The 72,089-nt window shown below is 47.1% G+C and overlaps 1 protein-coding gene across 2 annotated transcripts; it reads right to left on the bottom strand.

Moving 5' to 3' along the window:
- Positions 1 to 11,990: 11,990 nt before the first annotated feature.
- Positions 11,991 to 43,712, bottom strand: LOC141084482 (E3 ubiquitin-protein ligase RNF12-like). 2 transcript variants are annotated; one of them, XR_012231008.1, is made up of 3 exons: positions 43,486 to 43,686; positions 23,169 to 23,259; positions 11,991 to 12,755 (listed from the first exon to the last, which is right to left on the bottom strand). XR_012231008.1 is itself a non-coding variant. In XM_073569185.1 (3 exons), exons 1-3 carry the CDS (start codon positions 43,509 to 43,511, stop codon positions 22,028 to 22,030), a joined length of 363 nt encoding a protein of 120 aa, XP_073425286.1. In that variant the 5' UTR covers positions 43,512 to 43,712; the 3' UTR covers positions 21,848 to 22,027. The 2 variants fall into 2 exon arrangements, 1 of the variants encoding a protein (XP_073425286.1); XM_073569185.1 differs by lacking the exon at positions 11,991 to 12,755 and adding an exon at positions 21,848 to 22,273 and having other exon boundaries at positions 43,486 to 43,712.
- Positions 43,713 to 72,089: the final 28,377 nt, after the last annotated feature.

The following is a 72,089-nucleotide window of genomic DNA, read 5'->3' as shown; positions in this document are numbered from 1 at the left end:
ACCTTCCGCTGCTCGAGAAGCTCTCGGGCGATAGTGTGTCATGTAGGGGTTTCGTTGGCCAGTGCTAGAGTTAGAGTTGCTGGCTGCACGATTCCCCTCCGAGCAGGCTAAGGTGGGATTTATCATTTCCCTCTTGTCGGGCAGGGCTTTGAAGTGGGCCACACTGCTGTGGGAGCGTGGTGATCATGTGGTGCAGAGTGCCACTCTGTTCTTGGCCACGCTGAAGCAAGTCTTCATGGGGCCGCAAATCACCCATGACGCCCCGGCTGCTGGCATTATCGCAGGGCTCGTCCTTGGTCAGCCACTTCGCCATCCAGTTCCGGACGCTGGCCTCTGAGTTAGAGTGGCAAGATAAGGTCCTCATACCGGCGTTCTGGAGAGGTTTGGCTGACCATGTGAAGGACGCCCTGGCCACCAGCGGGGTTCCCGCCACAATGGAGAAGCTCATTACCGTCTCCACCCGTATTGACTTTCGCTTTACCGAGCGAAGGTTTGAGCGGTCCCAGTGTAGGCAGAGGTTTAGGCTGGCACCTAGTTTTGCTAAACCTCTGGGATCTCCCGATCGGGCATCTGAGCCTCAGGGGGCTATGGTGTCGGCTCATGCGGGATCCAGGCACCAGTCCGCTCGAGTACCTGTGGTCTGTACTGTTTGCCGGCAGTCTGGTCACCTTGCCAACCGATGTCCACAGCGGTCGGGAAAACGCTCGCCTCTAGTGGTCATAGGAGGGGGCTCACTTGAATCAGCGGCATTTTCCTCCAAGCTGACCTGGTTATGATGGCCAAGCCAGTCACCATCAGGGTGGTGAACAGCGCGACTCTACCCTCTCAAATTACCCACCAGACCGCCCCATTGATACTCTCGGTGTCTCCGTCTCATCAGAAGACGATATCCCTCCTCATCATCCCCGAGGGTATCGATCAGGTCCTCTTAGGGGTTCCCTGGTTACGGTTCCACTCTCCCCATATAGAGTGGTCCTCGGGGAGGATTCTCGGTTAGGGTAAAGCCTGTGAGGGTAGATGTCAGAGGGAGTGCGTTCAGGTTGCTTCTACCGAAGTCCCCACAGATCTTTCCTCTCTCCCCAAACACTATCAACAGTATGCGGACGTGTTCTCCAAAAGAGCGGCGGAGACTCTTCCGCCCCATCGCCCCTACGACTGTCCTATTGACCTCTTGCCTGGTGCTGAGCCTCCTCGGGGTCGAGTCTATCCCCTTTCTCTCCCAGAGACAGAGGCCATGGGACTACAGCTTCACCTGTGGGGAGCTTTTACACCTTTGCTGCACCATACCATCAGTCCCAGAGGATCTGCATGCAGCGTCGGCTTAACACCTCCCTTGCCGAACACCACAGGTGGCATCACGAACTATTCCATTAACCACATTCCACCATTTCAATTTCCCCATTACTTAGGCGCCCAGGGCCACGGACCGGGTCACCGCCGCTGTGACACATCCCGCTGACACCTGCCCGGTACCGAGTACCCCACAGCCCTGGGAGGGCGACCCATTAGCGTCCTCCATTACTGAGCAGCAGTTTGCCTTCTCTGCACGGTGGACTCCGGGTTGCGATCGCACTTTATTATATTTTATATTTAGTGCGATCCGCAACCCTAACACAAGGGTCCTCACACTTGCGAGTCCCTAACACTAATCCTTAATAGACAGCAACTAAAAGAGTCCCATAAAGCCCAGGGGTTAGTAATGGAGGGGTGTCGATCAGACACCCCCATTTCTAACTCAGTATTAAAAAGAAATAAACACACAAAAAAATCTGAAAAAACCTCCCTGACTCTTTATCTGGTTCACCATTTTATTAAATAAAAATAGAAAAAATTCCTGCGCAGGTCCGACATAGTCCATGGATTCCCACGAGATCAAACATTGCCCAAATTGTATGGAGCCTCATTCTTAGGCCGGGGTCAGACTTGCGAGTACTATGCGAGAAACTCGCATGAGTCTGCATGTATTTCTATGCAGCCGCACACTCCGGTCCGAGTGCCGGCGGCAGTACCGGGTATTGATGCGAGAGACCACACAAGTTTCTCGCATTGTACTCGCAACTCTGACCCCGGCCTAAGAAAGGAGCTTCATAGCTTTATCAGCAGCCACTGCTGGGTCTCATGCTGCGCTCCACAAGAGCCGGCAGTTGTGATGAGCGATGACGTAGTTTACCATAGGTTACCGCATCTCACAGCTTCCAGGGCACAAAGAGCGCAGCATGAGTGCTGGGATGATGATCGGTGACCATCACTGCCAGATGCGAGAAAGACCACTTTATATCTATATGTGTTGAGGGAGGGCTAAATTAACCCTTCACGGTTGACCAAGTGATTTCCAAATTAATCCACAGAGTGTTGCTAGCAACTGGAAATGACCAGACGGAGATGAATCTTTGTATGGGAGGATCACGGCAGATCACTAACCCCGTTTAATATGTCCCCTCTTTTATAGTATTTTGCTTAATTATGCAAAGTACCCAGCTACCAATAGCATCGTCGTAACACATTTACTTTATAAGCCAACAGTATTGCAAGAAAATCGGAATATGTCCCTAGTTACGTGACATAGGAAAAAGTTACAGAACTTCATGAGTCAAGGCCTTTACTCAATAACCCCCTTCACAGAACTTCTTCATCCTGTTCATACTGGTACAAACTGATAACAGCTAACAGAATTTATCTCATAAACAACAAGATGGCGTCTTGGAGAACAAGATTTCTCATACATCTGAATACTATACTTCACAATCCCCCCTAGATAAATTTTGTTAACACATAACAAACATAGCAGAGGTGCTAGCCCAAGCTATAAGCTTGAGGGGTACTGGTCTTCACATGGCTGATGCCATGTTATCAGTCATGGCTGTTGTGGCGCACCCATCCCCCCTGTATGCTACAATTTACGAATAACATTTTTTGATGACAGTGGTGGAGATCTTTTGAAGGTAGCCATGCGCTTGGCTTCAACATCTTCATCAAATAACCTTTTGAGATTGGTGTAGAAAAGAGCAGGGGCAGCGACGCCTTTGGTATCATCATTAGCTGTCCTAGTGCAGAATTTCCTAATACATACAGAAATACACCAAAGAACAAGTTTTAGGAACACATATGCAACAAGGATACAGGCAGCAATGTGTAACAAGCTTTATAAGATCCCAGCTATCCAGCCCCCAATTCCCTTAAATCAATTGGCTGGATTGATAAAGGAGAAGGTGTCTGACCACCAACTCTCCTTATTACGATCATTGTCTTTATCATATTGATCTCTGAGTCTTTGAATGTCTTCTAACTTTAACTTTTATTTCTACCAAAAATAATATGGAAAATGCGAAAAACCAAAACATTATGCCTCCTTTATTTACTATTTTCTTGTTGGGTGATGAGGAGGACTCGATAGGGACTGTCATACAAGGGTTCTAGTCCGTGCTTCCTGACATGCCTCTACACGACTACCAAATCACCAGGCTTCAGGTTATGACAGGTGTCGGTTTCTGCTGAATCTGGAAGAGAAGAAACTAGAGCATGGGTGTTAGCAAGATTTTTACTAAGCTGAATAACATATTGAACAGCACGGTCAGTTTCTTCTGATAACTGCTGAGGCTGGAAATTTGCAACTGGGGGCCTAGCACCAAACAATATCTCATATGGGGACAGGCCATGTTTTGTAATAGTGGTAGTACGAATGTGGTATAGTATAGCCATGGAGCCATAGTCTCCTGCATCATTTTGGTTAATTGTCCTTTCAGTGTGCCGTTCAACCTCTCAACTTTCCCACTGGATTGTGGGTGGTACGGAGTATGGAGGGCTACAGTGGATCCAAGCATTGTCAAAACTTCTTGGTACACATGAGAAGAAAAGGCCGGACCTTCATCACTTTCAACAACTTCTGGAACCCCATATCTGCATATGACTTCCATCACCAGTTTCTTCTCTGTGGTTTTTGCAGTCATATTGGTAACAAGGAATGCTTCCGACCAACTGGAGAACATGTGAACAATAACCAAGCAGTATTCATACCTTCTAGACTTAGGTAATGTGATATGGTCCACCTGGAGCCTTTGGAAAGGATAGTCGGGCTTAGCAAGGTGCTTCGGGGGTACATGTTGAAGTTGACCGGGATTGCAGGTCTGACAGATATTACAGGCATGGTTGAGTGCTGTCAAAACTGTGGAAATTCCCGGTGCCCAGTAGAATTTTTGCACCAGTGCAAGGGTCTGATTTTTTCCTCGATGTGTAGGTCCATATGCCCATGTGGCAATAGCAGGGTACATCCTCTTAGGGAGACACACGAGTTGGTCCTTTTTCCAGAGACCATTATCCATTTGTGCCCCATCAGTCTTCCATTGCTTCACCTCTTCCTTTGGAGATATTCTCTGCATTGTCATTAAGCGGTCTCACGGGGTCCGACAGAAAACTTCAGTCTGTTGTAGATCATCAGGTTCTTGTAGGGTCAATGCTTCTTGTAACTGTTTACGCTGAGAGCGTGTGGTCACCATAGAATGGTTGGTTCAACGGGTAAAAGAGCGGCGGCTTTTACTTGCATATCCGCAAATGCGTTGCCAATAGCCTGAGGACTGTTCCTAGGACCGTGCGCCTTAACTTTGATAATGGCCACCTGAGTAGGTAATTTGATCGAATCCATGAAGGTTTTAACAGCTTCAACATCAACATTTTTCACTGGGGTTCCGGCAGTAGTAATAAACCCTCGATTGGCCCATAGAGCCCCAAAATCGTGAGCAATACCAAATGCATACCGTGAGTCCGTGTATATATTAGCCCATCTGTTCTTGGCCAAATTACATGCAGTAGACAAAGCCTGAAGTTCTGCTTCTTGTGCTGACTGTGAGGGCGGGAGCGCAGCTGCGTGCACTACAGTGTCCTCTGTGGTAACAGCATATCCCGTGTGGAATCTACCAAACTCGTCAGCATATCTTGAACCATCCGTGTATAACACCAGATCAGGATTTGGGAGTGGATTCTCACTGACATTTGGTGGAGTAACTGTTTCTTCAGTCAGAAATTGGGAACAATCATGTTGGAGGTAATCCTCATCACTGCCATCTTTCTTGGGGACCGGCAGTAAAGTAGCCGGGTTGATTGTAGTACAGCGATGCAACTTGACATAGTTAGGCAAAAGGAGTGAACACTGCAGCCGTACGTGTCGTTGCACAGTCAAATGTCTTGGTTGCTGAAGTGTCAGTATTGCTGCAATATCATGCGGGGCAAAAATATGCGTTTCATGTCCAAGAATTATGTCTGCAGTTTTGTCGAGCAACGAGTGAGTGGCGTGAACTGCCCTCATGCAACTTGGTGATGCTCGGGCAACGGGGTCGAGGCAGGCCGAATAATAGCCCACTGGTCGTTGCCTATTGCCATGTGATTGTGTAAGTACCCCTGCTGCTTGTCCATCATTCTCAGACACATACAAATGGAACAGTCGAGTATAGTCCGGGATGCCCAAAGCAGGGGCGGAAGCAATGAGCCGCTTTAGTTCAGAGAAGGCACGATAAAGACTTTCCATACAAACCGGTGATCTTTCCTTGTAGCTCATTATGCCGTCTTTCAAGGCGTCGTAAAGAGGTTACATTATGCGGGATGCATCCGGTATCCACTGACAACAATAAGTACATAGTCCAAGAAAACGCTGGAGTTCAGTTTCATCTTTTGGGAAAGAAAAGGAGCTGATAGCTATTTTTTTTTCTTCTGTGAGGTGTCTGACACCCTGAAGGAGACAGTGACCCAAGAATATCACTTGAACAAGGCAGAACTGAAGTTTTGAGGCTGAAACCCGACAGTTCAGATCTGCCAGATACTTGAGAAGACTAACAGTGGCAGCAATGGCTTCCTGCTCCGTCCGTGCACACAACAAAAGATCATCCACATACTGAAGCAGTGTGACCTGGGGTGATTTAACTGCCAGGGCAAAAGACACTCGCTCATGTTTTTTGCAAACTGGTTGGGACTGTTTTGGGCCACTTGTGGCATAACTGTCCATGTTAACTGTCGTCCCTGATAAGTGAATGCAAACAGAAACTGGCAATCCGGGTTTAACGGAATGCTAAAGAAGGCATTGGCAAGGTCAATGACTGTAAACCAAGCAGCATCCTGGGGTATTTGGGACAAGAGTATGTGGATTAGAAACCACTGGAGTTTCCAGAACAGTAGCTGCATTAACTGCCCGTAGATCTTGTACCAGTCGGTACACAGGGGGCTGGCCAGGCGGGGTCTTTTTCGTAACAGGAAACAAAGGCGTATTACATGGAGAAACACAGGGTACCAGAGCACCGTTATCAAATAACGTTTGTATTTGTCCCTGGAGGCCCCGCTCCTGATCATGTTTCAACGGGTATTGATGGACTTTGGGAAAAGGGGCACAAGGTTTGAGAAACACTTTTACTGGTTCTACAGGCATTTTCCCTATATCATTTGGCCCATTTGACCAAAGTTTAGATGGTATCTCTGAGAGATATGGGACAAGTCGTTGATCCTGAGGCAATATTGGGGGTGGATCTGAGCCTATCAGGGCCATCATAACCTTGGGAAGGGCATGCAAAATACAGTTTTTGTCACTGTCTTCATTTGCTTAAGGGTTATATAACGTAAGGACCATCTGACCATCATCTTGGAATTGTATTTTGGAGCGGAACTGTGATAATAAATCTGCTTCTAGTAAATTTACTGGACATGTAGGAGAGATCAAGAACTGAGCAGTAACCTCGGGGAAAGGTCCCACAGGTATGGGTTTTGTACTAGTATGTTTATTGGGACTGCCATCTACTCCGATTAAAACAGCGGGGGTATGACAATCTCTCTGAAAGTGACCGAGTCGGCCACAGCGCCAGCTTTGCAGACGAGAATTGGCTGGGCTGATCTGGGGAGTAAGGTTCCCAGTCATAGGATTAGGAGAGATATTGGAGTAGGGAGCTGAATTTGTGTATGGTTGGAGCGCAGGAGCTGGAGTTTGCTGTGTGCCACTGATAAAGAACGAGCTGTGTTTGCAGCTGTGGTGGGGGCTGATATTGGAGGGGGAAGCGGTGGGGGCTGAGATTGGAGGCGGAACTGGAGCAGCTGCTGGTTTACTTTTTTTTTTTTCTCCTGCTAATGCGGAGCGGGTTAAATTCTTCTGAAAACTTTTTTCCTACTTTTAATGCATCAACCAGAGTCTTTCTGACACATTACTCTCAATCACTTGCTCATTACTCTCACTTTCTTTCACCACAAAACATCCAGTCCTTGTCATAATAATAGACAATTTTCCTTCTTCAACATAGCAGTAACAGAAACAATCAGAATTCACTTCCTTTGTTCTTCCTAACACCTTCATCACACAATTCATGTGCCAAAGCCACTGAATATCCTTACTTCAGTTTTGCACAATACTGGAGCGGCCATACACTGTTCCACCGGGTCAATCCCCCTCTGGGATGCCCAAAATTCCAATGTGGTACTCAGTGAAAGGAGGAGTGTGTCTTTAACTATCCCTCCGGACACCTCTGGTTATATATATTTATATATATTCCTAAGTTACGTATCCTACCCAATCTTCGATCACATCACCACGCCTGATTCTAACAGTGAGCAGGATTTCAGGATATTTTGACTATAAAGAGAGTCACAATCACTGGTCACTCCGGGGTGTTCATCCCTTATGAGGTACGGTTCGAACACTGGGCCCCCAACTGGACTGCATCTCTATATGATTCCACCCAAGAATCACCCCACCATCAAGGACAAACCTCAGATCCTCTTTGCAGCAACAAACACAGGAAAACCACACCAACGGTCAGTCTGAACAGTATAGCTTTCAACTTACCGTGGTTGTTGTGGGGGATGATCAGTCCCAATTTTCCAGTGCCTGTGTCCGGTCCGAGGGTCCTTTGTCTTGTTGTCCTTCGGGGGCAGAGGCGTCCCTGTATGGGGGCCCCACGTTAGGCGCCAGCTGTTGAGGGAGGGATAAATTAACCCTTCACGGTTGACCAAGGAACTGGAAATGACCAGACGGAGATGAATCTCTGTATGGGAGGATCAGGGCAGATCACTAACCCCGTTTATTATGTCACCTCTTTTATAGTATTTTGCTTAATTATGCAAAGTACCCAGCTACCAATAGCATCGTCGTAACACATTTACTTTATAAGCCAATAGTATTGCAAGAAAATCGGAATATGTCCCTAGTTACGTGACATAGGAAAAAGTTACAGAACTTCATGAGTCAAGGTCTTTACACAATAACCCCCTTCACAGAACTTCTTCATCCTGTTCATACTGGTACAAACTGATAAAGGCTAACAGAATTTATCTCATAAACAACAAGATGGCGTCTTGGAGAACAAGATTTCTCATACATCTGAATACTATACTTCACATATGCCCCTTGCATTATGTACTGCCAAATGAAGTCATCCTCTAGCGTTGACACCAGCGTTGAGACACACTCAGTTCTGCAAGGCCCCTCTTTGTTTATCTGTTCTCGAGCCTTCTGGTACTTATCTTGTGGGTTCAGCCTCTGACCCATTCTCTGGATCAGCCTGGAGCGGTAGTGTTGCTTTCCTTGCCTCTACAGATACCACCCACCATTCATTCCAAGCCTCCTTGATACAGAGTTCCTCAGCTCCTTCGGGGTTCAGCCACGCTTCTCCCCTTCAGACACACAGGGATGAAGCATGTTGCGGTGTTAGGTGTAGCACTCTTCCTGGCGCCCCTTCTTTTCCTTGTGGTTGAACCTCATACACCACATTTTTGGAATGTGCTGTTCTCTTAATATGGTGGGGAGTCGTCTCCCATCTGTAATCCAACTTGCCCCTACGGCGCTTAGCATGTATTAGCAATTGCTCTCCAGGTTATAGTGGTGTCTCCTGCGCCATGGTCACGCCTGGATGGCTCATCTCTTGGAATTTCTGGTTAACAAGACATCTTAGCATCTGCAGCCATTGCTGATGTTCCCACACCGAGGTGGACTTGCTCATTCTGGTGCAAGCTCTAGCTCAGCTATTTCATGGCCAGTGTGCTTCACTCTTCAGTTCCTACAATTGTCATTCTCTCCTCTTTCTCTATTCTTATCATCTTTGGTCAGCAGATTGCAATGTTTGCTTGCAGACACTCGTCTTAAACACAATTGTGTTCGTCCCTTCACCCCCTTACATACTCACCCTGCCAAGGTCATCAATGTTCAGGTCTCAGTGTTTTGGCTCCATTCTAGTTTTTTCTGTAGTGAGACAGCTAGATTTTGAGTTGTTATATGGACGATGTTTGGTTTCTGGGTAGATAGTCACACATTCCAAGCTCGGTTCTTCAAGACTGGCACTTACACACCAGTTTCAGAGGTGTGCTTCTCTCAATGAACCTTGTGCCTCTTTCAGCTGCCAGGTGCCACCACAAGAAATGTTCTCATGGACTGGAGTTTAGGCCTGTCAAAACAATTCAATTTTTCTGTTAAAAATTCTGATAAATTTGTTAGTTGCGCTCGTCCATGTCCTCCCCAGCAGATCACTATCCATCCTGTAATGCCATCAGGAGGCGTCTGATTGGCTCCAAATTTATTCTGCAGCCGAACAACGACCTCAAACATCCAACCAATGTCACTAAGAACAAGGGGTCCTGGAAGTGATGATCCAGCCCCCGCAGAGCCTCGATTTCAGATTATTCAGTCAGTTTGGAATCACCTGAAGAGACAGAAGGATCCGTACAAGTCTCGTACAGAGGAGATCTGGAGTCAGGTCTCCAAGATGTTTGGAACAACCTGCTGACGAGTTCCTTCAAAACCTGTATAACTGTATCTAAAAAACTGATGAAGGAAAAAAGCAGTCACCACATATCGATGATGGGATTTAGATTTACTTTTTGTTATTTCACTTTGAATTTTGGTAATTAATAAAAAAATTAACTATTAACACTTCTGTCTTTGAAATCATTCTTACTTTGCAGAATAGTTTTTTTCCAAACCTGCCTGAATATTTTGCACAATATTGCAGTCTACTTTTTCAAGGCACGGTATACATGTGTATAATATGAATAGTGTCTTTATAAAGTCTTCACCCATTTGAACTTTGACATTTTTTTTTCACGTTACATCCACAAACTCAGATGTAAAGGAAAATTGTGATGTGCATTGTATTCACCTGTTAAATATATGTATTTTTTATATTTATTCATTTATTTATTTATATTTATTTATATTTATTCAGGACTCTTTACCAGATATGATACGCTAAAGATAATGTCACGATATCTCTTATAAAAAATGTAGTGGTCTGTTGGATTGTCCTCCAAAAAGCATCATTCCAGCTCCGACGCGCATGAGGAGAAGCTGGGCGAAACGTGCTCGTCGGGGCTGGAGGCAGGAGCTCTACAGCAGACCATACAGGTATATTAAATCTACTTTACCCCTGTCTTTATGGTTACATTTTGAGCCCTTTTGTTGCATATGCTATCAAGTTATTTCAGCTGGGCAAATATATATATTTTCTGATTATTTTCTCCCATGTTCTTTGAAACAAACCTCAAGGTTGTCTTCAAGCACTTGGGAAAACTTCATCAAAGGAGGTAAAGTGCTATCAAGTGGTCATTCGAATTATTAGCAGCTTCCTTCAAATGTGTTTTCTTGGATAGAGAAATGCACTTTTTAAACCCATATGCATTCACTTGATTAGGATAGTATGTATCTTTTTTCATATAAAAAAAAAAAACTTATTGTATATACAGTACAGATCAAAAGTTTGGACACACCTTCTCATTCAAAGCGTTTTCTCTCTTTTCATGACTATGAAAATTGTAGATTCACTCTGAAGGCTTCAAAACTATGAATTAACACATGTGGAATTATATAATTAACAAAAAAGTGTGAAACAACTGAAAATATGTCTTATATTCTAGGTTCTTCAAAGTAGCCACCTTTTGCTTTGATTACTGCTTTGCACGCTCTTGGCATTCTCTTGATGAGCTTCAAGAGGTAGTCTTGTAAGCTATAAAGTTAATTTATGGTTGTCACCTGGATCTGAAATTATTTAGGGGTCATATTTGAGGTCAGAATTAATATGGAGGTCTGGATTATTCGTAGTGTCTGGTATGTGTACATTTTGGGCTCTGTGCTTGTTCTAAGGTTTGGGTTTTGATTTATTTTTCAGGGTCAAGTCTAAGCTCTGAATGTATTTGTGCTTCTGTGGAGGCTGTAGATGGCTGCAGATGAGAGGGGTCAAAGATGTCTAGTCGGCAAAGTCTACAGACAGGAGAAATTATAGCGGTTTGCGAAAGGCCGGAGAAGAGAAGGTAAGAGAACCTCTACAGCCATCACATGTGAGTGAATGGATTTATAGAGGAGCTGTCACCTTCCCTGATAAGCCTAATAAATAGTTGTGTTTATCACGAGACCCCAAAAGCACGTTATGGCATTTTACAACTAAGACTGTTGACCGTTCGAAACACGTCAACCTCTCCACTGCCTTGTGACACATGAAGATGGAATAAAGTTTCTACTTTTCTATCCACGTTATAACATCTACTGATGAATACTAGCTCCGTATTTGTTCCACCACTTCATTGTAACACCTGCCTGTCCATGGATCTGTTATAACACATGCATTCTCTCTTGTCATACGTCCTCATGGCAATAACCTACAGATGATTTATATTGGCTGGCTGCTCACTCCTGCAGATTAATAGTCAAGTATTGTAACGGGACCTTGGCTACAACACTATTTCGGCAGGCATACATTAATAATTCCCGGTCATTATATTTTGGGAGTCTTATTAGATCACTTTTGTAGGATTGCTCAACAATTATTAATGGTTCACAATGGTGATCTAAAATATATGTCCAAACCGTGATCATGTAGAGCGACTGTAGTCTTTATAATGTCAGTACAGTGTAACTTATGTAATAACGGTGATGTCTGATCTCACATACGGCCCCTCTCCTCCCTCCATATATTATTTATCTCTTCTTTCACTGGTTTACACTTATGTGAAAATCTTCAAATAAAAAAAATAGACTCTCATCAGATCTAATATTTATTTTATTAGTTCCCTGTGTGTCTGGGTCACCAGGACTTTTCAGGGTGCGGATTCCCTTATAGGTCCCTTCCTGATCCATTCACGGGGGGAGAGTTTTATAATGGATCTTCACAGGAAACAGTGGGTATGGCAGAGGGGGCAGTGAGGGCTGGAGTGCAGCCAGGTAGAGATGCAGTTCTGGTGGAATCTGTGGTTGCACCGTAGCTCTGTTACCTGCTCCCTGATCTCGTACTCTGTCATGCAGATTACACATGACTGGGACTCGTCTTGACATGTCGCTTCCCTTGTTGGGAGGTTGTTGATTTGCAGAGTTCTCCTCCTGATATTCTCTGCAGGTGGTGCAGGTGCCTGTACCTGTGGCATGGGCAGCTCCATAAAATTAAATAGACGCTGGAGAAGTTCATGAGGCCTGTTTGGAGAAGCATCCTCCCCATGGCTGTGCCTTGGTGGAATGGGGCTTTGCCAAAGGAACTCAGAGTCACTGGTGCTGGCTGCAAATCCGCTTTCTTGGTGGACTTCATGTCTCCTGCTCTCTCCTGATGTTGTGGAGGGCTCTGTAGGGATGGATCTTAATGGAGAGTGGCTTCTTACTCTGCCCTGTTCTTGTCTTCTTGGGTACCGAGGAGTTCTGGAGTGTCTCCGTCTCCTCACAGTGACAGCATTTGTGTTACCCTGTAGTCCATTCCTGGTTGAAAGTCTTCCATGATCTCTTTCAGAAGACCTTAACCTGTCGAGGATTATGGCCTGACCTATAAAAAGATTAAAATTTATGAAAAATTAGCTTTTGGGGAACAGAACGTGCTAAGATGTTGCTATGTGGAAAGGGGAACGTAGCATAAATCGGCTCCATTATGGTGATATTAAACTGGTCAGCGCTTCCCTTCCCTGTAGACATACATAGTAACATAGTAACATAGTTTTGAAGGCTGAAGGAAGACCTTATGTCCATCTAGTTCAGCCTATTTTTAGTGCAGCTGTTCTGCATTGTTGATCCTGGGGAAGGCAAAAAACCCACAGAGTAGAAGCCACCTTCCCCTAAGCTGGGTCAACCATCTACCTATAATATTCTGTTATTCGTAACCTTCTATACTGTTACTCACAAGAAAAGCATCCATTCCTTTCTTAAATTCATTCAGTGAGTTGGCCATCACCACTTCCTCAGGAAGAGAATTCCAGAGTCTCACTGCTCTTACCGTGAAGAACCCTCTTCTATGCTGGTGCAGAAATAGTCTTTCCTCCAAACGAAGAGAATGCCCCCTTGTTCTTGTCACAGTCCTTGGTACAAACAGTTCATTGAAGAGATCTCTATATTGCCCTCTGATATACTTGTACATATATATTAAGTCTCCCCTAAGTCTTCTCTTTACTAGACTAAATAGACCTAATTTTGATAACCTTTCTGGGTATTGTAGTGAACCAACTCCATTTATCATTTTAGTAGCCCGCCTTTGAACCCTTTCAAGTTCAGTAATGTCTTTCTTGAGCACCGGCGTCACAAGGGATGGGATCAAACTGGGAAAAATAACTCCGCCCCCGAGGAACAGAGGAGTGATGAAGAATGCCGGTCTATCCTGATACATGACTCACCAAACCCCAGGGATGACCCTTCCCGGGGAATCTCCTTTCATTTATTCCTTATCTCCCCACAATAAATCACACAGTATTTCACATACCTAGATTTTCCAGTCGTCTTCGCCATGACTCATTGTCAGCCATGAGCTGACGCAGCTCCCGGGTACCCATGGCTCAGTTACCCGGGGCTGGTTTGATGGTATTTTAAAGACCTGAGTTCTCAGGTGGCACCGATGTTCCTGTGCCTGGATAAATGATGAAAACTAAGTAACTGAAGCGATACTAGATGTGGGATACAAACTAGTGCACTCTTCCGAGACCAAAGTGAAGTTTATGTTAAAGCATTAACTCAGAAAATGATGACACCGCGCTCAGAGATTCTACAACCTCACAGCATTCTATAAGGTCATTATGACATCACTGCAGTCAGGCGGCCATGTTACTTACTGGCAAATGCTGAATATTAGAGTGGGGACGAGAACTGTTCCTGACTGCAGCAACAAAATAAAATATGTATATCTATTCACCATGAGGTTCTGCATCAGCTGAGGAGTATTATGAGGTTCTGCAGCAGCTGAGGTGTAGTATGAGGTTCTGTAGCAGCTGAGGTGTAGTATGAGGTTCTGCAGCAGCTGAGGTGTAGTATGAGGTTCTGCAGCAGCTGAGGTGTAGTATGAGGTTCTGCAGCAGCTGAGGTGTAGTATGAGGTTCTGCAGCAGCTGAGGTGTAGTATGAGGTTCTGCAGCAGCTGAGGTGTAGTATGAGGTTCTGTAGCAGCTGAGGTGTAGTATGAGGTTCTGTAGCAGCTGAGGTGTAGTATGAGGTTCTGCAGCAGCTGAGGTGTAGTATGAGGTTCTGCAGCAGCTGAGGTGTATTATGAGGTTCTGCAGCAGCTGAGGTGTAGTATGAGGTTCTGCAGCAGCTGAGGTGTAGTATGAGGTTCTGCAGCAGCTGAGGTGTATTATTAGGTTCTGCAGCAGCTGAGGTGTAGTATGAGGTTCTGCAGCAGCTGAGGTGTATTATGAGGTTCTGCAGCAGCTGAGGTGTAGTATGAGGTTCTGCAGCAGCTGAGGTGTATTATGAGGTTCTGCAGCAGCTGAGGTGTAGTATGAGGTTCTGCAGCAGCTGAGGTGTATTATGAGGTTCTGCAGCGGCTGAGGTGTAGTATGAGGTTCTGCAGCAGCTGAGGTGTAGTATGAGGTTCTGCAGCAGCTGAGGTGTAGTATGAGGTTCTGCAGCAGCTGAGGTGTATTATGAGGTTCTGCAGCAGCTGAGGTGTAGTATGAGGTTCTGCAGCAGCTGAGGTGTATTATGAGGTTCTGCAGCAGCTGAGGTGTATTATGAGGTCCTGCAACAGCTGAGGTGTAGTATGAGGTTCTGCAGCAGCTGAGGTGTATTATGAGGTTCTGCAGCAGCTGAGGTGTAGTATGAGGTTCTGCAGCAGCTGAGGTGTAGTATGAGGTTCTGCAGCAGCTGAGGTGTATTATGAGGTTCTGCAGCAGCTGAGGTGTAGTATGAGGTTCTGCAGCAGCTGAGGTGTAGTATGAGGTTCTGCAGCAGCTGAGGTGTATTATGAGGTTCTGCAGCAGCTGAGGTGTAGTATGAGGTTCTGCAGCAGTAGTAAACAATGGGCACAATACAGTCGGGGTCTTTGCTTCGTGTATCAGGGAACAAGAGACTGTAGGTGAATAAGCCTGAACTATAGACGAGGGTCTCTATGTACACACGGTCCACCACTAGGGGGCGCTATAACAAGGCCCTCATGTTACATTGTAGCTTGTAGTCTCAGAGGAGCGTTTTCTCCGGGTAATATAACAAGTGTTTTCCTCTCGTGCCCATTGTACCCGCCCTGGAGGAGACCCCGTGGCAAGGTAATGAGCACAATAACAATCTCCTCTGATTATCGCATTGTCGCGGAGTTTTATAGGCCTTTTCCCCTTATTTGATGCGTTTTTGGTGCAGATGTGAAACCGCGTTTAATGTGTTTTTTACACTACAGAAAAGCTTTGATTCAGCACTTAATAAAGAATCTGCAGTTTTTTACTTGTATTTTTTAGGCTCCACAAAGAAGACGAGAGGAAAAAAAGCACCAAAACCGCACAGTGCAGCGGCGTCTTTCCACCACAGGAGGCACAGTTTCCATGAACTCACATCCACTTTGCTTGGACAGTTAAACTGCAGAATTTCTGTGCAAAAAAAAAGCAGCAGCAAAAATGCTGCATTTACCCCTACATGTGAACACGGACTAAATACCCAGGGAAAGTGGATGTGATTTTATGGAAACTGCGCCCTCGGGGCGTCTAAAGACGCTGCTGAACTCTGCGGATTTGGGGCATTTTTTTAAATTTGCTTCTTTGTGGAACCCCCAAAAAACCGCTTGTAAATAAAATGTCATTGCATTTTTAACCCGTTCACGTCGTACCTTCCTTTTTTTGTCTTTTTCGTTTTTTCCTCCCCTTCTTTCAAGAGCCATAACTTTTTTTATTTTTTCCGTCAATGTAGCCAAATACGAGCTTGTATTTTTTTGCGAGACGAGTTGGACTTTCACCATTCATTTTACCATATAGTTTACTGAAATTCACAATAGTGTTTTGGGTGCGTTATTTACCATGTTCACTATATGGTAACACTAACCTGACAATATGACTCTCCGGGTCAGTACGAGTACACAGATACCAAACGCATTACACCTACAATCATGGGGAGTGTATGAACCCCGAATAATGTCAGAAAAACATGAGAAATATGTGTAAAAATATCACAGCCCATGTCAGCACATGCCGGTGTTGGCTCTGCAGGTGGAGATATGTTTTGGGTTGTCATTATGATTTAAAAAGAGAAAACACAGTAGTCTGACAATAAATGGCCTCACCCAACCACTAACCATGAGCGGAGAAAAAGCTTTGGTGTAATATCATTCATATTCTCTGAAAAAGGCCAAGAAAGCAAAAATTCTGCCGCGAGAATACTCAGGACTACAGAACAGGAGAGGGACGGGGGATTCCGGTTACAAGTAAGCTGAGCAGCAGCACTCAGTGTCAGGCAGCAGCCGCAAAAGCACGGAGGGTTTTTAGGGTGTAAAATAGAGATAAAATCCCTCCATCCCAACGTCACATCTTGTTACCCCTTTATAAATCACTGATGAGGCCACATCTACAATATGGGATTCAGTTTTGGGCTTAACATTTTGAAAATGCTATTCAGAAGTTAGTTCACAAGCGGGGAACTGGATTTTTACAAGGGATGGAAGGTCTCTCATATCATGAGAGGTTGGAAAAGTTGGGCTCGTTTAGCTTATGAAAAAAACTACTGAAGGAGATCATGTATAAATACATGTGTGGTCAGTACAAAGGACGGTACATGACTTATTCTTGCCAAAAACCCTACTAAGGGGTTAGAGTTAGAGCAGTCAGACTGTGGAATGCCGACCACAAGAGGGAGTAATAGCAGATACTATAACAGCTTTTATACAAGGGCTGGATGAATTCCTCAATACACGTAACACTGTGGGTTATAGCTAAATTAGTGACAAAATGTACACTTCGTGGAGGATGTTGAACTTGAGGAACTGAGGTCTAACCTATGTAACGAGGTAATTTTTTCTCATTATAACTACAGCTGTTCTGTGAAGGCCTCAGAGGTTTGTGTGAGAATAATAGAGATCAAACAGCATCATGAAAACCTAGGAGCCCACCAGACAGGTCATGGATAAAGTTATGGAGAAAATTAATGCCGGGTTTTCAAGTACGAATTACATACTTACCAATATAAGTGTTCGTAGCATGGGAAATTCCTGCCTTTAAGGCCAACTAGAAACTCCACAAACCTATCATCCCCGCCCCTTTATGACCAAACACAGTCCTGAATTTGTCATTTGCAAATTCAGGATTGTTGCAAGCTATAGAGTTGACTTATGGTTGTCACCGGGATCTGAAATTATTTAGGGGTCATATTTGAGGTTAAAATTAATATGGAGGTCTGGTCTGAAGTCTGGATTATTCTTAGAGTCTGGTCTGGGATCTGTGCTTGTTCTACTTTCTGGGTTTTGATTTATTTTTAAGGATCAAGTCTGAGCTCTGAATGTATTTATGTTGCTGTGGAAGCTGTGGATGAGAGGGGTCAAAAATGTCTGGATGGCAAACTCTGCAGAGAGGAGAAATTATCATAGCGGCTTGGGCAGGATGGAGAAGATAAGGTAAGGAAACCTCTACAGTCATCACATGTGAGTGAATGGATTTATAGAGGAGCTGTCACCTTCCCTGATGAGCCTAATAAATACTTTTGTTTATCATGAGACCCCAAAAGCACGTTATGCCATTTAACGACTCAGACCTTGCACGATGAAAACACATCAACTTCTCCACTGCCTTGTGACATTTTAACATGAAGATGCAAGAAAGTGTTTCTTCTTTTCGAGCCTTGTTATAACACCTACTAATGAATACTAGCTCCATATTTGTTACAATGAAGTGATGGAACACCTGCCTGTATGTCCATGGATTTGTTATAACACATGCATTCTCTCTTGCCATATATCAGTGACGGACGGAGAACCTTTTAGAGACCGAGTGCCCAAACTGCAACCAAAACCCACTCATTTATCGCAAAGTGCTAGCATAATAATTTAACCTGAATACTGAGGATTTAGTTTAGAAAAAAAAAGTCAGAGCAGAGAGCAGGCGGGGGCAGCAGAGAGCAGGCGGGGGCAGCAGAAAACAGGCGGGGGCAGCAGAGAGCAGGCAAAGATAGCAGAGAGCAGGCGGGAACAGCAGAAAGCAGGCGGGGACAGCGAGAGCAGGCAAAGATAGCAGAGAGCAGGCGGGAGCAGCAGAAAACAGGCGGGGACAGCAGAGAGCAGGCGGGGACAGCGAGAGCAGGCAAAGATAGCAGAGAGCAGGCGGGAGCAGCAGAAAACAGGCGGGGACAGCAGAAAGCAGGCGGTGCAGCAAAAAACAGGCGGGGGCAGCAGAGAGCAGGCGGGGACAGCAGAGAGCAGGCAAAGATAGGAGAGAGCAGGCGGGAGCCGCAGAAAGCAGGCGGGGACAGCAGAGAGCAGGCGGGGCAGCAAAAAGCAGGCAGGGACAGCAGAGAGCAGGCGGGGGCAGCAGAAAGCAGGTGAGGGCAGCAGAGAGCAGGTGGGGCAGCAGAGAGAAGGTCGGGCAGTAGAGAGCAGGCAGGGGCAGCAGATAGCAGGCAGAGGCAGCAGAAAGCAGCCACAGAAGCAGGGGTAACAGACTGCAGATATAAAGGAATATGCCTCCAATCCGGATAAATGCACTCCACATCCTGGTATATGTTCCTTGTAGTGCAGTGGGGTTGGTGCAGTGTGACAGATAGGCAGTGACCACAGGAAAGTTCACAGCAAAAGTCTTTTAATGTCCAAAATAACTCATGAAATGAACAGCACACGGTATCCTCCGGATGGCAACTGAGGCGTCACATCAGTCCATATCCAAGACCGGTTACCGAGGGCGACTGCACCACCGTCTCACGCTGTGGCGTGCCAGGCGTTTGCTGCTCTTTGCTCTGTGTTACCTCACACAGGCTGGATGCTGCAGAGCCACTTTCTCTGCCACTTGCAAACAAACACTGACACCCCCAAACCCTTTACTGTAGGGTTTTTAACTGGAATCTTTGGCCATAAGCCACTTGTAAGACCTGGCTTGGAGGGAATGAACTGCCCCATTATCATCCTGTAGTTCACTCCAAAAATAAAAGCCCTTAACTGGTTTTCCTGAACAATGCCTTGGTCAAATATCTTGACCAGGTCCACACTTTTATTTTGCCTTGTGACTCACAGGCGTCCTGCTGTGAATACAAGGCACTCCAACCGCATCCTGGGGATACATATCGATCCTCGTATATGATCCCCCTCAATGCCTCACATCCACCATCCTGATATATCTTCCCCCATCTTGGTATGTGCGCTTCCATCTTGGTATAAGCTCCCCCAATACATGCATATGCCCTCATCTATGTAAATGCTCCCTCAATTCATGTATACTCCCACATCCATGTATGTGCTCCCCCATCCTAGTATATGCTCCCCCATTTCCTGTATATACTCCAACATCCTAGTATATGCTCCCCATCCTACTATATGCTCCCCCATTCCCTGTATATACTCCAACATCCTAGTATATGCTCCCCCATTCAGTGTATATGCTACTCCATCCTTGTATATGTCTCCCATCACGCTATATCACCCCAATTCTGCTGGCGCCACTGTTCAACGCATAGAAAAAAAGAAACACAATAAACCCTGCTGCTCACCTTCCATCCTCTCCCCCCGTATTGTGAAACTGGCAGGTGATTTCAGCATTCAAGTGATGGTGGGTGCATGACATCACTGCCATGGCCAGTGATTGGCCAGCAGCGTGTATTACGGCACATGGACCCAGCAAGGTCGTGCGCTGCAATACACTTCACCTGGATGTGTGTCCGAGGATGCAGATCCGGCTGAAGTAACCGGGCCCGGTCTACTGATGAGGAACGGAGATGGTGCGCATGACCTCAGGGAGGGCTCTGTGTGCCCCCTCTGACACGTGTGCCATAGGTTCACCACCGCTGCCATATATCTTCATGGCAATAATCTATAGATGAGGCTTCTCATTTATATTGGCTGGCTGGTCACCCCTGCAAATTAGTAGCCAAGAATTGTAAACGGACCTTGGCCTTCACCCTATTTCGGCAGGCATACATTAATAATTCCCTGCCAATATATTTTGGGAGTCTTATTAGATCACTTTTGTAGGATTACTCAACAATTATTAATGGTTCACAAAGGTGATCTAATATATATGTCGAAACCGTGATCATATAGAGCGACTGTAGACTTTATAATGTCAGTACGTTGTAACTTACGTAATAACGGTGATATTTTATCTCACATACAGCCTCTCTCCTCCCTCCATATCAGTGGCGTAACTACAAAGTTATGGGTCCCGGTGCAAACTTTCAAATGGCCCCCCCCATGCCAAAATACACGCACGGCTCCGCTCCGTACACCTCGTACACACGCGGCTCCGCTCCCGTACACCTCGTACACACGCGGCTCCGCTCCCGTACACCTCGTACACACGCGGCTCCGCTCCCGTACACCTCGTACACACGCGGCTCCGTTCCCGTACACCTCATACACACGCGGCTCCGCTCCCGTACACCTCGTACACACGCGGCTCCGCTCCCGTACACCTCGTACACACGCGGCTCCGCTCCCGTACACCTCGTACACACGCGGCTCCGCTCCCGTACACCTCGTACACACGCGGCTCCGCTCCCGTACACCTCGTACACACGCGGCTCCGCTCCCGTACACCTCGTACACACGCGGCTCCGCTCCCGTACACCTCGTACACACGCGGCTCCGCTCCCGTACACCTCGTACACACGCGGCTCCGCTCCCGTACACCTCGTACACACGCGGCTCCGCTCCCGTACACCTCGTACACACGCGGCTCCGCTCCCGTACACCTCGTACACACGCGGCTCCGCTCCCGTACACCTCGTACACACGCGGCTCCGCTCCCGTACACCTCGTACACACGCGGCTCCGCTCAGTACACCTCGTACACACGCGGCTCCGCTCAGTACACCTCGTACACACGCGGCTCCGCTCAGTACACCTCGTACACACGCGGCTCCGCTCAGTACACCTCGTACACACACGGCTCCTCTCCGTACACCTCGTACACACGCGGCTCCGCTCCGTACATCTCGTACACACACGGCTCCTCTCCGTACACCTCGTACACACGCGGCTCTGCTACATCCACCCTGTAAACCCCTCCTGACCCCACACAGAAACTTTACCTCATCCAGCACCATGACAACCAGCATAGCAGAGTCTTGCAGACAACAAGGCCCCTGATCTTGTGACCCCTGACTCCTCCCCTCCTGTGACCTCATCACAGGTCCTGTGAGCAGAGAAAAGAACAGCCTGGGACGCCATTGCAGGCTGAGGGGGGCTGCTGTGGGTCTATCTGGGAGGGCGAAGATGGGGTGCATGGGGGGGCTCAGTGCAGTGCAGGAACAATAGACTCCCGGGCGGGACGCAGGGGGGGTGAAAAACGGGACTGTCCCGCAAGAATCCGGACGGTTGGGAGATATCATGGTCTGACCTGCCGGGCCCCTGACTTCCCCCAGGCCCGGTCGCAGTGGTGACTGCTGCGACCGTGGTACTTACGCCCCAGCTCCATATATTATTTATCTCTTTTTTCAATAGTTTACACTTCTGTGAAAATCTTCAAATAAAAAAATTAGGCTCTCATCAGATCTAATATTTATTTTATTAGTTCCCTGTGTGTCTGGGTCACAAGGACTTTTCAGGGTACGATTCTCATAAGTTTGTGGTCATCAGGTTCCAGTAGAGGAATGCAGCAAAGCCCTGGAGCTGAGACAGGAGTGTAACACGTTCCTTCCTGAAGCATTATCATATTATAATGGATCTTCACAGGAAACAGTGGGTACGGCAGAGGGGGCAGTGAGGGCTGGAGTGCAGCCAGGCAGAGATGCAGTTCTGGTGGAATCTGTGGTCGCACCGTAGCTCTGTTACCTGCTCCCCGATCTCGTACTCTGTCAGGCAGATTGCACATGACTGGGACTCGTCTTGAGATGTCGCTTCCCTTGTTGGGAGGTTGTTGATTTGCAGAGTTCTTCTCCTGATATTCTCTGCAGGTGGTGCTGGTGCCTGTACCTGTGTATAGAATAGACGCACGGCTGCCACTAGGAATTTCGGGGCCCCATACTGGCAAAATTTTTGGGGCCCCCTTGAGACTCCGCCCAGGCTCCACCCCTCTAACTCTCCACAGTCCCACTGCCCTCTCTTGGAAAAATTCCACTTCTCACCTATCACACATTAACAGTTCCCATCACCAGATCACATACATAGCCAGCAGTTTTGTTTTGGCCAAAAGATTTTTTAAGCCACCACCATAACACTGTAGACACTTTGGGATGAGTTCTACTCTACGCTAACCTATTAAATATTTGTGAAAACATACAATATAATTTAGGTATATTTTTATTTATTTTTCAATTTTTAAAATGACCAATAATATCACATACAAGGAACAAATACCACTGCACCATGTCCAGACCACATATTACCACCACAGTGACCGAATATTACATACAAGGAACAAATACCACCGCACCATGACCAGACCACATATTACCACCACATAGTGACTGAATAATATCACATACAAGGAACAAATAGCGCCACACCATGACCAGACCACATATTACCACCACATAGTGACTGAATAATATCACATACAAGGAACAAATACCTCCATACCATAACCAGATCAAATATTACCACCACAAAGTGACCAAGTAATAGCACATACAAGAGACAAATACCGCAACACCATGTCCAGACCACATATTACCACCACATAGTGAATGAATACTATAATACTGATCAGTAATAAAAAAAACACAATACTATGACCATAAGTGCCATTATACACAGGAGATCTGTACTTAGTATGCAGTGTGTGTGCACAGGTAATAGTGATCAATGACATTATACACAGGAGCTCTGTGTATAATGTACAGTGTCAGTGTACAGGTAACACACTCACCAGTGACGTCTCTAGGTGAAGTCCTTCATCTTTGCTTTCCATCTTTCTTCCAGAACAGACAACCGTCACGTCTTCCAGCCAGGACTCGTCTCTGCAGGAAATAACACAGTTATCTAGAGCTCCACTTGCAGAACACATTACTTATCTTTTCCCAACTTCTACATTACATCATATGAAGAAAAAAAGGCGACATAGTGGTCCCATTACTGTGCAGAGGGACACCTCCCAATTTAAAACAATATACTCAAAAAATAAATATATCACTGCAGTAATAATATCCCTTAATTAGCCCCGATGGTAATAATATCCCCCATCCTGGCCCCAGTGTGTCTCATTCTTGGCTTAAGCCATATGTTCTCCCATCCCGCCCTCATGAGTATCCATTCTGCCCCATATGATCTTCCCATCCTGCATCACCTGTCTCCATTGTATCTGACTAAAAGGATAGGACAACGGATGAACTGCAGGTGGAGACAGACAACATGCTGGTACTGTGCAGCACAATTTGTGCTGGCTAAAAGGATAGGACTACAGCTGGGCTGCATTTGGAGACAGTCAACATGCTGGTACTGGTCAGCACAGTCTGTGCTAAGTAAAAGGATAGGACTACGGGCTGAGCTGCAGGTGGAGACAGTCAACATACTGGTACTGTGCAGCACAATTTGTGCTGGCTAAAAGGATAGGACTACAGCTGGGCTGCATTTGGAGACAGTCAACATGCTGGTACTGGTCAGCACAGTCTGTGCTAAGTAAAAGGATAGGACTACGGGCTGAGCTGCAGGTGGAGACAGTCAACAATGTGCCTACTAATCATGGATGCTGGAGATTTGTCCCCCTGGGCCCTGGCTCACCCCATCATCAGCCTCTGCCCCTGGCTCACCCCATCATCAGCCTCCTGGCTCACTCCATCGTCAGCCAGGCCCCCTTGCTTCCCCAGACCCCCATCATCAGCCGGGACCATGGCTCCTCCAGACCTCCATCATCAGCCGGGCCCCTGGCTCCCTCAGACCTCCATCAGCCGGGCCCCTGGCTCCCCTAGACCCCCATCATCAGCTGGGCCCCTGTCTCCCCCAGATCTCCATCATCAGCCGGGCCCCTGGCTCCCCCAGATGTCCATCATCAGCCGGGACCCTGGCTCCCCCAGACCTCCATCATCAGCTGGGCCCCTGGCTCCCCCAGACCTCCATCATCAGCCGGGCCCCTGGCTCCCCCAGACCCCCATCATCAGCTGGGCCCCTGGCTCCCCCAGACCTCCATCATCAGCCGGGCCCCTGGCTCCCCCAGATTTCCATGATCAGGCGAGCCCCTAGCTCCCCCAGACCTCCATCATCAGCTGGGCCCCTGGCTCCCCCAGACCTCCATCATCAGCCGGGCCCCTGGCTCCCCAGACCTTCAACATCAGCCGGCCCCTGGCTCCCCCAGACCCCCATCATCAGCCCCTGGCCCACCCCATCTTCAGCCCCCTGGCTCACTCCATCATCAGCCAGGCCACCTGGTTCCCCCAGACCCCCATCATCAGCTGGGCCCCTGGCACCCCTAGACCGCCATCATCAGCCGGGCCCCTGGCTCCCCCAGACCGCCATCATCAGCTGGGCCCCTGGCTCCCCCAGACGTCCATCATCAGCCGGGCCACTGGCTCCCCAGACCCCCATCATCAGCCAGGCCCCCTGGCTCCCCCAGACCCCCATCAGCTGGGCCCCTGGCTCCCCCAGACCGCCATCATCAGCCGGGCCCCTGGCTCCCCCAGACGTCCATCATCAGCTGGGCCACTGGCTCCCCAGACCCCCATCATCAGCCGGGCCCCTGGTTCCCCCAGACCCCCATCATCAGCCGGGCCCCTGGCTCCCCAAGACATCTATCATCAGCCGGGACTCTGGCTCCCCCAGACCTCCATCATCAGCTGGGCCCCTGGCTCCCCCAGGCCTCCATCATCAGCCGGGCCCCTGCCTTCCCCAGACCTCCATCATCAGCTGGGCCCCTGGCTCCCCCAGACCCCCATCATCAGCTGGGCCCCTGGCTCCCCCAGACCCCCATCATCAGCTGGGCCCCTGGCTCCCCCAGACCGCCATCATCAGCCGGGCGCCTGGCTCCCCCAGACGTCCATCATCAGCCGTGCCACTGGCTCCCCAGACCCCCATCATCAGCCGGGCCCCTGGTTCCCCCAGACCCCCATCATCAGCCGGGCCACTGGCTCCCCAAGACATCTATCATCAGCCGGGACTCTGGCTCCCCCAGACCTCCATCATCAGCTGGGCCCCTTGGCTCCCCCAGGCCTCCATCATCAGCCGGGCCCCTGCCTTCCCCAGACCTCCATCATCAGCTGGGCCCCTGGCTCCCCCAGACCCCCATCATCAGCTGAGCCCCTGGCTCACCCAGACCTCCATCATCAGCTGGACCCCTGGCTCCCCCAGACCCCATCATCAGCCGGGCCCCTGGCTTCCCCAGACCTCCATCATCAGCCAGGCCCCTGGCTCCCCCCGACCTCCATCATAAGCCCCCCAGACCCCCATCATCAGACGGGCTCCTGGCTCCCCCAGACCTCCATCATCAGCCGGGCCCCTGGCTCCCCCAGACCATCATCAGCTGGGCCCCTGGCTCCCCCAGATGTCCATCATCAGCTGGGCCCCTAGCTCCCCCAGACCTCCATCATCAGCTGGGCCCCTGGCTCCCCCAGACCTCCATCATCAGCCGGGCCCCTGGCTCCCCCAGACCCCCATCATCAGCCGGGCCCCTGGCTCCCCCAGACCTCCATCATCAGCCGGGCCCCTGGCTCTTCCAGACCTCCATCATCAGCCGGCCCTCCGGCTCCCCCAGACCGCCATCATCAGCCGGGCCTGTTATGATTGAGTCACCGTAGGAGGCAAAAACAGAAATACAAGCTAAGTCCAGAAAACCAGAGAAGTTGGCAACTATCAGATTGCAGACCCCTGAACCTATCAACACAACTAGCAGTAGCCGTGGGGGGTTCCTACGATGCCCTAGACCCCTCGAACACAGCCGGAGAATTAGATAGGCCTGTTCTGACTCATGGATATGTAGAACGTATGGTGCCTGGATAGACCTCTCTTTCTGGGTCCCTTCCGTATCGACCTGTACTCACGTTCATACCGATTAATCAGACAGCTTAACTCAGCCACGATCTCATGTAAGAAGACTCCAGGAAAAGAGGGATGCTTTAACTGAAATTCTTGTATTATGATGAAAGCAGCAGGTAAAAAGGAATATTCTTCAGAGGACATGTAAGAAGATGCATACAGATGGAGGGACGATCACAAAATGGAGAATAAGGGAGGGAACAAACATACATCACAGGACTACAGGGAGAGAGTTGGGACAAAATACAGGGAAAGGCAAACTTCTGCCTAGCAACAGATGATGCAACACAAACAATGCAAATATTAAATGATTTCCCAAGTCGTGGGACATGACACTCCCCGTCTGAAATCCTTGGATTTCAAGATGTCCTTAATTCTTCGAAGTCGTTCGAACCTGAAAAACAAGAGAAAAGAAAAACATGTATGCAATAATAAACATCAAACATTTTTAAAGTCCAACTCGTTGTTGTTGACCCGTAGATCACACCGGAAGATAAGTCCAAGTCTATTAAACCCATCTTCGGATTGGGGAAGCCGCAAACATGCCAACTCTTCCACCAACCCAGCAATCCAATGGCAATGTTCAAAGTTCAATCCAATGGAAAATGTCAATGTTCAATAAAACTGGGGAATGAGTAGGTATGCTCCCTGCCGTGAGCAACGTCCAGGAGCAATGTTCAGTTCATGTGACGTCCTCCTTTGGTAGAAGCAGCACGAGATCAGTGACCGGACGGAAGAAGGTTCGGGTAGAGCCCCCTTTTGTCACCTTAACTTCTGTCTTACGAGTCTTTCCGTCCTCGCTGGGCATGACCTTGGTGATAAGACCCATTGGCCAGTCGTTACGATGTGCCTCTTTGTCTTTTAAGAGGACAAGGTCTCCTTCTTGGAGATTGGGACTGGGTGTCTGCCATTTGTGACGGTTTTGAAGCAGGTGCAAGTATTCGGTCTTCCAACGGTGCCAAAATACGTTGGCTATGTGTTGTACTTGCTTCCACTGACGTTTGTAAATGTCCTTGTTATCAAAATTCCCGGGAGGAACTGTAGCAGCTCCAATCTTCTGTGTAAGAAGTGTAGCTGGGGTAAGAATCATTGGAGAATAACAACGTGGGACTTGGAGTTGCTCTAAGAACTTCAAGGACTTCTTCCATGTCTCCCACCTTTGCTGTTTCTGAGTCGGAAGCGGGGTGTCCCAATCAGTGTTCTCGGCAGTGAGCTGTCTTAACAGTATCTTGCCTTGAATAGTGATGGATGCTACAAACCCGAGAGGATCGTAGATGCTGTTTATGACAGATAGGACTCCTCGTTTGGTAAAGGGTTTGTCACAGGGCGACACTTGGAAGGTGAAGGTGTCCTGTTTGATATCCCACAGTAGACCAAGGCTGCGCTGTGTGGGAGGAACATCAGAACCTAGGTTGAGGTCCTTTAGGTTCGTGGCATGGTCCTCAGATGGAAACGCGCTCATTACTTCTTGACTGTTAGAGATGATCTTGTGGAGTCCGAGGTTTGATGTGGATAGCATTTCCTGTGTCCTGGAGAGTAGGTCAATTGCCTCTTCACTTGTGGGCAAGGACTTGAGCCCGTTGTCTACGTAGAAGTTCTTCTCTACGAATTGACGAGCATCGGATCCGTACTCTCTCTCACCTTCCTGGGCTGTCCGTCTCAGTCCGTAGATCGCCACAGCAGGTGAAGGACTGTTGCCGAAGACATGGACCTTCATCCGGTAGTCTATGACTTGATTGTTGACATTGTTGTCTTTTTGCAATAGGAACCTAAGATAGTTTCTGCTGTCTTCCTTCATGATGAAGCAATGAAACATCTGCTGGATGTCGGCCATTATAGCAACAGGTTCTTGTCTGAAGTGGATCAATACTCCAAGGAGGCTGTTGTTCAGGTTGGGTCCAGTTAGTAGCAGGTTGTTGAGAGAGAGGCCTTCATACTGAGCACTGGAGTCAAACACCACTCTGATCTGGTTAGGCTTGCGAGGATGATAGACACCAAAGGATGGAAGGTACCAACATTCTTCTCCTTCCTTCAGTGGTGGCGCAGGTTCAGCATGATCTTTGTCAAAGATGTTCTGCATAAAGTCAATGAAATGCTTCTCCATCTCTGGTTTCCTCTTTAGGGTACGTTTTAAGGATGAGAACCTTGCAGTTGCTTGCTGCAGGTTGTTTGGCAACCTCGCTCTTGGGAAACGAAAGGGTAAAGGAGCTACCCAACTGTTGGAGTCATCTTGAACAAATTCTTTGTCCATAACCTTTATGAATTCTTTATCTTCCCTTGTGGGTGCTAACTTGTTGTCTTCACTTGTGGAATCGAACACTGTTGACCCGAGGTTTTCGTCCCAGGGCTGGAGCATGTTCATGTTGTTGAAGGATTCCTGTTGCCTCTTGGTGTTGCTCACTTTCTCTTTCACCCAGTAATGATGTGGGCATGGCTGAAAATGAGTGCTGCGACCATTTGGCAAGATGTGTGTTTTGTAAGAGGAGATGTTATTAGGTCTCTTCATCTTGTGTATGCAAACATCGCCTATAATTACCCAGCCTAGATCAAAGCGTTGGGCATATGGTGCGTCGTGTGGTCCGTTAATTTGCTGACGTACCTTGTGCAGCCGGAGAATGTCTCTGCCAAGCAGAATCAGGATATCTGCGCTGTTGTTGAGGGCTGGTATCTTGTTTGCTATCCCCTTGAGATGTAGGTGATGAAGAGCAGCCTCTGGCGTTGGGATCTCTTCTTGATTGGATGGAATCTGGTTGCACGCGACAAGTGTAGGTAAGGGTATCTCCACGGTGTTGTCGAGGGATGTCGCTATAAGACCACTGGCCCTTCTCCCAGAGACCTCTGTAACACCGCTGCAGGTACTTAAGGTGTTAGGGTAAGCATTTCCCTTTAAGTTAAACATATCAAAGAGTTCTGACCTTGCAAGTGATCGGTTGCTCTGATCATCCAAGAGGACGTACACCTTCGCGGCTTTCTCTGGGTGACCGTTGGGATATACGTTCACCAGGCAAATCTTCGCACAGGACTTGTCCCAGAGACCTTCTCCGCAGACTTCTGTGCATGAAGAAGATATTGTGGTATGACTTGCAGTTTGAGCTGCGTCCTCCCCGCCATGGCTCGTGGTGGGGGAAGGAGTACGTGTAGAGTCAGGACGGTATGGGTGGAGTGCTTGTACGTGATCCTCACTGTCACACTCCATACACTTAATTGTAGTTTTACAGTCTTTAGTAAGGTGTTCAGTAGAAGCACAACATCTGTAGCATACCCCGAACTTCTTTAGAAGTTCCTTGCGTTCTTGGAGCGGTTTCTTCCTGAAGCCGATGCACTTTTTTAAGGGATGTGGCTTCTTGTGGATGGGACACTCACGATTTGGGTTCTCTATCTTTTCACCCTTGTTGCTCTTGCCTGGGGCTGATGTTGGTAAGGGAAGAATATCCGTCTTCTTCACTGAAACTGGACTCCTGCGGTTTCTGTCATTCGAGCGTGTGCTCACGTATTTAGAGGGAGGTGAAGCTGGGCCACTGGATTCTCCGTAGGAAAAGCTTGGGTCGTTCTTACGCTCTGCAATGTCTTTTATAAACTCACAGAAGTAGGAGAACGGAGGAAATGACATTTGAAGGTCTTTCTTGTATTTTGACCCTATTGTAGTCCACTTCTCTTGTACATTGTATGGTAGCTTGGAGATAATGGGGTTTACTCCACGAGCAGTGTCCAGGTAGCTAAGGCCAGGTAGGTGGGTGTCTGCCTTGGCCAGCTGGAGCTCTAACAGCAGGTCACTGAGCTCTAGGAACTTTGAACTGTCCTTGCTGGATATCTTTGGAAAACTCTGTAGTCGCTTGAACAGTGCATCCTCTATGGCTTCTGGACTGCCAAAGTTTCTCTCTAATCTTTCCCATGTAGCCATGAGACCAGCCGTTGGATTACTGATATGTACAGACCTGAGTCTCTTGACACGCTCTGTGGATTGTGGTCCTAACCATCTGATCAGCAGGTCCAGCTCTTCCGCAGCAGTGATGCCGAGGTCACTAGTTACGGTTCTAAAGGCACTTTTCCAATCTCTGTAATTTTCAGGTTGGTCGTCGAACCTTGTGAGACCGGTTTTAGTAAGTTCACGACGAATCATGTACCTTGCGAAGTCGGACATGTCTGTTCTTTCTGACTTAGGATGCACAATTGTAGGCTGAGCGGTGTTGTACATAGGGGTGGAGACGTCTTGGCCTTGAAACATGGGGAAGTATGGAGTGGCATGTACATTTAGTCCAGCAACTGGTTTGGTGGGTATAGTTTCTGCTACCTGCGGAGGTGGCACTGTGTGGTTGTCGAGGGTATAATGACCTGCCGGCATATTGGGTTGCATGTAGGTATTAGCCTGTGGAGTTTGGTGAGATGCAGGGTTTTGGCGCATACTGGAATATGAAGGAAGTTCAAGTTTGGGAGCATTGTACTGACCTTGAATGCAGGATTCTGTAAGTGGATCGGCATCCTGGTGCTCTGGAGAAGCGTCAACACCTTCAGGAGTGTTAGTGATGATCTGCGGTTCGCCATCTTGGCTTAGCACGTAGTCTCTTGTGCGTTCGATAGGGTCTTCTGCCTCCATTTCACACAAACTGACGCTGTCTCTGACTCCCACTGATAGCCTGCTCGAGTACCTTTAATTCTGCCATGGCTGTTGCATGCTCACATTCCTTCTCTAGAGCTTCCATGCGTGCCGCTTCAGCATCCATTTCTGCTCTCTTTTGTGCAGCAGCTGCATCCATTTCTGCTCTCTTTTGTACAAAGGCAGCTTGTACCTTAGTAGTTTCAGCCTTAGCACGTGCTCTTATAAGCTGCTCAGTAAGAGTAGAATATTTTGATGAACTTGACCTAGATGAACGTTTTGAGTGCTTACACGATTTGGATGAGCGAGTTGATGCATCTGGTGTTCGTGCGATTCTAGCCTCTATCTTGGCTTTAATGTCACGTACAGTGCAGTCTCTTTCAGAATTAAGCTGCTGGAAACCTTGCAATTCGTTTAAAGTCTCTGGGAGATTCAGTTTCTTCAGGAGAATAATGTATTGGTCACTCTTCTCCATATACATTTGGTATGCTGTGCATAATTGTTCTAGGACTCCCTCTGGTGGTAACTCATGAGAAGCAGGCCTTGATGCAGTGTCTATATGACTCAGCACTTTCTTCCATACTGAAGACACATCACTATATAATTCACATTTTGCAGTCTCTAAATTCTCCATGACTTTCCATGTGGGTTTGACTGTACGTTTTCCCCTTTCGCTAGATGGTGGATAGGGGTCTGGGTCTCTTTCCTGTGCTTGTAAGTCTGGTAGGGACATTGTATTCCTTGCTTCAGACATGATTAGATTGCAGGCAGGAAGAGTGGATGATGAGGGTTATACTTCTCACTGTTCAGCAACAGGAAATACACAGACTCTGCACAGAGTTGATACTTTGTATCTAATGCTGGAGCAGCTGCAGGGTCCTGTGTAATGATGGGAGTTATATTCCTCTCTGTTCAGCTGCAGTGTGTGGCTTCTATGCACGCTGGGGTCTGGCTGGAACTGGGTTACAGTCTATCTGGGAAATGTTCTTTTCCACTGAGATTTAGCACAGACCTTGAGTTACTGTCTCTGAAGGCAGGTTATTCCTTTTTACTATTCTGACTTATGGATATGTAGAACGTATGGTGCCTGGATAGACCTCTCTTTCTGGATCCCTTCCGTATCGACCTGTACTCACGTTCATACCGATTAATCAGACAGCTTAACTCAGCCACGATCTCATGTAAGAAGACTCCAGGAAAAGAGGGATGCTTTAACTGAAATTCTTGTATTATGATGAAAGCAGCAGGTAAAAAGGAATATTCTTCAGAGGACATGTAAGAAGATGCATACAGATGGAGGGACGATCACAAAATGGAGAATAAGGGAGGGAACAAACATACATCACAGGACTACAGGGAGAGAGTTGGGACAAAATACAGGGAAAGGCAAACTTCTGCCTAGCAACAGATGATGCAACACAAACAATGCAAATATTAAATGATTTCCCAAGTCGTGGGACATGACAAGGCCTAAAGAAAGAAAGGGGAAATCTAAACTGCCCCAGAGCAGACCCCAAAGCAATAGGCAGCCCCCAACATATAATGACGGTGAAGCAAGATAAAAACACTAACACAGACAGAAAGATAGACTGAGCAAAGCCAGGGCCCAAAACTACCTAGATAGGAAAGGACAGGAAGGCTGCTGTCTGCAATCTGCCAAAACCCTATCAAAGACATAAGCCAACAAGCTGATATGAAAAAGACCCTGAAGCAGCTAGGCTTCAAAAACTAAATCAGCACTCAGGTATTTTCAGAAGACAGAGCTAAAGGAATTCAGCACACCCCAGCAGGAAATGGCAGAAATCCAGAAAAACAAAGCAAACAAAGTCAAAGCGCAAATGCAAAAAGCCGAGCAGCAAACTTAGCTTTAGAGGAGCAGGAATTCAGACTGGTCTCCAAGGATCCCACAGAGAAATCACCCGCAGGGCAGAAGAGCGTCGGCAGCCTTATATCCAGTCAGTAACTCCACTCAGCCAGTCATCATCATCAGCCTCAGGTGTTTGATAATCAGGCTCACTACCTTTCTTTACCAGAAGAGGGAGTTCCTCGGGCCTCAGTATTGAAGGGGAAAATGAACTCACAACAGTACCTCCCCCTTGAGGAGGGGTCACCGAACCCTCAACCACGCCACCAGGGCGATCAGGGTGAGCCCGATGAAAGGCACGCACCAATCTTTTGGCATGAATATCAGAGGCAGAGACCCAGGAATTATCCTCCTGACCATAACCCTTCCACTTAACCAAATACTGGAGTTTCCGTCTAGCCAGATGGGAATCCAGTACTTTCTCTACCTCATATTCCATGTTACCTTCAACCAATACAGGGTCTGGAGGTGCCACCCCCGGGAACAACAGGTTCAACAAACCTCTTCAACAAAGATTTATGGAACACATTATGGATTTTAAATGTGACAGGAAGAGCCAAACTAAAAGAGACCGGATTAATAATCTCCACAATCTTGTAAGGTCCAATAAATCTAGGCTTAAACTTAGGAGAAGCCACCTTCATAGCAATATTTTTTGATGATAACCACACCATATCACCAACCTTAAACTGGGGACCAATGGACCTATGTCGGTTGGAAAACCGCTGGGCCTTTTCCTGGGAGAGAGATAACTTATCCACCACTTGGTCCCAGATCTGGTGCATTCTCTCCACCACAGTGTCAACACCTGGGCAGGCAGAGGGCTCCACCTGCCCTGAAGAAAATCAACGATGAAACCCAAAGTTACAAAAAAAAGGTGACATCAAAGTGGTAGAACTAGCTCTATTATTTAAAGCAAATTCGGCCAAGGGCAAAAATGAAACCCAATCATCCTGATCAGCAGAAATAAAACATCTCAAATATGACTCCAAGGTCTGGTTTGTTCTCTCTGTCTGCCCATTGGTCTGAGGGTGAAAAGCAGAGGAGGACAACTGAATTCCCAGCCTGGAACAGAAAGTTCTCCAAAATCTAGACACAAACTGGACTCCTCTGTCAGATACAAAGTTCTCAGGAATCCCGTGCAAACGAACCACCTGTTGTAAAAACAGGGGCACCAACTCAGAGGAAGACGGCAACTTAGGGAGTGGTACAAGATGAACCATCTTAGAGAACCTATCACAAATCACCCAAATAACAGTCATCCTTTGAGAGACAGGCATATCAGAGATGAAATCCATTGAAATATGGGTCCATGGCCTCTTGGGGACAGGCAAAGGCATCAACAACCCACTAGAGCGAGAAGACGATTTAGACCGGGAGCACGTCCCACAGGACTGCACAAAATTCCTGACATCACGAGACAAGGAGGGCCACCAAAAAAAACGACTCACCAGATCTCTAGTACCAAAAATACCTGGATGACCAGCCAAAGCAGAGCAATGAACTTCAGACATCACTCTCTTCTTCCACTTTTCAGGAACATACAACTTTCCACTGGGACAATGCTCAGGTTTGTCCTCCTGGAACTCTTCCAGAGCACGTCTCAAATCGGGCGAGATGGCAGAAAGAACTACCCCTTCGCCTAAGATGGTAGCAGGCTTGGTCACCACAGGAGAATCAGCAAAGAAGCTCCTAGAGAGGGCGTCTGCCTTGACATTCTTCGTTCCAGGAAGAAAAGAAACCACAAAATCAAAACGTGTAAAAAACAAGGCCCACCTAGCCTGTCTAGGGTTCAAGCGCTTAGCCGACTCTAGGTAAATCAAATTCTTGTGGTCAGTGAGGACCACGACTTGATGCTTAGCTCCCTCCAACCAATGTCTCCACTCCTCAAATGCCCATTTCATGGCCAACAGTTCCCGATTCCCCACATCATAATTACGTTCAGATGGAGAGAACTTTCTGGAAAAGAAAGCACAGGGATTCATTTTAGATGTTACAGGATCCTTTTGGGACAAAACAGCACCTTCACCAATCTCAGAAGCATCCACCTCTACTTGGAATGGAAGTGAGACATCAGATTGCCGCAAAACTGGGGCGGAGGTGAATCTTCGCTTCAGCTCCTGAAAGGAAGAAACAGCCTCCGGAGACCAATTTAACACATCAGCACCCTTCTTAGTCAAATCAGTCAATGGCTTGGCAATACTAGAAAATTTTGCTATAAATTTCCGATAAAAATTAGCAAAACCCAAAAACTTCTGGAGGGCCTTCAAAGAAGTGGGCTGAACCCAATTGTAAATGGCCTGTACCTTGGCCGGGTCCATTTCAATAGTTGACGGGGACAAAATAAATCCCAAAAAAGAAATCCTCTGTACTCCAAAAAGGCATTTAGATCCTTTGACATAAAAGGTAATTCTCCCTCAAGATCCGGAACACAGTCCGAATATGTTCCACATGAGAATCCCAATCCTTGGAGAAGATCAAAATATCATCCAGATAGATAATCAAAAATGTATCGACAAAATCTCAGAAAATATCGTTCATGAAGCACTGGAAGACAGAAGGGGCATTAGTGAGCCCAAAAGGCATCACCAGGTACTCAAAATGTCCCTCCGGAGTATTAAACGCCGTCTTCCATTCATCTCCATGCTTAATGCGAATAAGATTATACGCCCCCCTGAGGTCAAGCTTGGTAAACCAGCAAGCACCTTTAACTCTGGAGAATAGATCAGAAATCAGGGGTAACGGATACTGATATTTAACAGTAATTTTGTTGAGGGCACAATAATCAATACAAGGTCTTAATGATCCATCCTTTTTGGCTACAAAAAAAAAACAGCACCTAAGGGTGACGAGGATGGTCTAATATGACCCTTCTCCAACGCCTCCTTAATATAGGATCGCATAGCCTTGTGCTCGGGTACAGATAAATTGAAGAGCCGACCCTTGGGAAATTTACACCCCGGGCTCAGTTCAATTGCACAGTCATAACTCCTATGAGGAGGCAGAGACGCAGACTCATTCTCACTAAATACTTCATAAAAGTCCGCCAAATAATCAGGAACATCATGCGACTGAGGAGAGGTGGAAAACACCGGAGCCTCACTAAAGGCACACTGACAACCCCAACTCACTACAGACACAGATTTCCAATCCAAAACTGGATTATGAATTTGTAACCAGGGAAACCCCAGAACAATAGTATCATGCAGATTATGCAACACCAAAAATCTGCAATTTTCTTGATGGTCTGGGGCGACCCGCATTACCACCTGGGTCCAAAACTGAGGTTTATTTTTAGCCAAAGGAGTAGCATCAATCCCCCTCAAAGGGATAGGCGTCTGCAGAGGTGTCATCGGAAATCCACAACGTTTAGCAAAATCCAAGTCCATTAGGTTTAGGGCTGCTCCCGAATCCACAAAAGCCTTGGCGGAAAATGTGGACAGGGAGCAGATCAGAGTAATAGCCAGAAGAAACTTAGGTTGAACACCCCCAACAGAAAACGTGTGTGCAAAGCGTTTCTCTCGTTTAGGACAGACAGAAATAATATGCGAGGCATCTCCACAGAAAAAACACAACTTATTACGCCTTCTGAACTCCTGACGCTGCTCTCTGGAAAAAACTCTATCACATTGCATAGGTTCAGACATTTGTTCAACAGGTGGCAACACCTCTCGTGCAGCTTTGCGTTCGCGCAAACGCCGATCAACCTGAATGGCTAATGACATAGAATCGTCAAGACCAGAGGGAACAGGAAATCCCAACAGAGTATCTTTTACGGCTTCTGACAACCCCATCCGAAAGAGAGCAGCCAAGGCATTATCATTCCAGGTAGTCGGTACTGCCCACTTTCGGAATTTTTGACATTACAATTCTGCAGAATCACGACCCTGGTTCAATGCCAGCAAGGTCTTTTCAGCCTGATCAATGGCATTAGGTTCGTCATACAACAACCCCAAGGCCTGAAAAAATGCGTTCACATTAGTCAGAATAGGATCATCTGGTTTCAAAGAAAACGCCCAATCCTGGGGATCGCCACGCAGCAAAGAGATGACAATTTTAACCTGCTGCGCGGAGCTCCCTGACGAGTTAGGCTTCAAGGCAAAAAATAATTTACAATTATTTTTGAAATTCAAAAATTTAGACCGATCCCCAAAAAATACATCAGGTGTAGGAATCTTTGGTTCAGCAGCATGTGAATGAGCAAGGTAGGCGGAAATTCCCCGCACTTCCGCAGCGAGCTGCTCCACACGATCAGACAATTGCTTTATCTCCATTGAGAGAAAAAAAAAATCCCCCTACGGCCTCAGAGATATAGAGGAAAAAATATACACTTTTTTTTTTTTTTTTTTTACTATTCTTTCCTGCTATTGAGTACCCCAGGATCTGCGGTATGGCGGGTGATTCTGTTATGACTGAGTCACCGTAGGAGGCAAAAACAGAAATACAAGCTAAGTGCAGAAAACCAGAGAAGTTGGCAACTATCAGATTGCAGACCCCTGAACCTATCAACACAACTAGCAGTAGCCGTGGGGGGTTCCTACGATGCCCTAGACCCCTCGAACACAGCCGGAGAATTAAATAGGCCTAAAGAAAGAAAGGGGAAATCTAAACTGCCCCAGAGCAGACCCCAAAGCAATAGGCAGCCCCCAACATATAATGACGGTGAAGCAAGATGAAAACACTAACACAGACAGAAAGATAGACTGAGCAAAGCCAGGGCCCAAAACTACCTAGATAGGAAAGGACAGGAAGGCTGCTGTCTGCAATCTGCCAAAACCCTATCAAAGACATAAGCCAACAAGCTGATATGAAAAAGACCCTGAAGCAGCTAGGCTTCAAAAACTAAATCAGCACTCAGGTATTTTCAGAAGACAGAGCTAAAGGAATTCAGCACACCCCAGCAGGAAATGGCAGAAATCCAGAAAAACAAAGCAAACAAAGTCAAAGCGCAAATGCAAAAAGCCGAGCAGCAAACTTAGCTTTAGAGGAGCAGGAATTCAGACTGGTCTCCAAGGATCCCACAGAGAAATCACCCGCAGGGCAGAAGGGCGTCGGCAGCCTTATATCAAGTCAGTAACTCCACTCAGCCAGTCATCATCATCAGCCTCAGGTGTTTGTTAATCAGGCTCACTACCTTTCTTTACCAGAAGAGGGAGTTCCTCGGGCCTCAGTATTGAAGGGGGAAAATGAACTCACAACACGGGCCCCTTGCTCCCCCAGACCTCCATCATCAGCCGGGCCCCTGGCTCTTCCAGACCTCCATCCTCAACCAGGCCCTTGGCGCCCCAGACCTTCAACATCAGCCGGCCCCTGGCTCCCCAGACCCCCATCATCAGCCCCTGGCCCACCCCATCTTCAGCCCCCTGGCTCACTCCATCATCAGCCAGGCCCCCTGGTTCCCCCAGACCCCCATCATCAGCCGGGCTCCTGGCTCCCCCAGACCCCCATCATCAGCTGGGCCCCTGGCTCCCCCAGACCGCCATCATCAGCCGGGCCCCTGGTTCCCCCAGACCGCCATCATCAGCCGGGCCCCTGGCTCCCTAGACCCCCATCATCAGCCGGGACCCTGGTTCCCCCAGACTCCCATCATCGGCCGGGCGCATGGCTCCCTAGACCCCCATCATCAGCCGGGCCCCTGGTTCCCCCAGACTCCCATCATCGGCCGGGCCCCTGGCTCCCCAAGACCTCTATCATCAGCCGGGACTCTGGCTCCCCCAGACCTCCATCATCAGCTGGGCCACTGGCTCCCCCAGGCCTCCATCATCAGCCGGGCCCCTGCCTTCCCCAGACCTCCATCATCAGCTGGGCCCCTGGCTCCCCCAGACCCCCATCATCAGCTGGGCCCCTGGCTCACCCAGACCTCCATCATCAGCTGGGCCCCTGGCTCCCCCAGACCCTATCATCAGCTGGGCCCCTGGCTCCCCCCGACCTCCATCATCAGCCAGGCCCCTGGCTCCCCCCGACCTCCATCATCAGTCGGGCCCCTGGCTCCCCCACACCCCATCATAAGCCCCCCAGACCCCCATCATCAGACGGGCTCCTGGCTCCCCCACACCTCCATCATCAGTCGAACCCCAGCTGATTGATGGGGGTCTGGGGGAGCCAGGGGCCCGGCTGATGATGGGGGCCTGGGGGAGCCAGGGGCCCGGCTGATTTGGCCGGGCCCCTGGCTCCCCCAGGGCCCAGACCCCATCATCAGTGCGGTCGCCACGCCACGGGGAGAGGGAGGGAGACAGACAGAGACAGAAAAGACTACTTACCTGCTCGCTTGCCACCACCTCGCCGTCCACCATCAGACCTGTTTTCTGACTGCCACCGGCGCAGCCACTCCCAGTCCCACGTAGCCGCCACGTGGCAAGCTGCGCGCACACCGCTCTGCTCTTGCTCCGGAATGAGGAAAGGGAGCGAGAAGAGCAACCGCCCGCAGCATGTGATGTCACATGAGGGGGCGGTGCTGGACCATGGTGCACTGGGCAGGGGGGAAGGAGGGGCCCGGCAGACGCTGCGCCGCTGGGACAGGATCCACCATGATGTGACACACACAAATAATTAAAAACGGAGAAGAAGCCAGGCCAGGGGGGGCTGAACAAAATTTAGGGGGGGCCCGCTTGGGGCCTGACTGAGACCCGGGCTGCCACTGTGCTTGGGCACCGCCGGGCCCACCCTAATCACCGGGCCCCATACACAAGTAAGGGCTGTCATGCCCTGATGGCGGCCCTGAATAGACGTGTGCACAGCTGAATAGTGGTGCCAAGGTAGGTTCCCAAACCGTGGCAATATACAAAGAAAGAACCTGGCACTCAACTTTGTGATAGTATATAACAGATGATTTATTCAATCCCAGACAGTGGTACGACAAACGTTTCGGTCACATAAAAGGACCTTCATCAGTTACTGTGAAAATACAGAATAACAATGAAATCGTTTACTGTATGTAAACCATGTGTCATTTCTAGTGTTGAGCATTCCGATACCGCAAGTATCGGGTATCGGCCGATACTTGCTGTATCGGAATTCCGATACCGACTTCCGATATTTTTTCAATATCGGAATTTGGCATCGGAATCGGAAGTTCAGTTGATTGACGGCCTGACGTCATCATGATGCGCGGTGTGTGCGCATCATGATGCGCCGTCATTTCGGGCCTTCCGGGGGTCTCTGCCGGCCTGCCGGGGGGCTGTGTGGACTGCCCGGGGTCTCTGCCGGCCTGCCGGGGGGCTGTGCCGGCCTGCCGGTGGTCTGTGCACCCTGTGGGGGTCTGTACCGGCCTGCCGGGGGGCTGTGCCGGCCTGCCGGGGGGCTGTGCTGATGTCCGGGGGTCTGTGCAAGCATCGTCCGATGGGACTACAAGTCCCATCGGGCGATGCCTGCTACCATGACAGTGATTGACACATTAGCCAATGATGGGACAGTAGTAGTCCCATCATCCGGCTAATGTGTTAAATGTTAAAAAAAAAAAAAAAAAAAAAATACTACATACATACTACATGCATGCTACATACATACTACATGCTACATACATACTACATATATACTACATACATACTACATACATGCTACATACATACTACATGCTACATACATATACATGCATGCTACATACATACTACATGCTACATACATACTACATACATACTACATACATACTACATGCATGCTACATACATACTACATATATACTACATGCATGCTACATACATACTACATGCTACATACATACTACATATATACTACATACATGCTACATACATACTGCATGCTACATACATACTACATGCTACATACATACTACATATATACTACATACATACTACATACATGCTACATACATACTGCATGCTACATACATACTACATGCTACATACATACCACATACATACTACATACATACTACATGCTACATACATACTACATATATACTACATGCATGCTACATACATACTACATGCTACATACATACCACATACATACTACATACATGCTACATATATACTACATGCATGCTACATACATACTACATATATACTACATGCATGCTACATACATACTACATGCATGCTACATACATACTACATACATACTACATGCTACATACATACCACATATATACTACATACATACAATACATTCATACAATACATACATAGACATACAGTACATATAACATAGAGTAACATACTTACCAATACTTGTCACATTGTTCCCCGAAGCCATTGTCTTTCCGGAATAAATATTAACATAACAAACCACAAAAATACTCACCCACGATCCGAAGCAGTCCACGAGTGTGTCCCACGACGATCTTGGGTAGAGAACGGCAGCATCAGATGATGCTGCCGTTCTCTACGGGCTGCAGGAATCCAATGACGGAAGGTAGGTATCCTTCCGCACTGTATTCCTCCGCCACTTAAAAAAAAAAAAGTCCCTAGTCTCACTTTATGCCATTGCTGCGTGGGAATTTCCCACACAGCAATGGCATAAAGTGAGACTAGGGACTTTTTTTTTTTTTTAAGTGGCGGAGGAATACAGTGCGGAAGGATACCTACCTTCCGTCATTGGATTCCTGCAGCCCGTAGAGAACGGCAGCATCATCTGATGCTGCCGTTCTCTACCCAAGATCGTCGTGGGACACACTCGTGGACTGCTTCGGATCGTGGGTGAGTATTTTTGTGGTTTGTTATGTTAATATTTATTCCGGAAAGACAATGGCTTCGGGGAACAATGTGACAAGTATTGGTAAGTATGTTACTCTATGTTATATGTACTGTATGTCTATGTATGTATTGTATGAATGTATTGTATGTATGTAGTATATATGTGGTATGTATGTAGCATGTAGTATGTATGTAGTATGTATGTAGCATGCATGTAGCATGCAGTATGTATGTAGCATGCATGTAGTATATATGTAGTATGTATGTAGCATGTAGTATGTATGTAGCATGCATGTAGTATATATGTAGTATGTATGTTGCATGTAGTATGAATGTAGCATGTATGTAGTATGTAGTATGAATGTAGCATGTATGTAGTATGCATGTTGTATGTATGTAGCATGTAATTTTTTTTTTTATTTTTTTTACATTTAACACATTAGCCGGATGATGGGACTACTACTGTCCCATCATTGGCTAATGTGTCAATCACTGTCATGGTAGCAGGCATCGCCCGATGGGACTTGTAGTCCCATCGGACGATGCCTGCACAGACCCCCGGAGCCTGCACAGACCACCGGCAGGCCGGCACAGCCCCCCGGCAGGCCGGCACAGCCCCCCGGAGCCTGCACAGCCCCCCGGCAGGCCGGCACAGCCCCCCGGCAGGCCGGCACAGCCCCCCGGCAGGCCGGCACAGCCCCCCGGAGCCTGCACAGACCACCGGCAGGCCGGCACAGACCACCGGAGCCTGCACAGACCCCCTGGCAGGCCGGCACAGCCCCCCGAAAGGCCCGTACAGACCCCAGAGAGGCTGTACAAGGGCAGGAAAGGGTTTTTCTTATTCCGATACCGGAAGTCCCATAGACTTGAATGGGACTTCCGGTATCGGAATCGGCGATACCGATACTTTTTTTAAAGATCGGCCGATACCATCCGATACGATACTTTGAAGTATCGGACGGTATCGCTCAACTCTAGTCATTTCATGTCGGGTTGGGGAATGATTTGACAGAAGCCGGCAATTGAATTAGTGACTATTCTGCTATGAAGAGCTCTGTGAAATATAAATATATACTGTATATATATGTGTGTCTCAATGACATGTGTATATATATATATATATATATATATATACACACACACATTCTAAGTGTCTATATATGTTCTTTCGTTTGTGTTTAGAAAACCTGTCATATAGCTCCATTATATGTCCATTTTGCAAGCCTGCGAGAAAATCTCGGCATACGGATGGCATACGGATTACATACGGATGTTAACATGCGCAAAATACGTGACCACACCTTGCTTACCGATTACATACGGAGCACTATTTAGGGGTCATTCATCCGTATTACGCATGTAAAATACGGACCGTATTTTGCGTCGGTTAGTTTGACCCTGGCCTAATGGTTGCCAACACTGGCTTGACTGAGCTTTCTCTGCAGACAATTCTCGCTCCAGGAAGGTGAACGCTGTCGATCACTATTGAAGGACAGCGCTGCCACTAGGAATTTCGGGGCCCCATACTGGCAAAATTTTCGGGGCCCCTTGAGACTCCCCCCAGGCTCCACCCCAGCCCCTGGCTCACCCAGACCTCCATCATCAGCCGGGCCCCTGGCTTCCCCAGACCCCCATCATCAGCCGGGTCCCTGGCTCCCCCAGACCTCCATCATCAGCGGGGCCCCTGGCTTCCCCAGACCTCCATCATCAGCCGGGCCCCTGGCTCACCCTGACCTCCATCATCAGCCAGGCCCCTGGCTCACCCCGACCTCCATCATCAGCCGGGCCCCTGGCTCCCCCAGACCCCATCATCAGCCGGGCCCCTGGCTCCCCCGGATCCCCATCATCAGCCGTGCTCCTGGCTTCCCCAGACCTCCATCATCAGCTGAACCCCGGCTGATTGATGGGGGTCTGAGTGAGCCAGGGGCCCGGCTGATCATGGGGGTCTGGGGGAGCCAGTAGCCCAGCTGATGAGGACCTGGGGGAGCCAGGGGCCCAGCTGATTTGGCCAGGCCCCTGGCTCCCCCAGTGCCCAGACTCCATCATCAGTGCGGGCGCCATGCCACGGGGAGAGGGAGGGAGACAGACAGAGACAGAAAAGACTACTTACTTGCTTGCTTGCCGCCGCCTCGCCATCCACTGTCAGACCTGTTTTATGATTGCCACTGGCGCAGCTGCTCCCCAGTTCCACGCAGCCGCCACGTGGCAAGCTGCGCGTACTCCTCTCTGCTCTTGCTCCGGAATGAGGAAGGGGAGTGAGCAGAGCAGCTGCCCACAGCATGTGACGTCACGTGAGGGAGCGGTGCTGGATTATGGTGCACTGGGCAGGGGGGAAGGAGGGGCCCGGCAGGCGCTGCGCTGCTGGGACAGGATCCACCATGATGTGACACACACACATATAATTAAAAGCGGAGAATAAGCCAGGGATGGGGGGCTGAACAAAATGTAGGGGGGGCCCGCCCGGGGCCTGACTGCGGCCCGGGCTGCCACCGTGCTCAGGCGCCGCCGGGCCCCCCTAATCACCGGGCCCCATACACGAGTAAGGTCTGTTATGCCCTGTTGGCGGCCCTGAATAAACGTGTGCACAGCGAGGTAGTGGTGCCAAGGTAGGTTCCCAAACCATGGCAATTTACAAAGAAAGAACCTGGCACTCAACTTTGTGATAGTATATAACAGATGATTTATTCAATCCAAGACAGTGGTACGACAAACATTGCGGTCACATAAAAGGACCTTCATCAGTTACTGTGAAAATACATAATAACAATATTAATATACAATATAGAAACGTGTGAGAAATAGAAAAGCAAGCAAGGAAAGAAATAAAATAAAGTATATACAAAATTTGCATGGCAACACGATTAATCATAAGGGTGCTGGTGTAGAGAAGAAATAAGTCGAGGCACAATCTGATCATGTGGTACACACTAGGAGACATGACATACCGTACTCAAAGTTGTAGTGGGATGAAGAAAAGACAGCTACGACCCATAGGTTGACTGGTTATATCAGGGTTAATGCCTCGTATAATAGAAATAGGTGCATAAGATGAAAACAGCTATCATACAGACTAGGGATGCAATAAAAGTGTTAAAGACATTCCCGTGGGCAATTATACTGAAGTTCATTCAGTCTGGGCAAAAGCATAAATGGATGCAGCCTAAGGGAAAAAGTGGGAAAAATATATTGGCCTTCTAGTATTCACTGAAAAACATCGGCCGCGGTAGGTGAAATCAGAGTAGTATTACCTGGAGAATGGTGGTGCAGACGCGGCGTCCACCGCTGGTCTGAGGCATCTCACAAAAGTGCCCGGGTATAAAGGGAAAGGGGGCGAGTAATGCAATCACTGCGCCAGGCAGTGTACAAGCTCATGAACTGGATGTATGGTGGATGGAAGTCATCCTGCGTTCCAGAGGACGAGCGAACATTTCACCGCTACAATCCGGAACCGGAAGTGATGTAAACAGTATGGCTGTACGCTCCAACAATTCTTACTTGTGTTCCACCCATGTTTCCAACGTGGATAACGTTATTGTCGCCGCCACAAGGAGAAAACTATGCGTACCACTAGTGTGCAGGAGAGAAAAAAAAAGTGTAGTCAGCTTACCGGTCTGTAGTTAAATCCCCCAGCTTGCCAATGCCCAGCATGGATTGTGGTGAGCATCCACATCAAATAGGAGAAGGGAAAAAACAAACTGTGATCCAGCTCAGGACAAAGGCGGCTACAGCTTAACAAAATTTTATTGGACAACTTGAAATCATGAGTAAGACTGTTTAGTTGAAACGCGTAGCTCGTTCCTACTGGTGTGCTCGGTGTTTGCTATGCACATATTTTTTTAAAGCACTTATATATTTTCAAGTTGTCCAATAAAATTTTGTTAAGCTGTAGCCACCTTTGTCCGGAGCTGGATCACAGTTTTTTTTCCCTTCTACTAGTGTGCAGGGGCGCACCACTTAAAAAATTAATCAGGGTAGGACACATTGTCATGGAGAATAATGAAAAAAATGAGAATTTATTTTTTAGGATGACGGTTGTTACCCTACTATAAGGAGTGCGATTAGGCAGAGTCAGACACATATACCCTGTTTCCCCGAAAGTAGGACCCCCCCGAAAGTAAGACAGGGTGGGGGTTACGGGGGGGTCCTTCAATGTAAGGCCTCCCCCGAATGTAAGGCAGGGTTGGGGGCCGCTGTGAAATGTAAGGCCCTTACCTTTGGGCCGCCGCTGTCCCCCATTGGGTCCCCAGGCTCCAGAGGTGTCCTCAGGTGCAGCTGGGCGGGTCCAGCGCTCATGGGGTTAACTCGCCGTGTTAACCCCGCAATCCGCCCAGCTCAACAGCTCATTGGCCGCCCCTGTTCCCCACGTCACCGCCGGCCCCCGGCTCGAGCACTGATTGGTCCAGCAGCTTGGGCTGTAATTGGCCGCCCCAGCCCCACGTCACCGCTGTTTCCCTGCTGATTGGCACAGCGTTCCCTGCAGCACAGGCCTTCCGCACCCACAGCCGCACCGCAGAGGAAAACGTCCAGCATTTAAAAACCAAGTAGGGAAACATGTACTGTATAGGGTATGGGGCTGTGTGCAGTGGGATACGGCACTGTTATGGAGTGTGGGGCTGTGTGCAGTGGGATACGGCACTGTTATGGGGTGTGGGGCTGTGTGCAGTGGGATACGGCACTGTTATGGGGTGTGGGGCTGTGTGCAGTGGGATACGGCACTGTTATGGGGTATAACAGCATGTTAATAAATGTTAATTTATTGGTTAAAAAGAAATTGTCATTTTTTTTCGGCTAATGGTAAGACCTCCCCCGAAAGTAAGACAGGGTGGGACTTTTTGGGGTAAAATTAATGTAAGACAGGGTCTTACTTTCGGGGAAACACGGTAGACAGGAAATCCAAAGCGAAGTGAGGCCGATGGTGTACTATTCAGAGAGATGTACAAGTGCTCGTGATAGACTGTGTCCGGAAGTCAATACAGACGACGCTAGGGAAATAGAAGAGGAAACGTTAGTCATCTTGGATATATGAAGGCAAAGTATGCTGTATACAACTTAACATAGTAGTAGAAGAAATGTATACAAATGACATACAATTATATACAGTGGGGCAAAAAAGTATTTAGTCAGTCAGCAATAGTGCAAGTTCCACCACTTAAAAAGATGAGAGGCGTCTGTAATTTACATCATAGGTAGACCTCAACTATGGGAGACAAACTGAGAAAAAAAAAATCCAGAAAATCACATTGTCTGTTTTTTTTTTCTTTTATTTGCATATTAGGGTGGAAAATAAGTATTTGGTCAGAAACAAGCAATCAAGATTTCTGGCTCTCACAGACCTGTAACTTCTTCTTTAAGAGTCTCCTCTTTCCTCCACTCATTACCTGTAGTAATGGCACCTGTTTAAACTTGTTATCAGTATAAAAAGACACCTGTGCATACCCTCAAACAGTCTGACTCCAAACTCCACTATGGTGAAGACCAAAGAGCTGTCAAAGGACACCAGAAACAAAATTGTAGCCCTGCACCAGGCTGGGAAGACTGAATCTGCAATAGCCAACCAGCTTGGAGTGAAGAAATCAACTGTGGGAGCAATAATTAGAAAATGGAAGACATACAAGACCACTGATAATCTCCCTCGATCTGGTGCTCCACGCAAAATACCACCCCGTGGGGTCAGAATGATCACAAGAATGGTGAGCAAAAATCCCAGAACCACGCGGGGGGACCTAGTGAATGAACTGCAGAGAGCTGGGACCAATGTAACAAGGCCTACCATAAGTAACACACTACGCCACCATGGACTCAGATCCTGCAGTGCCAGACGTATCCCACTGCTTAAGCCTGTACATGTCCGGGCCCGTCTGAAGTTTGCTAGCGAGCATTTGGATGATCCAGAGGAGTTTTGGGAGAATGTCCTATGGTCTGATGAAACCAAATTGGAACTGTTTGGTAGAAACACAACTTGTCGTGTTTGGAGGAAAAAGAATACTGAGTTGCATCCATCAAACACCATACCTACTGTAAAGCATGGTGGTGGAAACATCATGCTTTGGGGCTGTTTCTCTGCAAAGGGGCCAGGACGACTGATCCGGGTACATGAAAGAATGAATGGGGCCATGTATCGTGAGATTTTGAGTGCAAACCTCCTTCCATCAGCAAGGGCATTGATGATGAAACGTGGCTGGGTCTTTCAACATGACAATGATCCAAAGCACACCGCCAGGGCAACGAAGGAGTGGCTTCGTAAGAAGCATTTCAAGGTCCTGGAGTGGCCTAGCCAGTCTCCAGATCTCAACCCTATAGAAAACCTTTGGAGGGAGTTGAAAGTCCGTGTTGCCAAGCGAAAAGCCAAAAACATCACTGCTCTAGAGGAGATCTGCATGGAGGAATGGGCCAACATACCAACAACAGTGTGTGGCAACCTTGTGAAGACTTACAGAAAACGTTTGACCTCTGTCATTGCCAACAAAGGATATATCACAAAGTATTGAGATGAAATTTTGTTTCTGACCAAATACTTATTTTCCACCCTAATATGCAAATAAAAGGAAAAAAAAACAGACAATGTGATTTTCTGGATTTTTTTTTCTCAGTTTGTCTCCCATAGTTGAGGTCTACCTATGATGTAAATTACAGACGCCTCTCATCTTTTTAAGTGGTGGAACTTGCACTATTGCTGACTGACTAAATACTTTTTTGCCCCACTGTAAATGCCAATAAATCGTAATCCCTCCCTGTTGAGTCCTTTAGGAGCAATTGTCTCCAAAGTGTGAATCCAGTACGCCTCACGCTTTTTTAAAATGGAAATTCTGTCGCCACCGCGCCTAGGCGGGCGTACAAAAACAATGACCTGGAACCTCAGTTGCGAAATTGAGTGTCCCTTTGAGTGAAAATGGTTAGGAATAGGAAGAAGCAAATTTTTACAACGGATTGTAGACTTATGCTTTGACATTCTATCTCGTACTGGCTGAGTGGTTTCTCCGATGTAGAATAAACAGCAGGGACATTTTATTAAATACATGACAAAGGATGTTTCACAGGTGTAGTAATCTCTGATGTAAAAACGCTTGCCTGATCGTGGGTGTTGAAAAGTACTCCCCTTAAGGACATTGCTGCATTGTGCACAATGTAAACAGGGAAATGTCCCTGTTTTAGGTCTAGATAAGAAAAGTTTATGTTGTTAGCTTGGATAGAGCCGACATTGGCTCTACCTGTCTTTTAAGTTCGAGGGTCTTTTGAAACACGGAAAAAAGGTTCTTTAAACTCCGGAATGTTGGGGTGTGCGGTTGATAGTAGATGCCAGTGTTTCCGGATGGCTTTATGGAGAATGAAGGAGAATGGATGGTATGAATGCACAAAAGGGATGCGTTTACTGGGGTTTCTTTTGTGGGTAGTTGGCAGAGGGTTTTTTGATTTTTCCAGGATAATGGGGGCATAACCCCTTTTGGAGAATTTGGAAGTCATATCGTTAAGACGTTGGGCACGCAAGGTGTTGTCCAAGACAATGCGTGTGACCCATTGGAATTGCAATGTGGGTATCGAACGTTTAACTGAGGGAGGGTGGAAGCTTTGATAGTGTAGTATACTGTTCCTGTCGGTGGACTTGATATGAAGGTCAGTGGTCAAGTAACCATCTGAATCCTTCAGGACAATGGTGTCCAAGAAACTGGTGGAACATAAGTCATGGATCATCGTGAATTTGTTGATTTGCAGAGTTCTCCTTCTGATATTCTCTGCAGGTGGTGCTGGTGCCTGTACCTGGTGCATTGCCTGTAAATCAAGAAAGGCACATCCAGCCCATGAACGGCAGCGCTTCCCAGGACTCACATCCAAAGATGATATTTCATATTTTTTTATTTCAAAGGTTAAAAAAGAAGAGATACAGCGCGTTTCGGATACAGTGTATATCCTTCATCAGGTATCATAAAAACACAGAACTTTGGGATCAACGGGATGCCCATTATTCTGACCGGGGCCGCAGAGAGGCGGCATGGAGTCGCATCTGTGTGCACATGTTCCCAGACTTTGCCCAACGGCCATGTGAGGAGCAACAACACATTCGTAAGTAATTGCCATTTTTACCAATCAGCTTAAAGGCCAGAAGTGAGCTTTTTGAAAAGTAGCCCCTACAATCCTATACTGTGTATATAGGTATCCCTGTTTTGCTAAAGAAAAATTTAGCTAAAAACCACCCCCTACTAGGCCACGTGCCTATGTGAAATGTTAGGAAAGTTGCTTGGCACAATTCACAAAGGTTAAAGTCCATTTTCACTTCACATTACAGTTGAGGATGTGATGAGACGCTGGCGCAGCATCCGCGACCAGTACCGGTGGGAAAGACAGCAGAGGGCCAGGAGTGGGGCAGCAGCACCGACCAAGCAGAAATACATCTATTTTGGCCGCTTGTCATTTTTGGCACCCAGTATGGATCTCAGACTGTGAGTACAAACATCACCACATGACACATATGCTTTTTAGGGTCAGAGCTACATTTTGTTTTTTTGTACATTTCCTAACAGAACTCAGTCCAACCTCACAGAGAGGGAGACAGGGCCGGATACTGAGCCCATTATAGACCCGGACGGGGGATGTGAAGAGGTGGCTGGCCCATGTTCTGACCCAAGCTTTTGCAACCCCCAAGCTCCACCAGCATCAGGACCAGCATCAGGTTCTGCACCTGGACCGGAACCAGCAGAGCCACCAGCAGCCAGCAACTTAGAAGACCCTGGCAACAGCAGCAGCCCTACTGGCTGTCTTGAGGGGTCCCCTCAGCCTGCAGCCGTAGGCCACCGTGGGAGACGGAGAAGAGACAACACTGCCTCTGATACCCGGAGGCATGTAGACACAGGTGTCCTAAATTACCTGTCCAGGGCTGCCCAGGATGAGGGTGAAGAGGCATATTCCTGAAGCCTGGCCCGGTACCTTCGTCCCCTACCCTGTGATGTGAGGCTACGTGTGCGAGGATCCATTCAGATCCTAATTGATGCATGCACACACCCCAATGACCCATATGAGTCGTTTGAGTATCTTGAGAGGTGGCAGCTCTCAACTCGTAACCGTCTCCGCCTTGCCCGACAACCAGATGTGCATGCTCAATTAGGATCTGAGGGTCCGCCTGCATGTGTGCCTACACCTCCACCCATTCCCCCCCAAACCAACCTTGGCAACAACATGGCCAAATGGCAGCCTGTAACCAACCTGCCCAATATGGCCACTTGTACAGACCTGGTGTTGGAGGCTGGCCCGAACCTGGGTTTGGACGACATGGTCATATTGGGGGGTATGATGGACGTGGCTACAATCAGCCACAGGATTTTTATTGACAGTATCCTCATGGTCTCTTTGGTGCACAGCTGCATGACCATGGCCACATATTCCCACAGGGCCAAGAACAACCACCCCAACAGGGTGATGGTCAAGCTGGGCACCCCAACAAAGAGATGAAGGCCTCCCGCCATCACCTCCGCCAAGCTACCAGCTGTTATAAAAACCCCAATTTTTTTTTTTTGATAGATCATTATTATTTCTTGCTACCTATTTGGGTATCCAAATAATCTAATGTTATATACAGAAAAGGCTAAATGGCCTGGGCAATATCTGATATATGACAAAAATATGGTAAACAGTAATCTAAGCTATTTTTTGCATTTATAAAAAAATTTGAAAATGCAACTTTGGCCCTCTTCTTGAATTATTTTAGGCATTCGAATAAGTAAGTCAACTTTAGCACATATAAACCGAACACAAAAACCCAATTTAGATACCCACACACATAAGAACATCACAACATAGATACAGCCTGATCTTGCCAGGTAGTAGTACCATGAGGTGAAACAAAATACTGGGTGAACACATCACGTACTTTGAGTCCTGAGAGAGGACGCCGTAAAGGGGCAGCACAGTGGCTCAGTGGTTCGAATCCCACCAAGGACAACATCTGCAAGGAGTTTGTATGTTCTCCCCGTGTTTGCGTGGGTTTCCTCCGGGTACTCCGGTTTCCTCCCACATTCCAAAGACATACTGATAGGGAATTTCGATTGTGAGCCCCATCGGGGACAGTGATGATAATGTGTGCAAACTGTAAAGCGCTGCGGAATATGTTAGCGCTATATAAAAATAAAGATTATTATTAAAGGGAACACATGTGGCCTAGGCCTATCCCCATTGTCCACCACATCTTCAGTCACATCAGATGAGGAGCAATCATGCAGTCTAGTGGAAGTTATGGAAGACCACACAAGCTTTGGTGACCTTATTGACGTGGGCTTCACTCAGCTGAATGGCAGACTGGAGGACACGCCATTTGGCACAAAGAATGCCGAAGGCGCACTCCACCAGTCTTCGGGCACGTGAAAGGCGCAAATTAAAAATCCTGCTCCGGTGGTCAAGGTTTCTGCGTGGGTATGGCCTCATGATATGCCTGGTCAATTGGAAGGCTTCATCCCCCACTAGGACATATGGCACCGCTTCTTCATTTTTGAGCCTGGCAGCTGACGTGGTGGTTAGTGTTGAGCATTCCGATACCGCAAGTATCGGGTATCGGCCGATACTTGCTGTATCGGAATTCCGATACAGACTTCCGATATTTTTTCAATATCGGAAGTCGGCATCGGAATCGGAAGTTCAAAGTTGATTGACAGCCTGACGTCATCATGATGCGCGGTGTGTGCGCATCATGATGCGCCGTCATTTCGGGCCTTCCGGGGGTCTCTGCCGGCCTGCCGGGGGGCTGTGTGGACTGCCCGGGGTCTGTACCGGCCTGCCGGGGGGCTGTGCCGGCCTGCCGGGGGGCTGTGTGGACTGCCCGGGGTCTGTACCGGCCTGCCGGGGGGCTGTGCCGGCCTGCCGGTGGTCTGTGCACCCTGTGGGGGTCTGTACCGGCCTGCCGGGGGGCTGTGCCGGCCTGCCGGTGGTCTGTGCACCCTGTGGGGGTCTGTACCGGCCTGCCGGGGGGCTGTGCCGGCCTGCCGGGGGGGGCTGTGCTGATGTCCGGGGGTCTGTGCAAGCATCGTCCGATGGGACTATAAGTGTGCTGCTACCATGACAGTGATTGACACATTAGCCAATGATGGGACAGTAGTAGTCCCATCATCCGGCTAATGTGTTAAATGTTAAAAAAAAAAAAAAAAAATACTACATACATACTACATACATACTACATGCATGCTACATACATACTACATGCTACATATATACTACATGCATGCTACATACATACTGCATGCTACATACATGCTACATACATACCACATATATACTACATACATACTACATGCATGCTACATACATACTACATGCATGCTACATGCATGCTACATACATAACATATATACTACATGCATGCTACATACATACTACATGCTACATACATACTACATACATACTACATGCATGCTACATACATACTACATGCTACATACATACTACATATATACTACATACATACTACATATATACTACATGCATGCTACATACATACTACATGCTACATACATACTACATGCATGCTACATACATACTACATACATGCTACATACATACTACATACATACTACATACAGTATATACTACATGCATGCTACATACATACTGCATGCTACATACATACTACATACATACCACATATATACTACATACATACTACATGCATGCTACATACATACATACTACATACATACTACATGCATGCTACATACATAACACATATATACTACATGCATGCTACATACATACTACATGCTACATACATACCACATACATACTACATACATACTACATGCATGCTACATACATACTACATGCTACATACATACTACATATATACTACATGCATGCTACATACATACTACATGCTACATACATGTTACATACATACTACATACATACTACATGCATGCTACATACATACTACATATATACTACATGCATGCTACATACATACTACATGCTACATATATACTACATGCTACATACATACTACATGCATGCTACATACATACTACATGCATGCTACATACATACTACATGCATGCTACATACATACTACATGCTACATACATACCACATACATACTACATATATACTACATGCATGCTACATACATACTGCATGCTACATGCATGCTACATACATACTACATACATACTACATGCTACATACATACCACATATATACTACATACATACTACATACAATACATTCATACAATACATACATAGACATACAGTACATATAACATAGAGTAACATACTTACCAATACTTGTCACATTGTTCCCCGAAGCCATTGTCTTTTAAAGGAATAAATATTAACATAACAAACCACAAAAATACTCACCCACGATCCGAAGCAGTCCACGAGTGTGTCCCACGACGATCTTGGGTAGAGAACTGCAGGATCAGCTGATGCCGCCGTTCTCTACGGGCTGCAGGAATCCAATGACGGAAGGTAGGTATCCTTCCGCACTGTATTCCTCCGCCACTTAAAAAAAAAAAAGTCCCTAGTCTCACTTTATGCCATTGCTGCGTGGGAAATTCCCACACAGCAATGGCATAAAGTGAGACTAGGGACTTTTTTTTTTTTTTAAGTGGCGGAGGAATACAGTGCGGAAGGATACCTACCTTCCGTCATTGGATTCCTGCAGCCCGTAGAGAACGGCGGCATCAGCTGATCCTGCAGTTCTCTACCCAAGATCGTCGTGGGACACACTCGTGGACTGCTTCGGATCGTGGGTGAGTATTTTTGTGGTTTGTTATGTTAATATTTATTCCTTTAAAAGACAATGGCTTCGGGGAACAATGTGACAAGTATTGGTAAGTATGTTACTCTATGTTATATGTACTGTATGTCTATGTATGTATTGTATGAATGTATTGTATGTAGTATGTATGTAGTATATATGTGGTATGTATGTAGCATGTAGTATGTATGTAGTATGTATGTAGCATGCATGTAGCATGCAGTATGTATGTAGCATGCATGTAGTATATATGTAGTATGTATGTGGTATGTATGTAGCATGTAGTATGTATGTAGCATGCATGTAGTATATATGTAGTATGTATGTAGCATGTAGTATGTATGTAGCATGCATGTAGTATGTATGTAGCATGCATGTAGTATGTATGTAGCATGTAGTATATATGTAGCATGTAGTATGTATGTAGCATGCATGTAGTATATATGTAGTATGTATGTAGCATGTAGTATGTATGTAGTATGTATGTAGTATGTATGTGGTATGTATGTAGCATGTAGCATGCATGTAGTATATATGTAGTATGTATGTAGCATGCATGTAGTATATATGTAGTATGTATGTAGCATGCAGTATGTATGTAGCATGCAGTATGTATGTAGCATGCATGTAGTATATATGTAGTATGTATGTAGCATGTAGTATGTATGTAGTATGTATGTAGTATGTATGTAGCATGTAGCATGCATGTAGTATGTATGTAGTATATATGTAGTATGTATGTAGCATGCATGTAGTATATATGTAGTATGTATGTAGCATGCAGTATGTATGTAGCATGCAGTATGTATGTAGCATGCATGTAGTATATATGTAGCATATATGTAGTATGTATGTAGCATGTAGTATATATGTAGTATGCATGTTGCATGCATGTAGTATATATGTAGTATGCATGTTGCATGCATGTAGTATATATGTAGTATGCATGTTGCATGCATGTAGTATATATGTAGTATGCATGTTGCATGTAGTATATATGTAGTATGAATGTAGCATGTATGTAGCATGTAATTTTTTTTTTTTTTTACATTCAACACATTAGCCGGATGATGGGACTACTACTGTCCCATCATTGGCTAATGTGTCAATCACTGTCATGGTAGCAGGCATCGCCCGATGGGACTTGTAGTCCCATCGGACGATGCCTGCACAGACCCCCGAAGCCTGCACAGCCCCCCGGCAGGCCGGCACAGCCCCCCGGCAGGCCGGCACAGCCCACCGGAGCCTGCACAGACCACCGGCAGGCCGGCACAGCCCCCCGGCAGGCCGGCACAGCACACCGGAGCCTGCACAGCCCCCCGGCAGGCCGGCACAGCCCACCGGAGCCTGCACAGCCCCCCCGGCAGGCCGGCACAGCCCCCCGGCAGGCCGGCACAGACCACCGGAGCCTGCACAGACCCCCTGGCAGGCCGGCACAGCCCCCCGAAAGGCCCGTACAGACCCCAGAGAGGCTGTACAAGGCAAAAACAGGGTTTTTCTTATTCCGATACCGGAAGTCCCATAGACTTGAATGGGACTTCCGGTATCGGAATCGGCGATACCGATACTTTTTTTTAAGATCGGCCGATCCATTCCGATCCGATACTTTGAAGTATCGGACGGTATCGCTCAACTCTAGTGGTGGTAGGTCCAACAGGTTATTGCGCAGCCGCTGACCCATAATGGAAGAATTGAAGTCTCTAGAGTCTCCAGTTCTTCCATAAGCCACAATTTCTACAATTATAAACCTGTAGTTACTGTCAACCAGAGCCAACAAAACTGCAGAAAAATATTGTTTATAATTATAGAATTGGGACCCTGAGTTCGGCGGCTTACGCACATGGATGTGCTTCCCATCCAGGGCTCCAATACAATTGGGGAATTGGCAGTGCAACTCAAATCCCCTGGCAATCCTCAACCAGTCTCCCATCTTGGGCTCGGGCATGACCAGATGATGAAGTCTGGACCAGATTTCAGAACATGTAGCACGAACGATGCCGGATATTGTCGATCGCCCAATCAAAAACTCCAGATGGAGTGCTGCATAAGAAAGGCCAGTTGTGAGGAACCTACAATTAAACAAATGTTGAAAATATATACATTAAAATACTTGCTCAAGGATGCACACATTACATATAGATCACCAGAACAGTGTGTAAGTAAGAAGCTAGGCGAACAATACATATACACATGTACCACGGCTATGTAATGTGGAATAACACATCCAAGTGTTCTAACTTTTAGCTCATATATTTGGTACCAATTCATAATGTTACTTGGCCAAAAAGGGGTTACTGAGTAAGAGAATTATTTGAGAAACGAATAATCTACATACATTCTGTGTTCGGAACGGCCCACCGTGCAGTAGGTGTTACAACCGCTGCTGAGTAATGGCAGACGAGCAATATGGCGATATAATGCACACGGGTTCAACTTCACTCGAAGTGCGCAGAGCGGGCTCTGCTCACACACAGAGGCACCACAACAAAAACATACAAAAGGCTGAGCCTGTTAGAGTCACAGGCCTCAGGTAAATGCACACACGGTATAAGGTGACAGGAGCAGGAATTAAGACAGAGGGGCTGCGTCCGTCTAGACCTACCGTGTGTGCGGCGTCGCTACTGCGAGCGCCAAGAAGGGCTGCAACTGCAGCGCGGCGCAGGACACTGCCGCTGGACGACACAGGTACAAAGCAGGTGCTATGTCGGATGCTAGCACAGAGGTGCGGTGTGCACAGTGGCCTAAGGCTTGCCACAGACTGGCGCAGACTACTGAACTAATTCCCTAACCACATACGTAATATCAGTCACCAGAATCATACATCCGTCACCATTCACACATAGCAGTATAGTTTATACTAGCGCATGGCAGAACGGCCATGCACACTTTTTATAGCAGCCGGGACCTTCCGGAAGCGCTTCCAGATCTCCAAGATGGACCAATGAGATCTGGAGCAGGACCTGAGCACATGACTCCCGATCTCCAATGGGAAACCGTCTCATGAGCATGCTCAGTAGGAGGACAGAGGGACTTGGCCCCTGGAGAGATTTGCTGCAAGGCAATCTCCTCTGCGGTAGATAAAGAGCAAGAGACTGCAGAATGTAAGGGTCTGGATTCCTGCAGAGCACACGCAGGAACCTGTCTGCTAACATTCTGTAGCTGAGGAATACATACCGTAACGTAAGGAGAAGGCGCTCCTTCGCAGAGATACATTTGCGCATCCGGGTGTCCTGGAAGGTGATCCCTGGGCGCACTGTCTCCAACAAAACATCAAAGGTAGAAACGGTCATCCGACAATAGAGGAAAACTTGTCAGGATGTGTCCTCAGAGCTGCATAAAGCCTGTGAAAATGGCCTTTATTGAGGCGTTGTCTCAAATGCGGATGCACCCACATGCGTCTCCTCCTCCTCGGATCCACAATCACTGGGTATGGCTGGCCAAAGCGCCGGGACAAAACCCAGTGGAAGAGAACACGGTCAGTTGGGGTGACCTGAAGTGTGTCTGACATGTTTGCTAACAACCACCAAGACACCAACACAAGCACAGCACCAAAATGGGCAGATTGGAGGCTGCCACCTGATGTTGAGGCAATAAATAGGGTTGGTGCTGATGATTTAAATTATGTGCAGGCCTCAAAACCGATAAATGTCCATTTTGCAAGTTTGTGAGAAAAAACGCTATACGGATTACATACGGATTACATACGGATGCTTACATGAGAAAAGTATGTGGCCACACCCTGACAACGGATGACATACGGAGCACTATTTAGGGACCATTTATGCGTATTATGGCCGTAAAATACGGTCTGTATTTCTCTACGTTGTGTGTGACTCCAGCCTAATAAGTTTATACTGAATTCTGGAGTGGAAGGGTAGCCAGTGTAAGGACTGGCACAAGGTAGAGGCATCGGTATAACGGTTGGTGAGGAATATGATCCTGGCTGCTGCATTCATGACAGATTGGAGAGGGGAGAGTTTGTTAAGAGGGAGACCGATTAGTAGAGAGTTACAATAGTCCAGACGAGAATGAACAAGAGATGAATACGAGTTTTTGCAGAGTCAAAAGTAAGAAAGGGTCGAATTCTAGAAGTGTTTTTGAAGTGCAGATAACAAGAGGGAGCCAATGATCGGCTGTGGGGGGTGAATGAAAGCTCTGAATCAAGTATGACCCCAAGACAGCGGGCATGTTGCTGGGGAGTAATGGTGGAACCACACACGGAAATGGCAGTGTCGGGTATAGGTAGGTTAGTAGAGGGAGGAAACAGAAGGAGTTCAGTCTTTGACAGGTTCAGTTTCAGATAGAGGGAGGACATGATGTTAGAGACAGCAGTAAGACAATCACTGGTGTTTTCCAAAAAGCGAACAAAGGAGGAAAAAAATTTTTTTCCAAAATTTAAAAAAAAACACCATTTGAAAGGTAACTCACCAAGCCCTGACTGATGCACTGGCAGGATGCAGCAGAGCCCATTGATAAAGGCTGGGGCAGCACAGGTGCATTCCACTGATAAGGACAGCCAGTAACCCTATATGGTCCGGCTGCCCAGTGGAAAAAAGCACACTAATAAGGCTTGCTTAAGACATAAGTCACACTGATGAGTGTGATGCAATGTGTCAGAGCAGCCTATTGATGGCTTGGTTTTTTGTGTGATGCATGTATTTAGTGCTGAGCTGCCCGCCTGCTATGATTATGGACGTCATCCATAGGCTGCTCTGACACATTGCATCACACTCATCAGTGTGACTTATGTCTTAAGCAAGCCTTATTAGTGTGCTTTTTTCCACTGGGCAGCCGGACCATATAGGGTTACTGGCTATCTTCATCAGTGGGTTGCACCTGTGCTGCCCCAGCCTTTATCAATGGGGCTCTGCTGCATCCTGCCAGTGCATCAGTCAGGGCTTGGTGAGTTACCTTTCAAATGGTGTTTTTTTGAAATTTTGGAAAAAATTTTTTTTCCTCCTTTGTTCGCAGTTTAGATTTAGTGTTAAGGACTCACAATATCTGGGGACCCTTGACGATGGGTTGTGAGCTTATCTGCTTTGGCCAAAATAGTAACTAATACCCCATATCTATTTATCTTTTTGCACTTTTTATCATTTTTGCAGGATGCAGTTAGAGCCCTTTATGTTGGCTTGGTTTTTTGTGTGATGCATGTATTTAGTGCTGAGATGCTCGCCTGCTATGATTATGGGCTTTATAAATAGGCTGCTCTGACACATTGCATCACACTCATCAGTGTGACTTATGTCTTAAGCAAGCCTTATTAGTGTGCTTTTTTCCACTGGGCAGCCGGACCATATAGGGTTACTGGCTGTCCTTATCAGTGGAATGCACCTGTGCTGCCCCAGCCTTTATCAATGGGGCTCTGCTGCATCCTGCTAGTGCATCAGTCAGGGCTTGGTGAGTTACCTTTCAAATGGTGTTTTCCAAAAAGGCAGGCGTGATATCAGGAGAAGAAGCATATAATTGGGTGTCATCAGCATAGAAATGGTACTGGAACCCAAATCTACTGATTGCTTGACCAATAGGGGCAGTATACAAAGAGAAGACGAGGGGGCCTAGAACTGATCCTTGAGGAACCAAAAAAAATAAAAAAACTAGTTGGGTCACCCTCCCAGGGCTGTAGGGTACTCGGTACCGGGCCGGTGTCAGCGGGATGTGTCACAGCAGCGGTGACCCGGTCCGTGGCCCTGGGTGCCCAATTAATGGGGGAAGTTGAATGGTGGAATGTAGTTGATTAAATCAATAGTTTGTGACGCCACCTGTGGTATTCGGCAAGTGAGATGTTAAGCCGACGCTGCATGCAGATCCACTGGGACTGGTGGTGTGTTGCAGCAAAGATGGTGAAGCTCCCCACAGGAGGAGCTGTAGTCCCAGGGCAGTGTAGATGTAGGGGTAGAGGAGAGGCACAGGTGGTGTAGAAGCTGGTACCCAGATGTAGTGGTACAGGGTGTGTTAGCGCAGGAATAATTGGAGGACACCAGGGCATGTAGTTCCAAAGCTTTACTCACAGTCTGTAGTACACACAGGTGCCTGCCTCCGTACTGTGTCCTCCGGGTCAGGGACTCAGTCAACCTCCGGGTCAGATGGAATACTCCCTTCCAACACTCCGCCAACATGTGCCTTTCAGAACTTCTCCTCTTATAGTGCCTTTGGAGTGAAGTACTCCTAGTACTGAGTAACACTGGAGTTCCTCCTGACAGATGTTCCCAAGAACAATACTTGTATGCCAGACAGCTGTAGCCTGCTTCAGGGACTCCTCACTCCTAAGTCCCGGCTCACTATCCAAGTTGCTGTTGTGCCCTCAAGTCTTAGATGGGTGTAGTGCATTTACAGCTGACTACTCCACCGGTGTCTGCTGTAGGACCATTAGTATCCATACAACCTCGGGGACCGGGCCCCGGCCTTGCGCTTAGAACTTCTAGCCAGGGTTCTCTCCTAACCCACGTTGTTATGAATGAGTCACCGGAGGATGAGAAAACAAAAATACAAGCTAAGTCCAGAAAACCGGAGAGGTTGGTAGCTATCGGATTGCAGACCCCTGATCCTATACACCACAACTAACAGTAGCCGTGGGGGGTTCCTACGGTGCCCTAGACCTCTCGTCACAGCCGGAGAACTACATAAGCCTAAAGAAGGAAAGGGGAAATCTAACCTGCCCCAGAGCAGACCCCAAAGCAATAGACAGCCCCCAACATGTATTGTCGGTGAAAAACAGATGAAAACACAAACACAGACAGAAAGACAGGCTGAGCAAACGATGGGGCCCAACTAACTAGATAGGACAGGACAGAAAAGATGCTGGCTGCAATCCGCAAAAACCCTACCAAAAATGTCCCAACCGTCTGATAGGGAAAAAGGCCCTGAAGTCGCTAGACTTCAAAATCACTATATCAGCACTCAGGTATATTTTGAAAACAGAGCAAAGAGATCAACTGATCAGAGACAAAAATGGAATTCAGCCAGTCCCAACCAGGACTGGCCGAATACAAACACTAAGGAAACCAGGCAAAATCTCATGGAATAATAGCAAGGCAAAAAACTTAGCTTTTAGTAGACAGGAACTAAACTGGATGCAAGAGCTCAGAGCAGAAAGGATCACCAGCAGCCCTGCAGGGCGTCGGCTGCCTTATATCCACTCAGAAATTCCAGATGTCCAATCACACTCCGCCTGTTCAGATGACAGGTTCTTCCCATCCCAATCAATTTCACTACCTCCCTTTACCAGCAGAGGGAGTCATCAGACATCAAAGGTGAAGGGGAGAATGAACTCACAACAGTACCTCCCCCTTGAGGAGGGGTCACCGAACCCTCATCCATGCCACCAGGGCGATCAGGATGGGCCCGATGAAAAGCACGAACCAATCTTTCGGCATGAATATCGGATGCAGGGACCCAAGAATTATCTTCCTGGCCATAACCCTTCCATTTAACCAAATACTGGAGTCTCCGTCTAGCCAGACGAGAATCCAGTATCTTCTCAACCTTATATTCCACATTACCTTCAACCAATACAGGGTCAGGAGGTGCCACCACAGGAACTACTGGCTCAACAAACCTCTTTAACAGAGACTTATGAAACACGTTATGGATCTTGAATGTAACAGGATGAGCCAATCGAAAAGAGACCGGATTAAGAATCTCCAAAATCTTGTAAGGTCCAATAAATCTAGGTTTAAACTTTGGAGAAGCCACCTTCATAGAGATATTCTTTGATGACAATCAAACCATATCACCCACCTTAAACCGGGGACCAATGGTCCTATGCCGGTTGGAAAACCGCTGGGCCTTTTCCTGGGAGAGAGACAACTTATCCACCACTTGGTCCCAGATCTGGTGCATTCTCTCCACCACAGTGTCAACACCTGGGCAGGCAGAAGACTCCACCTGCCCTGAAGAGAATCGAGGATGAAACCCAAAGTTACAAAAAAAAGGTGACATCAAAGTGGCAGAACTAGCTCTATTATTTAAAGCAAATTCGGCCAAGGGCAAAAATGAAACCCAATCATCCTGATCAGCAGAAATAAAACATCTCAAATACGACTCCAAAGTCTGGTGTTATGGTCAGCGGAACGCACCAGATATAAAATAATAAGAGGTGCGTTCGCCGCCTGGGGTCCACCGTGCGGTAGTTGGTAAGACCACTGCTGGGTAATGGCAGATGCACCAGAAGGTGACGTAGTGCGCACGGGTTAACGTCACCCGAACGCTAAGAGCGGCTCTGTTCAGACACAGAGTCGCTTGCCAGAAATATATGCAAAGGCGCTGGCCCTGTTAACGTCACAGGAGTCAGCGTGTGGCGTCGCAGCCGTGAACACCAATAGCTGCTGTTAATGCAGCGCAGCGGCAACTATAGCCGCAAGCGTCGGCGCCGAGAACCGGGCACCGACGGACGCTAGTGTAGGCGAGGGAGCACTGTGGCGTAGCTTGCCACTACCTGGTGCTGACCTAAGAACACACTCTGTCACCAATCGTATTATCAGAGGGAAGGGGTTTCATAATGAGTCAGCCACCAGTCCATGCATCCGTCACCATTCACACACATAGCAAGATAAGTCTACACTAGCGCATCGCCGAGCCGCCCTGCGGGCTTTTTATAGTGATGCGCTTCCGGAACCTTCCATTAGCTTGGGAAGGACCAATCAGATCCGACGCAGGACCTGAGCATGTGACCCCTGCTCTCCAGTGAGAGGTCAAGTTGCGGGCATGCCCAGTAGCACGGCATGAGGACTAAGCCTCAGGAGCAGTTCCCTGCAAAGCAGGTTGCGCTGCCATTGCTGCACCAGAGGTGGCAGCAACATCCAGGCTGTCAGAGCGAGTCTGAGCAGCAAGCCTGGCTCGCCGTGTTTGCTGAGCAACACCCGGAGCGGTCGAGGAAGAATGGGAGACCGCAGGATGTCTGGCTCTGGATTCCCGCTGTGCAGTGCCAGGAATCCGACGCCTAACATCTGGTTTGTTCTCTCCGTCTGCCCATTGGTGTGAGGGTGAAACGCAGAGGAGAAGGACAACTGAATTCCCAGCTTGGAACAGAAAGTCCTCCAAAATCTAGAAACAAACTGAACTCCTCTGTCAGATACAATGTTCTCAGGAATCCCGTGCAAGCGAACCACCTGTTGCAAAAACAAGGGCACCAACTCTGAGGATGATGGCAACTGAGGGAGTGGTACAAGATGGACCATCTTAGAGAATCTATCACAAATCACCCAAATAACAGTCATTCTCTGAGAGACAGGCATATCAGAGATAAAATCCATTGAAATATGGGTCCATGGGCACTGGCAAAGGCATCAACAACCCACTAGAGCGAGAACAAGGTTTAGACCGGGAGCAAGTCCCACAGGACTGCACAAAATTCCTGACACCACGAGACAAGGCGGGCCACCAAAAAGACCAACTCACCAAATCTCTAGTACCAAAAATACCTGGATGACCAGCCAATGCAGAGCAATGAACTTCAGACATCACTCTCTTCCTCCACTGGTCAGGAACATACAATTTTCCAATGGGACAACGCTCAGGTTTGTCCTCCTGAAACTCTTCCAGAGCACGTCTCAAATCGGGCGAGATGGCAGAAAGAACTACCCCCTCACCTAAGATGGTAGCAGGCTTGGTCACAATAGGAGAATCAGCAAAGAAACTCCTAGAGAGGGCGTCTGCCTTGACATTCTTAGTGCCCAGAAGAAAAGAGACCACAAAATCAAAACGTGTGAAAAACAAGGTCCACCTAGCCTGTCTAGGATTCAAGCGTTTGGCCAACTCCAGGTAAATCAAATTCATGTGGTCAGTAAGGACCACGACTTGATGTTTAGCTCCCTCCAACCAATGTCTCCACTCCTCAAATGCCCATTTCATGGCTAACAGTTCCCGATTCCCCACATCATAGTTACGTTCGGATGGGGAGAACTTTCGGGAAAAGAAAGCACAGGGATTAATTTTAGATGTTACAGGATCTTTTTGGGACAAAACAGCTCCTGCACCAATCTCAGAAGCGTCCACCTCTACCTGAAACGGGAGTGAGACATCAGGTTGCCACAAAACCGGAGCAGAAGTGAACCTTCGCTTCATCTCCTGAAAGGAAGAAACAGCCTCCGGAGACCAATTCAGCACATCAGCCCCCTTCTTAGTCAAATCAGTCAATGGTTTGGCAATACCAGAAAAATTAGCTATAAATTTACGATAAAAATTAGCAAAACCCAAAAACTTCTGGAGGGCCTTCAAAGAAGTGGGCTGAACCCAATCATAAATGGCCTGTACCTTGGCCGGGTCCATTTCAATAGTTGATGGAGACAAAATAAATCCCAAAAATGAAATCCTCTGTACACCAAAAAGGCATTTCGATCCCTTGACATACAGAGAATTCTCCCTCAAAATCAGGAACACCGTCCGAACATGTTCCACATGAGAGTCCCAATCCTTGGAAAAGATCAAAATATCATACAGATAGATGATCAAAAATTTATCCACAAAGTCTCGAAAAATATCATTCATGAAGCACTGGAAGACAGAAGGGGCATTAGTGAGTCCAAAAGGCATCACCAGGTACTAAAAATGTCCCTCCGGAGTATTAAATGCCGTCTTCCAATCATCCCCCTGCTTAATGCGAATAAGATTATACGCCCCCCTGAGGTCAAGCTTGGTAAACTAGCAAGCACCTTTAACTCTGGAGAATAGATCAGAATTCAGGGGTAACGGATACTGATATTTAACAGTAATTTTGTTGAGGAAACGATAGTCAATACAAGGCCTTAATGAACCATCTTTCTTGGCCACAAAAAAAACCCAGCACCTAAGGGTGAAGAGGATGGTCTAATATGACCCTTCTTCAACGACTCCTTAATATAGGATCGCATAGCCTCGTGCTCGGGTACAGATAAATTGAAAAGTCGACCCTTGGGAAATTTACACCCAGGGCTCAGCTCAATAGCACAGTCATAACTCCTATGAGGAGGCAAAGACGCAGACTCATTCTCACTAAATACATCATAAAAATCAGCCAAATAGTCAGGAACATCATGCGACTGGGGAGAGGTGGACAAAATAGGAGCGTCACTAAGGGCACACCGACAACCCCAACTCACCACAGACACAGATTTCCAATCCAAAACTGGATTATGGATTTGCAACCAGGGAAATCCCAGAACAATGGTATCATGCAAATTATGCAACACCAAAAATCTGCAATTTTCTTGATGGTCTGGGGCGACCCGCATTACCACCTGGGTCCAAAACTGAGGTTTATTCTTCGCCAAAGGAGAAGCATCAATACCCCTCAAAGGGATACGTGTCCGCAGAGGTGTCATAGGAAACCCACAACGTTTAGCAAAATCCAAGTCCATCAGGTTCAGAGCTGCTCCCGAGTCCACAAAAGCCTTAGCGGAAAATGTGGACAGGGAGCAGATCAGTGTAATTGCCAGAAGAAACTTAGGTTGAACACCACCCACAGAAAACGTGTGTGCAAAACGTTTCTCTCGTTTAGGGCAGACAGAAATAATATGAGAGGCATCTCCACAGAAAAAACACAGCTTATTACGCCTTCTGAACTCCTGACGTTGCGCTCTAGACAAAACTCTATCACATTGCATAGGTTCAGACATTTGTTCAACAAGTGGCAACACCTCTCGTGCAGTTTTGCGTTCACGCAAACGCCGATCAACCTGAATGGCTAATGACATAGAATCGTCAAGACCAGAGGGGACAGGAAATCCCACCATAGTATCTTTTACAGTTTCTGACAAACCCTTCCGAAAGAGAGCTGCCAAGGCACCATTATTCCAGGTAGTAAGGACCGCCCACTTTCGGAATTTTTGACAGTACAACTCTGAAGAATCCTGACCCTGGCTCAATGCCAACAGGGCCTTTTCAGCATGATCAATATCATTAGGTTCATCATACAGCAACCCCAAGGCCTGAAAAAATGCGTTCACATTAGTAAGAATAGGATCATCAGGTTTCAAAGAAAACGCCCAATCCTGGGGATCGCCGCGCAGCAAAGAGATGACAATTTTAACCTGCTGCGCGGAGCTCCCCGATGAGTTAGGCTTCAAGGCAAAAAATAATTTACAATTCTTAAAATTCAGAAATTTAGACCGATCCCCAAAAAACACATCAGGAGTAGGGATCTTTGGTTCAGCAGCATGTGAATGAGCAAGATAGGTGGAATTTCCCCGCACTTCAGCAGTAAGCTGCTCCACACGATCAGACAATTGCTTAATCTCCATTGAGAAAAAACTCCCCCTACGGCCTCAGAGAAATAGAGGAAAAAATATACACACAAAAAAAAAAATTCTGACAATTTTTTTTTTTTTTACAATTCTTTCCTACTATTGAGTACCCTAGAATCTGCGGTATGGCTGGTGATTCTGTTATGAATGAGTCACCGGAGGAGGAGAAAACAAAAATACAAGCTAAGTCCAGAAAACCGGAGAGGTAGGTAGCTATCGGATTGCAGACCCCTGATCCTATACACCACAACTAACAGTAGCCGTTGGGGGTTCCTACGGTGCCCTAGACCCCTCATCACAGCCGGAGAACTACATAAGCCTAAAGAAGGAAAGGGGAAATCTAAACTGCCCCAGAGCAGACCCCAAAGCAATAGACAGCCCCCAACATGTATTGTCGGTGAAAAACAGATGACAACACAGACAGAAAGACAGGCTGAGCAAGCGATGGGGCCCAATTAACTAGATAGGACAGGACAGAAAAGATGCTGGCTGCAATCCGCAAAAAAACCCTACCAAAAATGTCCCAACCGTCTGATAGTGAAAAAGGCCCTGAAGTCGCTAGACTTCAAAATCACTATATCAGCACTCAGGTATATTCTGAAAACAGAGCAAAGAGATCAACTGATCAGAGACAAAAATGGAATTCAGCCAGTCCCAACCAGGACTGGCTGAATACAAACACTAAGGAAACCAGACAAAATCTCATGGAATAATAGCAAGGCAAAAAACTTAGCTTTTAGTAGACAGGAACTAAACCCTGCAGGGCGTTGGCTGCCTTATATCCACTCAGAAATTCCAGATGTCCAATCACATTCCGCCTGTTCAGATGACAGGTTCTTCCCATCCCAATCAATTTCACTACCTCCCTTTACCAGCAGATGGAGTTCATCAGACATCAAAGGTGAAGGGGAGAATGAACTCACAACACCACGTCCTCTGTTCCCTTTTACTCCTACGTTCCGTACTAGTCTCTCCTTCTTATGGAAGATCAGGTTTCTGTTCAATGTCTTTCTCCTTCTTTCCTTTCCTGTGCCAGCAGACCCAGGTCACTGAGATCTGCTGCAGCACCTCCTTCCTCCATCCCTCTCCCAGGGATCTCCTCTCCTCCGACTCTGAACTGAACTGTAACTTAACTCAACTCCTAATCCTTCCCGCTCTTTTATGTATTCTAACTCCACCCGCCTCCCAGCACGTTTCGTGTTCCAAGCAGGGAGCCACCAAAGGTGCTCTGCTACACTCTAAGCAGGGAGCAATGTGGCTTTGCTGAACTACAGTGTTGTGTGGGATGCAAGTGCTGGAGCGTGGTCAGGAGCCTCCAACTTACCTGGATGGTGGAGTATCACACCTCAGGAGGAGGTGCTGTTGTGAGTTCATTTTCCCCTTCACCATTGAGGTCTGATGAACTCCCTCTTCTGGTGAAGGAAGGTAGTGAGGCTGATTGCAAAGCACCTGAGCAGAATGATGATGACTGGGTGACTGGGATTGCTGACTGGATATAAGGCAGCCGACGCCCTTCTGCCTTGCGGGTGATTACTCTGAGGGATTCTTGGAGACCAGTCTGATTCCTGCTCCTCAAAAGCTAAGTTTTCTGCTCTACTTTTTGCATTTGTGTTTTGGTTTTGTTTTGCCTTGTTTTTCTGGATTTCTGCCTTTCCCTGCTGGGTGAGCTGAAATTCCTTTTTGCTCTGTCTTCAGATAATACCTGAGTGCTGATATAGTCTTTTTGAAGCCTAGCGTCATCAGGGCTTTTTTCCCTATCAGTCTGTTGGCTCTTGTTTTTGAGAGGGTTTTGGCGGATTGCACACAGCAGCTTTTCTATTCTGTCCTATTTAGTTAGCTTTGGCCCCATCATTTGCTCAGCCTATCTTTCTACCTGTGTGAGTGTTTTTTCATCTTGCTTCACCGTCATTATATGTTGGGGGCTGCCTATTGCTTTGGGGTCTGCTCTGGGGCAGTTTAGATTTCCCTTTCTGTCTTTAGGCTATGTAGTTCTCCGGCTGTGTTCGAGGGGTCTAAGGCACCGTAGGAACCCCCCACAGCTACTGCTAGTTGTTGTTGTTAGGTTCAGGGGTCTGCAATCCGACAGCTGCCAACTTCTCTGGTTTTCTGGACTTAGCTAGTATTTCTGTTTTTGCCTCCTACGGTCACTCATTCATAACAAGGTGCAGTACCTCTGTAGCAACTGAATCCTCAGGGGCGCCACATAAGGGGAAGATGAGAGGAGGAGGAGCCAGCAAAAGATACAGTAAAGGATCGGTCAGAGAGATAGGAGGAGAACCAGGAGAGAACGGTGTCCTTGAGGCCAATGGAACGGAGCATAGTGAGGAGGAGCTGATGATCCACAGTGTTGAATGCTGCAGAGAGATCCAAGAGAATTAGCATGGAGTAATGACCATTAGCTTTAGCTGTTAGAAGATCATTAGAGACTTTAGTAAGGGCAGTTTCAGTAGAGTGAAGAGAGCGGAAACCAGATTGGAGAGGGCTGTATCTGGGACGGTGGGGACTAGAGATGAGCGGATGGATTCACGGGACTCAGGTCCAGGTCAGTGGTCCCTGGGGGCCGGACGGGGGGGGCCACGAATCTCATATATCAAGCGTCCGCGGAGGCTCCAAACTGCACAATAACAATCTCCTCTGATTATTGCATTGTCGCTGAGGTTTTTAGGCATTTTCCCCTTATTTGATGCGTTTTTGGTGCAGATGTGAAGCCGCGTTTAATGTGTTTTTACACTACAGAAAACCTTTGATTCTGCACTTAATAAAGAATCTGCATTTTTTTACTTGTATTTTTTAGGCTCCACATAGAAGAGAAGAGAGAAAAAAAAGCACCAAAACCTCACAGTGCAGCGGCGTCTTTACACCATAGGAGGCGCAGGTTCCATGAAATCACATTCACTTTGCTTGGACAGTTAAACTGCAGAATTTCAAAAAAAGCAGCAGCAAAAATGCTGCATTTATGCTACATGTGAACACGGACTAAATATCCAAGAAAAGTGGATGCGATTTTATGGAAACTGCGCCCTCGGGCGCTGCTGAACTCTGCGGATTTGGGGCATTTTTTTAATAAGATTCTTTGTGGAACATGGGAAAAAAAGCATGTAAAATAAAATGTCATTGAATTTTTAACCCATTCACCCCATAGCCATTTTCGTTTTTTTTTTTCCTCCCCTTCTTCCAAGAGCCATAACTTTTTTATTTTTCCATCAATGTAGCCAAATACGAGCTTGTTTTTTTACGGGACGAGTTTCACCATTCATTTTTCCATATAGTTTACTGGAAAACGGGAAAAAAAAATTCAACTGCACTGAAATTGCAAAAGTAAGTGAAATTCACAATAGTGTTTTGGGTGCGTTATTTACCATGTTCACTATATGGTAACACTAACCTGACAATATGACTCTTCGGGTCAGTACGAGTACACAGATACCAAACACATTACACCTACAATCATGGGGAGTGTATGAACCCCGAATAATGTCAGAAAAACATGAGAAATATGTGTAAAAATATCACATTTTATTAATCCAAACACATATAGATAAAAATGCGCAAAGGTGAGAAATCAAGGTAAAAATGGGTCAGTGATAAAGACACAAAAAATGCCAGATAAAAAAATCACAAAGGAATCAAGAGAAGGTAAGTATACATGAGGGTGGCTAAAGGGTTAATAGACTGCTGGTATACATGTGTATACATGGCCCAAAGGGGTCATACAGGAAATGGGCACAAAAAGGTCATAACTTCCATTTTGGAGGATTATGTTCAAATAGAAAATACAAATATGGACCATGTGGTCTCAGGACCAGTATAATAGATGACATGGAAAAAGCAGCAAAGTAAGTAAAATCCAGTACTCACCATTAAAACTGGATGTGTATGTCCGCAATCCCATGAGGAAACCCAGGCGAAACGCTGATCGGCCCACCGACATGACTTATGGATATGGGACGGACCCCCACTCCATCTTAAAACCACCATAACTACAGTAAACCTAGGCACTAGAATAAATACACAACACATTACTTTGGTTGTCAAAATGGCCACAGTTTTATTTAAATCACAGGATTAAAACAATCACAGTAGGAGTCAGGTGAAGTGCTAGTACATTGGGATTCACAAGTACTGTGATCTCCCCAGCTGTCTGACATACAGAACCAGGACAGACAGCCATAAAGGGGCGGCACGCACTGGCTTGCCATTCAAGCAGAGCCAGTAAACTTTCAGGGCACCAATGACCCTATTATCCTCACTCCTGTGCTTAACCACTGTGCCCGCCCCTGATTGACGTTACCATTACAACGTCCTTGAGGTTGGCCACCAAAGCCGAGCCTGTTCACCACCATGAGGTTTTACATCCTCTATTAGTTAAAATGTGTCCACCTTAACTTGTCTGCAACTTCCACCTGACTCCTAAACCGCCACCAGAGAGGCCATTTGACACCTTAAATGGACTCGACCCCCATCAACCATGCCTAACAAAGCCATCAACCATTTCTACATGCTATGGAAAGTCTGTGCCCACAAGTAATAAAATTAAAATTCCAGAGCTCCGACAGATTAATTTTATCAATGCCATGCTACCAAGTTATGATCGATAATACGGTAACTACAGCAAAATAGCAGTTGCTAAACATCCTGCAATGAGGATCCCATAATGGGGAATGTGGAAAGTAAACCATAATTAAGGTCGCAGCCACAATCTGAATACCTGTATAATGACATCTGTCATGCCTCAAAAAACTATTATACCGCACGTATTGTAGCCAGCTCTAATAATTCACCAAATCACAGATTTTAGTTCTAGAAACCACCATTATTTACAGTAGCTGTGCAGTAAAATTTCTTAAACCCACTTACTATCACTACCCAAAAAGTGATGAACATATCAATAGAAAGATATTATAGGGAGTAATTAAAAACTATACACAATATAACATCAACATTATAACCAACCATAAAATAACGTTCAAAATATCTGGAAGTAGTAATTTAAATAAACCTAAAGCAGAAAAAGTCTACAAAGGCATTATTAATAAAACTGCCACGCCATTGTTAATTGTTTTTCATGCGCTTGATAACATTTACTGTTGACCTCTCCAACTGGGTCAAAGGCATTGGGAATAGGCATATTGCCCTTTGTGTTAATGCACTTGATTACTTTACCCTTAGCCGCTCCCACTGGCTCAAGGGCATCAGGAATAGGCATACTGTCCTTTGTGTTAATGCACTAGATTATACCCTTAGCCGCTCCCACCAGCTCAAGGGCATCGGGGATAGGAATATTGCCCTTCATGTTAATGCACTTGATTACTTTACCCTTAGCCGCTCCCACTGGCTCAAGGGCATCAGGAATAGGCATACTGACCTTTGTGTTAATGCACTAGATTATACCCTTAGCCGCTCCCACCAGCTCAAGGGCATCGGGGATAGGCATATTACCCTTCATGTTAATGCACTTGATTACTTTACCCTTAGTCACTCCCACTGACTCAAGGGCACACAGATTAGGTACATTGCTCTTCAGTTTCATGCACTAGATAATTGCATTGTCCAGACGACAACCTTGAGAGAAACATGGAAAGAAACATGGTTTGGTCAATATAAACAGTCAAAAACCATGCCTCGGCATTCTCAAGTCACATGAAAAAAGAGAGAGGGTCCTTGAAGCTATAGATTGTATTGAAAAGCATGCCTACCTTGTTCTCTTCTCCCCTCCAGCCACTGTTCCTGGCTCAGAGGAGCCAATTTATTCTGTAGG

The sequence above is a fragment of the Dendrobates tinctorius genome, unplaced genomic scaffold (assembly GCF_039654945.1).
Source record: "Dendrobates tinctorius isolate UK_male_01 unplaced genomic scaffold, ASM3965494v1 ptg000023l, whole genome shotgun sequence".
Classification (NCBI taxonomy): domain Eukaryota; kingdom Metazoa; phylum Chordata; class Amphibia; order Anura; family Dendrobatidae; genus Dendrobates; species Dendrobates tinctorius.
Note: the sequence above shows the minus strand (reverse complement) of the source record. Positions and strands in the feature narration are given on the sequence as shown.

What these genes read in the sequence shown, in the direction of transcription:
- LOC141084482 (XM_073569185.1), bottom strand. Translation starts at nt 43,511, where the DNA reads ATGGCGAGGCGGCGGCAAGCAAGCAA. An exon ending in AGGCGGCGGCAAGCAAGCAA is followed by an intron (nt 23,260 to 43,485) that starts GTAAGTAGTCTT and finishes TATTTCCTGCAG; the next exon opens with AGACGAGTCCTGGCTGGAAG. An exon ending in TTCACCTAGAGACGTCACTG is followed by an intron (nt 22,274 to 23,168) that starts GTGAGTGTGTTA and finishes TTCTATACACAG; the next exon opens with GTACAGGCACCAGCACCACC.